The sequence below is a fragment of the Homalodisca vitripennis genome, chromosome 2 (genome assembly GCF_021130785.1).
Source record: "Homalodisca vitripennis isolate AUS2020 chromosome 2, UT_GWSS_2.1, whole genome shotgun sequence".
Lineage (NCBI taxonomy): Eukaryota > Metazoa > Arthropoda > Insecta > Hemiptera > Cicadellidae > Homalodisca > Homalodisca vitripennis.
Genome location: NC_060208.1, coordinates 155,017,439 through 155,089,527, shown reverse-complemented (window position 1 = coordinate 155,089,527; position 72,089 = coordinate 155,017,439). Strand labels below are relative to the sequence as shown.

The following is a 72,089-nucleotide window of genomic DNA, read 5'->3' as shown; positions in this document are numbered from 1 at the left end:
TTATTTAGTTATAATGCTTATACTTATAGGTGTATATGAGTACTGACTGTTAAATAGCTGTGCTATTGCTAGAACGCATACTGGTTAATCTGGACTGAAGCAATTATAATAATGATTTATAATTTATTATAATAATCTTTAAATCAACATCTGCTTTATACGATTGTTCTTTTTGTATATGTGTTTTAAAGACATCTCGAGCATGAAATGAACTATATATTTTAAAATTTTGTGCGTTATATTTCAGGAAAGCCTGTCAAGGACCTCGGTGTGAAGAACTGCAACCTTTTATTTAGGTCTACAGTAGAAACGCTCTACTTTTCTCAGATCTGAAGATTGTTAAAATATTCGAATAATGCCTGATATGGCAAAAGCCTGTTTGTACTTTTATATTTTATTAGCTATTACCTACCACGTAAAATTTCTACGCCTTGCTAGATTTTTCAAGATCACACTTGCTCTCTTCATATTATGAGAGTGCATTGTGTTTTGAACATACTTAACTTTTTATAAAATGCATTTATTTATTGTATTTGTAGAATTTTAATGAATACAACAAATCTTTCTAATCACACATTCCATATTAATTGTAAACTTTTATAAACTCGTGAAACAGCAATAATGATATGAATGAAGTCAATATGGGTGGTAATATTCCGATTATTTATTTATAACGAAAGCTAAACAGTTTATATTTTGCTATTTGGACGCAATATGACAAAGTTCGAGTATTATACTGTTTAGTGTATTCATTTTATTTTTATTCTAATGAACATATATTTATTACCATGGAGTTATAAATAATATTTTATTATCATACATAAAATGCAAAATCAATTATTTAAACCTATTGATTGTAAATAAAAAGTGAAACAATATTCTATAACTTAATTCTCCTATAAGGCGTCGTACTAGGTTTCACAGAGATATCATCACTAAATTAATCTTAAGTACTCATCCTAAATGTTACTCTAAACGTATGATTTCCTTACTCTTTCGAAGTTCTGTAATTGATAGGGCTTGGTTTTCACGTATCAGTTACTATCACATGTTTAGTATTTGTTGAAAAGTTCAAAATTTCTTAATCATAGTGGTAACCACACACTATAGAATTAACCCTATTGTTTGATAAATGTTAAATAGGTTATACAATGTTGCACATAATCTATATGCAACTTTCTCTTCCCTAAGTATAAGTTACTGAATACTTTATATAGTTTTTAAAATGTTTATATAAGTGTTATATTATTAAAAATTTGTAACAGTAAGGACAAGTTATATGTCAATAATTGATATTTACGTTAAAACATATTATTTACATACCATATCTGAGAAGAGACCTAAATATTAATGTAAAGAGCAAAATGTTCCCTAGCAACTATGGGATTTGTTACAAGGAAACGTTATCTCTGACTACTTTTCAGTACTTTTTGTTCCACTTTTCATGTTGTAGTAGGTTGGTAGAGGAATTATGTAATAAAATAGCAATATTTACGTATAATTGTTAAGGGTATGTTATTCGTTCAAGAGCATAATTATTTTGAAAATCGAACTCTCTTATGCCCCTCTTATGTCTTTTACGCCCCCCATTGATTCAGAACATAAATTTCACTATAACATGAACTAGGGTATTTATCTGAATATTTTGTTAGATTAATTTACATATTATATAAATACTTTGGGACCAAGAGTTCTTAAATTATAAGTTTGTATTGTTGTCCTGAAAAAAAGAAACATCCAATGACTGAGTTTTTTAAGTAGAACGTAATTTTTTATAGTGACATGGTAGTTATAAAAAGGCCAGGTATTACTGTAGCTGAAAGACAAAACACGTTATACTAACAATGAAATAAATTAAACTATGACTGAAAGGATTTGGCAACGATATACAAATAAATGTATACAGATTTTAGAGCTAAACGAATAAAATCCATCCAGAACTAGTATATATAATTTAAACTCTCTTACTTGAATAATGGTTCATATATCTACATAATTATTATATTTAAGGTTAAAATTAAACCCACCGTTTATTCCATTGACGCAATTAATTATGTTAAATGTATCTATCGAGTGTAGGGATATCTCTACTGTCTATTGCAACAACTGTGAGTCGACTTGTGCTGCTATGTGGAAAAGACTCGAAACACTTGTGGGTTGTTACTAAAAGCAGCGTTTCCTACGAAGTCCTTTGTATTTAATAATAATAAATATTATTTCATTTATTAAAATTTGCATATTATATTAATCTACAACTGCATAATAATGTTGGTAATAAAATCTCTACTCACATGTTCTTCGTTTAAAACGTCCCTGTTCCTTTTTCACTATTCCATTACATATGATCCTGAACCACTGGAAAATTTTATCATTAAGTGTATAGTTCTGGTTTAATTTCGAAATTATTCGTAAATAAGTAAATTTGATTATAACAACCTTAAATATGCAAATCACTTTGATCAATTGTATGGTATAAAAATCTTATACTACACAGTTTATAGATATTACAAATAATGTATATATTATGAAAAATATTGTTGTGTCAAATGAGTTTTTAAAAATTCCTATAATAGGAAATGAAAAGAGGAATATATTTTGAACAGCCACATTATTAGAAAGAATAATATTCTATACTATCACGTTATATTACTTAATAATAACTCTACATTAAAACTTTAAGATTTAACTTTTTTAAACCAAAAAAATATTAAATCTATTTACATATAGGTAGAAAACAACATTCATATTTATAACATGTCTTCGTAGGTATATTTATTTTTTTATTTAAAGGCTTAATGGTTCACCACGTATTTAGCAAACGTTTTACCCTGTATTTGTTACAAAGCGTTAACCAAGTCATTATTCTTTGTTTATGTTAGGGTAGTATATGTCCGGGTTTTATAATATTACTTTTAAAGTACCTTCCTAACTTTAGGTATTAAACCTCTTTTCAGTATTATAAAAATTATCCATCAACTAGCGCTGTTGTGGGATAACCTGGAAAACGTTAAGTCTGGATACTAATGACAGCATCTCCTTCAAATCATTGTATCATATTGTTTGTTTAATAATTTATATCACCATATTGCGGTGGTTTGATTATCAGACATCATATTGCGTAATATAATTGCATTATACTATTATGTGTATAATACCCACCCATGCAATAGAAGAAGAAGTAAACAGCGGAATGTTATGTCTAAGAGTACAACATACTAATACCCAATATATTTAAAAAATTAAAAATTGAAATTGATAAAATTTAATCTGGACATCAGTCATTGTTACTTGTATATTTTGCTTCAATAAACTCAAGGGTGAATATCTAAAATCTCTATTTAGAGATTTCATTCAGTACAATTGTGGCAAAAATACTTAAAACTAAGCAACTAGACTGATTTTGTTATATATTTTGATAAGATTCCCGTCTTTGGTGGCCATCGTAAAGAACTTAAAATAGTATAAATTAATGTAAATGTAAAAATTATTGGTTGATTTGTGTAAAAGTAGCGCACTCTCCAGGCATTTAAGAAAGCCTGTTTCGTGTCTAGGCGGATCAATTACTATGAATGATTTAATACTTATTCAAATTAAATTAGGGTATTGTCACTAATAAAAAATTTAATTAATGTTGATAAAAGTTTTATGAAATGAATTTGGTTTTCCAGTGAAAGTTAGTTTGGGCTTCTTACACATACTCGTGTTAAAATATATGAAAGAAACGGCCAAATACAAAATAATTCAATCATAGAAAGTAACAGTTCTGTAGTGTAGTGGCTGCGCTCTCACCCGGTAAGTGTGGGAGTTGGGTTCGAGTACCGGCGGAACAAGTACATATTAGATTAAATGTTTACAGAAATAAATTTAGTTGTTACCAATAATACAACTTTAATTAATTTAAATAATAGTGGCATAACAGTTATTTGGTCTTTCAATCATATGTTGGTATGGTGGTTTTTTGTTGAGAGATCAGCAAGTTCCACAAAATCCCTTTAAACATTTTTCTTTTTAAGTAAAGTCTCTGTGGTGCAGTCGTAGCGCACTCACCCGGCAATTGGGAGATCCAGGTTCAAGCCTCTGCATATCAAGTAATTTGTTTAATATATATATATATATATTATATATATATATATATATATATATATATATATGATTTTATTCCACCTGATAAGTGACAGTGAACAATATATGAACCAATTAATAATTCTATTCCAAACACATGAGTTTCTTCTATACTGACAACCATTACTTCACTTTGTAATAAGAGAGTGGGAATTTAAGCTCCTTCCACGGGAGCAAATATGAAATGAAAAATGGTTTTATTCAAGAGGCGGAGTTCTGGATGTAAAGTCATTTCTACGACTTAACTTCAAAGATTGACGCTTATAAAATCTTACTTTTTCAATTGGAAAACTGAAACAGTCACCGTATTAAATGTGAATACTATTACGTATTTCTCAATGTGTCTTTAGTCAATGTATGAAAAGTCACCAGTACGCACCCTTGTTAGTTGTTAAAAATTAATTATGTTTTAATTGGATACAAAATTATTCTTTGTTTTTTTAAGTATTATCTTTACGATAAACAAATTTATCATTTATAGATTCTAATAAGATAATTATTGTAATACAATCATAAAGAATTTTTTATGTTTGAAATAGTAGCACCAATAATATTAAAGTTTGAACCTTACTGAAATATATTATATTATATACTTAAGATATACTACATTAGGTAAAATATCATTAAGTTAGCTTTTTCTGTTTTAATTGGTATATATTGAATTTAAATCTTTATATAAATACATATTTAATTTGTATGAATATTAATATTATATAAAGAATATTTACGTTATACAATTGTAGGTTTTAACACAAATTAAATTAATAATATATGTAACATTGTGACTGAATATGTTGTACAGTAATCGCGCAGTCACTAAATGCCATAAAATATCCAATGTTCAAAATAAAAATATCTACTGTACTAACATATATCTTGAATTACAAGAAACAATATTTATTATTTGATTAAATGAAACTCACTGCTAAAATTATATTTTACCAGTGAAAATATACGTGAAAGTATAAGTTTATTGGAAGCGTATAAGAGGCGACTCGAGGAATAGGTTTAACGTTACTACCTAATGTGAATGATATCATTTATAACTAGCAAAGAAAAACGGTCGGGAGGCCGCAGAACGTCTTTAGTAATTCAGTGCTTTTACTTTCTCTGTTTTCTTTCAAGCTCTGCACACAATCAGGAAAGCATTATATCCGTTGGCAGGACAGAAACAAAAACAGGAAAATAATATACGGACATACAAACGAATTGTTCAACAAAGGAGAGTTACAACGTATACTTTTTTAAATTACCTTTGACATTTCTTAAAAATTTATTCTTCAAATATTTGTAAGTATCGGATAAAGAAGAGTTTTTTCATTATAGTTGATTGACTATCAAAACGTATTATTCGTTAAATATATTGTCTTAGTCTGTTGGTACAGAAACACTTATTAGCTCTTGTTGGTAAACAGAACTCGGCTATCTGTACCATTAGATCTAAATTATCGTCCCCTATTGTGGTACCATTTATTTCTGAGTAAGTTGTAATAGACATAGGCCGTAGATAGCTATCGAAGTACTTTTACTTTCGTAAGGATTTATAATAGTATTTTGAACCAGTATTTTACTAAATAGTGTCATAATTAAAGAATATATTTAAATGTACTCAACCCAACAATTCACAAATAAGTCATGTAAAGAGCAATTCGCTACTAATTAGCGAGAGATTCTGGTTTTTTACAAGTATTTTAACTCTATTTAAAAGTAATTTAGAGAATCAGGAAACTGATATTTTAATTTTAATATTACTTTTACCGTATTGAAAAAGTAAAGAATTACTCAATTTCTAAAACAAATCATGTAAGTCTTGCATGATTGTAAATTAGATTCCCCTATCCCATTTCAGTTTGAATCCAAAGCTTGATAACAAATTAGATTTCGTCTTTCATGTAAACCATACTGATTCATGTTGGTGCACTGATTTATCCTCGTGTATAAGATCGTAAATAAACAATATCAATCCTTCATTAGTGTGTGATTTCAGTTTCTAAAATTTATTCTTGTTACGTAAAATTATTTTTGTAATAGAATTTTACCATGACAATTCAATAACGTACAAACCTTTAACGAAACTACGATGAAATATAATTTTGTAATAAAAAAAAATATTTTACCTATTCAATGAAAGATGGCAGAGATTCTAAGGCCCAAGTCAATTAATTTATATGGAATAATGTAACTTTACTTCTTTTTCTAAAAGGTAATTTCGATTAAATTAATGTTCAAATAAATCGATCTTGATAAATCTTCCAATAAAGATGAATAACCTTAGTCTGATCTATGCTATATCATACAAATATAATTGAGTAAACTAGGTTATAAATACAGTTATTAAGTAACAAAATATATATTATTAGTACCCATTTTTAAACAGTAGGAATAGGCCACACCATGGTGTAGAAGGTTGCATGTAAAATTCCAAGTCCTAAACAAGTCACAGTTGAGAGGTGTCAGGTATTTTATGCTCCCAGATTCTGCAAGCATAAATATAAATTGGTCGTGCTTGCTTATGCGTTGAAGGATTTCGTTGAGAAAATTACCGTTGGAATTAATATATAAAGTTGTAAATATTGAGTATCTTTCAATATTTTTGCAACTGATACAAAAAAGGTTATACCTTTCAAATGAACTATGTTGCTCCCGGCTTGTATCTATAAAGTTATTGTGCTCGCATATGTGGTGACTGATTTCTTCGAAAATGTTACCATTGGAATCTTTATAAAAAGTACTCAACTTTTTTATATCGTGTTTTTCGTTTTGTAACATAAAAATTGTTCAACAGGCAACATTTTGTTATAAAAGTAAATCACACCTTTAATTTTCTCAGTTATTCTCTTATGCATTACTACCCACTCGTAGTATACTAATTATATAAATACAATAATTATAAAATATACTGCGGCAATGGGGTAAACAAAACTTGTCTAACCTATATTTAAATGAATTTTTTTTAGATTATATATATATATATATATATATATATATATATATATATATATACATAAAGAATATATTTATATATAATATATACATAAAATTTGTTACCCAAAAAGTTACAAAATTGTTTTAAAAGAGAAGGTGTACCATTATAGCTTTTTCTCCTAAATGGACGCATTTTGATTTCTTCGTATTCCAATCCACTTCTTAATGTGTATTTTCTTTAAATTTTGACTCAAACTGCTGTCCATTAAAAAAATACGAAAAAAATAATCCCACAGTGGCTTGTTTCTAATTAATTTTTGTTTTTAGGTGTTTATTTCATATTTTCATACTGGAGAAAGTGTTGCAGGATAAACAATATCCTTAAGAATCATTTGTTGATTATATATATATATATATATTATATATATATATATATATATATATATATATAATATATATATATATATATATATATATATATATATATATAAATATTAATCACTTTGCCTGGTAGTACTATACAAGTATATATCCGATATAAAAAAATTAATCTATTTTTATAATGTTTTCTCGTTATACGTTATATCAGAAATAATGTGTTTGTATTGTTACCCAAAATATAAATGATAGTGACCTTCGATAGTAAGTCAGGTTTAAGTTGTTTGGTTTTTAGTCCATAACTTTCATTATTCCACGTTTGTTTGCTACGTAAACGTTTTACAATATGTATATCAAACATTTTCTAATACAAATATCTTACTACAAAACTGCAGTTGTCATTTAGATTTCCCACTATGTCATAGTAATTCATATTCATTAGTTATATAACCTGTTTCGTAGGCTTTGCACGTGATATCTGGTAGGAGTGTATTAAATTTCTGACGCCTATAGTTTTTCTTGTTGCCACGATCGTGAAAATATGTTAAAAGTATATATTTATAGCCTTGTTAATTTACTCTGGTCGTGGTTTTTTGTGACATAGCTGATTTTGTCTTTCCCCCGAAAAAGAATATATAAATTCTGAGAAATGTGAACATTATTTCTGCAAGAAGACACCCAAAATAAATTGTGTAACAGTTTTTATATTTGTAGTAACATTTATAGTAACGTTGTCTTTGATATCTGAATTATAGTATTGACCATGTTAATATTTGATAAAATTTACAGTTAATCTTTGTAATAAAGTATTTAATTCTCTTATTTGAATATCTTATGCCTGTGTGCTTAACATCACTTACAGAAATGGATAAAAAGGGCTTCATTAGAAAAGCGATTAAATGAAATTAAATAAAAATATTCACAGTGGCTTATATTTTTGATAATTCTTGAATATTTTAACAATGCAAATATAATAAATTTATAATATTGAATTAAGTACTGAATTGTGAGGTACAAATCAATACGTACATTAAATTTGTTTACAACTCACTTTTACAAATTTTTAAATTCACAATTATTACAAATCAAAGTTTGAAATTCAAAATACAAAGGACATTTCTCAAAATGTCTTAAAACTCATATATGTATTTATTTAATATTTTCATACTGGAGAAAGTGTAAAAGTGAAGGTGTATGTATATTTCCAGAGAGTTTAGACCTTGATGATTTAGTGCCCATAAGGGCAGGCTGCGTTTAGGGCATGATTTTCATTTTTATTACATTTGTTATATTGTTAATAGTAGATAACTTTAAATACTACGCGACTGCTTTGAAACCTTATCTTATCCTATTTTACTAATATATTATGTTTGAATATTCTACAAAGTTTATGAATAATTCATTATTCTCTTTATATAAGGTTGTGTGACACAGGATATTGTTTCGGTCTAATTGAAAAATAGACATGAGATATTACTATTTTGTGTTAAGTACGATGCAAATTTCGTATTTTTCCCAAAATATATGAATTTACCCATTATTTTCCTCCTTACGATAATGTGTTACATTGAATATTTGAAAATGATATTTACACTGGACACATGCCAATTATCTGTTTTATAGTCAGTTTTATATTACTAGCGCAAGATGATAAAGGTTTTTTACATTACATGAGTTAATATATGATGGAATCTGCATCATGTGGGAATTGTAGAGAGAAATTTATACAGTTTAAAAATTAAATAAATTAAAAATGAATGTTTCTAAGTTCTGGATCCATGTCATTTGGTTGTTAACCTTCTAAAATTTGTTGGATATTTGATCTGATTTGCCAAGGGAGAGTAATCAAACTGTCAGTAGGCCTTGTGACAAGGGCTCTAACTTTCAAAACACTCAACCATTGAACCCTATGAACGAAGTAAAATATGTTTACTGTACCTGGGTTTTATGATATTAATTGATTTGAGAATGCGATTTTAACATTCTTTATAGAAAAGTATTCTATTGTGTCCTTCGTTTTTATGGCTTTCCACAGATTGTGTAGGTACCAGTACTGGTAAGAAGGAGGGTGATACCGGCATTAAGCCAATTATTAATACCATAGTAATATCAATATAAATAATATGGGTTCAACGATTTTAAATACAAAGCAGCAGAAGAAACAAATTAGAAGGAGCAACGAAAACGTTAATTTTAAACGCAGAAAACTACTTTACCTTTAAAGTCCTTATAAAATAGTCCTGTAGTTAGGGTGTGAAAGTCATTTATTGCTGCTTTTGGCCTGATATAGGTGTATTAAGTATGCTTTAAGATTATATACTCTACATGCACAGACTATTACATATTATTAATATTATAAATTTGAAATTGTTATTGTTTTGCTTTCATCCTTTAACTATTTAACCGATTTTAATGACATACTTAGGGTTCCTGGTATGAATATAGGCCGATTTGTATGTTTAAAGTCCCTTCGTACTACGGCCTTCAAGCCTGTAGGGTAGAAAAACATCCCACCTTGCTGTCTAAAGTTATGTAATATTAATTGAAAAGATCCTGTTAAATGTAATACAACGTTTTGTGTAAATATTTTTCATGACAGCACACTATTTGTTTAAATAATTTAAACACTATTTGAATGATAGTATTTACGGCGATAACTATGCATGTTTCTGTTCAAGTATATAACTTATAGAAAGTCTAGACCCTGACATTGTGATGTGGGAATTTTACATGCGTTAGCAAGCCAATTCTTTCCCAGACTTAGATCCAAAAAAACAAGACACACAATTCTAAACTGATCATAAATTATTACTGAAATGTAACATAACATTCGTAAGGATTAACACCTTATAACGGGAGTATATATTTTTTTGAGTGAAGTGGATTGTCATTCCTGAATATGCATGTATCTTTTCTTTATCGTTAAGACAAATTCAACTATGACACTGCAAATATCTTGTGTCTACACTCAAATGTGGCAGTGTACGTAAACTAGAAGTGAATTAAAACGCCAGGAAGCAGACACGTTTGAACTGTAGTCAGTGTTAGGACACTAAGACCTAAGTAGGTACATACATATCCTTCATTGGGACAACCAAGTAAACCTAACGATGGAACTGAAAATTAAAGACCGGAATTAGGTCACTGGAACTGGAAATGAGCAGTTCTATTTTATTCGAAATAGGTTTTTCAAACCTATAGATACATGTTCTTTGTCCAGACAAGGCAAACTCAACTGTGGCATCGAAAATAAAGTTCACTCGAGCAAGCAATGGTCGTATACGCGCAAAACTAGATATAAGAGTTAGTTCCTCAATATCTGATCGTCTAACCATAAATACTGAGACAACACCTAACTGATCGTATGCCTACTTACGTTTGAAAAATATCCAAGGGGACCATCATAATAGTGCTTTAACTAAATAGGCTAAGGAAATTTATTATAAAAAAGTAAGTGCGAAGCCATGCATAACGGCTAGTTTTTTTTTTATTAACAAATAGTCTAGAATAAAGGTAGATGAGATTTGAGTAATAATAAAACTACAACGGAGACTAAAAATGTGGCGTAGTTATTTAAACATATAATGGATATAAAAAATAACCGTACGCAAATACTTGTGTAGGACATAAGAGAAGACAAATTTTTATTCCAGTTACGAAATTCTGTAGGTTCAAAAATGAGGAAATTACACTGGAAATAGAAAAGAACTCCATAATTTCCGAGGTGTTGTTTTCATCTGCCACACTGTATGGCACTGGATCTCATACACCTTCTGGACTTTCTACATGTGGTAACAGTAGGTATCTATATTGTCACTTTCAGTTTACACTAACTAGAATACAACCACAGTTCACAAACTTCTATAGTCGCTATGTAGCTTGGAAGGTACGAGGATGTTTTTGAGAACCTAAAATTTTACAATCCTATTTTAAGAAGTACAATACAGACAAACTCTTAAAACTACAATAGTGATATACGGCACAAAGTGGTGTATACAGTATTACAACTTAACTTATATTACAACCTAAGCTTCTGCATAAGTACAAACGAACAACACTCCAAGACGTCGTTCTCCAAGACTTCCAAGACTTTTCGAACCTTTTGCAGGAGAACGAATGATATTCATAAAATATAACTACCTGGCCGTTAATGTAAAACTAACAAATATTTTAAAATATAAGAACCTCAATTTATAATTGGAACACTGTTATGGATATTGCACAAAAAGAGTATATCTTTACCATTGCATATGTAAAACATAACATGTAGCTACGTGACATGTTTTCAACTAAAAAAGAAGAAAAGCAAACTAAAGCATTTGAGTGTGCATGAACAACAACGGGTAATGTTGATGACCACCCTTAATTGCTTACACGTAATAGTTTCCATTGCATGGTCTCTCTGTTTATTGAAACCGTATGGAATGTTTATAGTTGAGCAAACAAAGTGAAAGGACAAAGGGTCATGTTTTTGTTTGAACAACCAATGAGACCGCTTCAACTAATTGTTCAAACAAATTCTGTTGTTTTTTAATTTTATGAGCGTTGTGATTCCACAATATTATTACAGTAATTATCCAACAAACTGTATTCAGATTTGTTATCATTTTTCCTTATGAATACGAATAGAACTTGTTGTCTTATTCTTAAAAGTACATACAGTTATTTTGTGCTTATTCTGCTGTATAGCAGTCAGTACAAAATGAAAACTGTCAACTAATAACATTATAGTATATTAATAAAAATTAACATTATTTCGTTTAAAAAAGATTTAATTAGCTTCAAAACATGTTATTTTAAAACGCTTATTTATATGATATTGAAGGACTATAAATTTACGAATATCGTATTGTAACCTAGTAAAACTTCATTGCTAAAATATAATACAATACTGTAGAGAACTTTTGTTTTCAAATGTTAAATTTTACTCGTAGGAAGATTTCGCCATAAATAAAATAATATAATATTCAATCTTATGTAAGACTCTCGTTCACTGAAAAAAATTATTATTTAAGTAGAAGCCTTGAGTGAATTCATTATAAACAAAGGGAAAGAGTGAGTGAGTGAGTGAGTGATTGAGTGAGAGAGAGGGTCTGCAGGGCCTGTAACGGTAAATTTTCATTATATACATTTAATACTAGTACGTTTATATCACATTTTATATTTTCTCATTTCTATTTATATATTTTATATCTTTATTTTCTTATCTCGTATCTAGTTAAGGTATTATCTCTAAACATAGCAAGACAAAAAATTTACCTAAACATTTTAAAATAAGATATGAGTATTAAGGAAAGACCCGAGATGTGAGAAAGAAATTATTTCTTGATTTTTAACCTAACTGTATATAAACTTTGTCAGATTCACAGACTTATAATGAAACTTTACAATACCAGGAAAATTTTAGATCAAAACATTTTATACTTTTCAAATACACATAACATATTAAATGTTTACAGTTTTCTTCATTTTAATTTACCACGATTTCATGCCCAAAGTTAATATTAAGTTAAGAATAATTTTTTCCTTTCATCATGCAATTTTACTGTATATAACTGTGGAAATTTCAAATCAGGAAATACACACACATATCGCCTCACTCTAAAATGGAATCTGGATACTGGGTACTTTTTCGCTCAAACGTTTCTAAAAACTAAAATGGAAATGTAAGGCTAAATTTATTGATGGTATAAAAATACTATTACAATTTAATGACAAAGCAGTATATGGCCAAATACGTTTTAATATGAGAGCTTAGCTTTATCGTGTCAAATATCAGACTCATTCCGATTTATAATAACTCAATTTTTTTATTGGTAGATAATTTAAACTAATGGTACTTTTGAGACATAAATATGATTTTACCATTAAGTTTATTAGTATATTAATAGCAAAGTTACATAAAAACTCTTTCATAATTGGGCAATATACGCATATTTAATAAAGTTAAAATGAAAATTGTTTAGTAGGATGTATTGTACTATATAACATTAATGTAAGAATGCATCTTTATGTATACGTCTTGACAAATGTAAGTTTTGCAATACAAAATCATCACTATAACAGCTTAAAGGCAACACCCTATTTCTTTCGAATACGCTTATTTAATTTTAGTATATGTTTAGTATAAGTTAGTAGTATAATGGCTCCAATCTTTCAACACCTCCGATGATATTCACATAACTCGTATGTAGCTATAAAATGAGTTTCTGTGTAGTATTAGAAAAATAATTTGTTTAATACGAACAGAATTAGATTTAGTTTAAATCAGAATCTGACATTGTTGGTTACTGTCAGTGATTGTGCAGTATGCTAGTCCACCCAGCATGCCGAGTCAGCCATGCGCGACAGCATCGTAACGGGTTGATCTCAGCTTCTCAGTCGCAGCTTGTGCGAGCATCGGGTAACATGTAGCGTAGTCCTCTTATCCACTGGATGCGCTCACAAACTTTTTTTCATTGTGAGGTGATAAACTGATCAGAAGTGAATCAACTTAAAAGTGAACTACACTATAAGGATCTACATTGAAACAGGTAAGTTTTTACGTTTACATACATTTTTATTAAAATAAACATTGATAAATTCAAAAAAGTCTGTATCAACATAAAAACTTTTATTTCACTACAGAGTTTTGATAGTAATTTAGTTATTAAATTTTCCAGTCCATGTAAATAAAGGCAAATCGTATATTTAAAGCCCCTAATTTATATATATATATATATATATATATATATATATATATATGTAAATCACGATAAGTTTTTGTAATAATATGTATGTACATAAATCGATATTTGCTATACTAGTATAATATAACTTTTAATGTTTATTATTTAACGTTGACTCCTCAGTCCAGGTGAGTGTAATTCCTATTTAGTTCAATCCACAGAATATTCTTTTCTTCAGTTCAATTGGCTGATAAATAATCAAATTCGAATAACATTCAGAATAAAGATTGAAACACCTCAAAGGATATAATAATAATCCTAACAATTTAAGTTTAATAAAATATTTGTCTATAATGTTCTATATTATCTTTAGAACAGAATCGTGAAAATTTTACGAAGAACCGAACGAATGCGAAGCTTCTTTATCTTGTAAAGTGAAGTTTGATTAAATGTTTTACTTATATTTTCTACGTAAATTTTGGTATATGTTATGGGGTTTATATTCATAATATTCATTTCACATATAGTAGTAAATAAAATAAAATTGTGAGTTAATCAAGAAACCTTTAAAATGAATGATAAAAACCACGATGGGATGTTGAAAGAAATCTTAATTAAATCATTATCTAGTTGTAATATAACGGTAAAAGTCTTGTTGTAGACTAAGCTTCACATTAAATATATAATAAATAAGCTTCAAAAAGAGTCGTTTATAAAACGCTAATTAGTGGACGCCGGTTTATTCCTAACCATCCATCAGAAATTCTATAAATAATAATACAAATTTTTTTATAATAGCTAGAATATAAATATTTTATAACAACAACATATCGTAGTGCTATGTATACTCTAATAAAATATTATGGAAATTATGTAGAGCTAGTGTTGCGTATCGGTGTGTCCTATTGACAGAGAAGAATAATCACATTTCAATTCTCAGGATCATCTTAGTGACCAAAATGGGGGCTTTCTAAACTTTATAGATCCGTGGAGCGTAATCCGATGTAATTTTATAAATATGTTTATGCCTATACGCTAACCAGTCCAATTTTACGTGATTGTGAATAACACGCACACACACAGACCGTTAGATTCTTATAAAACAGTATGGATTTATATTCGCCAATTTGTATTCTGTGGACATAGTATGGACATAGGCAATGAAATATTAATTTGCTTTTAAACACTAAACGTCCTGAAATGTGTCCTTAAAGCTGAATTTAATTTTAAATCACCATAGATTCCGTGATAGCTATATATATATAAATCATTGTCCATCATTGTCAGATATAATACATTTTACGTTTTAATAAGTCCCATGACGTAATGATGAAAATAAAGGCTACACGATGAATTATAAATCTTTCTCCAATTTGAAATTAAGGTAAAAATTATCTTTCTCTCATGTATTTATAAAATAGTACTAGAAGTATATAAAAAATAATATTATTGATTCAATCATTATTGTATATGTTTCATACAACACACAGCTATAAAACAATGTGTAATAGACATTAGTTTGTTAAACTTTTAGTAGAGGCCTGTAATCTTTATCCGCCTATATATCACTGATTTCTTTAAAGAGCACGATAACAATCATGTACCAATGAAAATTTATAGACAAAAGGTGGAGAGTAATAAAAAGCGTGACTACTCTAGAAAGGTTTAAAGTTTTAAGTGTTTCTATTCCAGACTCTCGTCTTACTCCTTTTAGGTTTGAAATCTCTTGTCTTCTCATTCTGATTAATTGAACGAAAGAAGCAAGCTTAAATTTTTGAAAGTGACGCTCAAGGGATATGGGATAATTTTTCTTCTACTAAAGACAATGAATAATGCCCACATGGTAAACCTGACTGTAAATTAAGTCAAGAAAATAAAAAGAATTTATGAGAGATAAATTTTTTCTCCGTGTACAAAACTATGTTTATAGTCACAAAATAAAAGTGACCAATTTAAATAAAAATAACGAACGCGACATAAGGACAGTTATATACTATACCAAGCCAAGTCGTAATCAAATATACACGGAACGAAAAAACATATAATTACAATCAAATAATGGTAAAATGTTCCTGTTAAAAATATAAGTTTTTCCTTTTAGTTTTCGGATCCTTATACACAAAGCCTCGTTAGCTGAAATTTTAATATATAATATTGAATATTTTTTTCATGAACCTGATTATTAACTTTTAATTAAGTTTTAAAACAAATAAACAGTATATACATGTATATTACGAATACATCTCACTGTAAAATAAGTCAAGAAAATATAAAATAATTCAACAAAGATAAATTTTTTCTGATGTGTCTGACGACCTTGCTATTGAAAGGCCTAACAAAAATAAAAAGTATTAAATATTGGTTTTATGTGTTGAAATAAGTTAACTGTAGCCAATATAAGTTCCATCTTCAACTGAATTTGATAATGACGCTTGACACTCAATTGGAGATTTGGCAAAGCATTAGTACATTTTTCACAATGGTATTATGGTGGAAAGGAGAAGAAGCAGATTTAATAAACATATGAAACAACCAAATATATTCTTTTGAAATTTCTACAAGTGGCTTTTATTTTTATTGTAAACTAATCTAATAATGGTTTTCCCTTCTCAGTTCACAGGAACGTTTGTGTTGAACACTACTTTGAAATATATTTCAGTTGTGAATTGATTATTTGGCACGATATCTCAGTTGACTTTATAGTTTGTGTGAGACATATTTTGAATCTATACATACATGTGACTTATGACAGTGCCTGTCCAACCAAGGAATTTGTCTGGGAGTCATTGAAGGCTATTAATAAGTAGACTGACTCAGTTTATATTTGCCTGCCGGAGGGAATGTAAATATTTCTTTATGATTTTCCGGTCTCTTATCCATTTGCAAAACATATAAAATATGAAATGAATTTGTGGATTTTACAGTGCGCATGCACGTTTAACTAAACAAGTTACGCGACACTTGGTCTGACGTCCATGGAATATCTGAAATATTTTGTATCAAATATTATCGTTTGAAAAAGTAATTTTTGCAGACTGTCACTCCAGGAAATTACATTTATTTTATTATATTTAAGATATAAAAGAAAAAACAATGAACACCTTCGAAAAAGTTTATATATATATATATATATATATATATATATATATCTTATTTTAACAAGTTAAGTTACACAGATAGACAGGAGATACACTAAGAGTAAGTACAAGTCTTGTTTAAACACAAAAGAAATAATACAAAAGTGTGTTTAGAGGTATAATCTAAAATTTACAAGACACTCCATTTAAATCCCGCCAGAGGTAAGTAACTTGTAAATATAATAAAGTTCTAATATCTGAAGTAAACGAATATCAAGAACAGCCAAAGGTGACATTGATATGTTAATTTTGTTGACTCGGTCTGCTTGATAGTTTCTACTCTGTACAATACCATTTTGATACTAAGTTTACGCGCCTTCATTTGTCAATTTATTCATTCTTGCTTATATCCTCATCTGAACATAAACTACATCGTAGAGCAAGTAACATATTTATTCTTATACGCTAAGATATATATGCAGGTGTGTGTGTGTGTGTGTGTGTGTGTGTTTTATTATTTAAGTCATAGATTTAATGCCGTCCGGTAATGTATTCTCCTCTAGGCTATTAAGAACATCTACATCAAAATACGCTAATTAAACCCTTTAAACTTTAAAGTCAGGAAAACGAGCAAACACTTCAAGCCAAATGTCGGCACATTACACAGATGTGCTCTCCCTTTACCGTTTAATAAATGTTAAACAATGACTATCTTTTATACTAATGGTTATCTGTATTTAACCTTGAGGGAATAGTTTTAATTTTTCTGTGAAAATATTATTTGGTTTTTGATTAAAATGCATTAATTTTGGTTGAAGTAGATATTTTTGTATTTTAATTAATATACCTTGTTAATCATCTAATTGTCACAGTGAAATAGAAACAAACCATTTTTTCTAATTTCTCGTACAGTCTTGATATAAAAATTAATTTTTTACAACTATTCTTAGATAGGTACCTTAAAATCAACATTATATATACTGTAACAGGATTTATTGGTTGAGCTTTATCGAAGCCTTTCACACGTGGGAAGTCCCTCGAGTAACTTTTGTCACCTACATGAAAAACCTCTCAATAAGTTACTGGCAGCCATCTCACCACACATGGAATGGTAATGTTTTCCAAGATTCTCACCAGCACCTAAAGTGCTGAATACATTACTTCACAAGATCTAAATCTTACATTGCAATTATAAAATTAAGCACCTCTCACTTAAGCAGCAATATATGGAGGAGTTTGCGATTAAATGTTTAGCTCTAAGCTATACAAAAATAAAAAATATAGTAGACTAATTTCTTATTTTACCAAGCTAGGTTAAGGCTAAAAAGCTTTCTCTTAATCTGGTGCCCATGGTTAAAAGGCGACTTCGGAATCTCCACAAATGTCCGGAATTAAAACTCCACACTTGCATAGAATAAGATTAAATAATCATTCCAATGATCCTCTTCTCTATAATTATCATAATATCTAAGTTACCCGCTATTACACATGTAATAATTAGTATGTATTATTAAAGTAGTGTAAAATACTATACAATAATTAGTGTAAAATTTATCACACTATTTTATTTACTGAATTTATTCTAGATATTGTAGGAAGAATTTGAAATTTCGATCTACTCTTAAGCAATATATTTATTCATCCCTAACAGATATCACAATTAATGGTATTAGTTAAACTATTTAATGCGAGTGTATGTTATATTTGAACGATTGTGGAAGTGTTTAAGAGAATCTTGTCATTCCACAAACTAGTTGTTTCCTTATTCTTATATAAAATAAAACTTAGTGGTTTTGGAGTTTTAACTAGTCTGAACATATTAGTTTATTTAGAATTATATTAGAATACAAAAATGTGTATAAACTAATATTGAACCTTTGGAGTTTGTGTAGGCATCTTTTATTACTTTATTGCAAGATACTTATTGCCAGTGGCAAAGGGTAGCGGGTACAGCGGTTATCGCTGTTAGCCCCAGGTGAAATGCCAGAGGAGGCTTCTAAGCCCTTACCTCGCTTGGTGAAACAGGACATTCTTTACATTTAACTTCTTTATTTACTAACAATAACCATTTCAACTACTTATTAAATCCAATAGTTTTGAAATTAATCTTGTAAAACTATTAAACATTCCTGATTTTTTTTAAATTAAAAGCAGGAACGAACAAGATGGATTATGCATTATAATTACAACTATAATAGTGCTTATTTCGGAGGCAGGTCGTTAACACGTAATGCATAAAATACAATGTCTTACTTCTGCGTAATTATATTAATATTTTGAAAGCAGGTATGATAATGTGTGATCGACATATAAAATATATTACCTGATAAAAGTTTTTGTGCGACCTTGTTTTGGCTGTAGAATACTAGAGATTTGTCGGCCTGGTACTTATAATGTATAATGTATAATGGTATGTATAATGTATGTGATATATGCAAAACTACATGTCATTATACGAATATAAAATATAGCAATATAACAAACACTCGTATTTATAAGGATTTATGAGGTTCTTAACAAATACGAACAAGCCATTGAGATTGAAAAAATAACATAATTTTGAAATTTTTTTGGTATATTGTATTATAAATATTGTCAAGAGATTTAGGAACAAGTTTTTAGTCTCTGATAAATTACTCCTTAGTGTCTGTAATTAATATATTACTAATGTATGCTATAGTGCACGTAGGATGCAAACGGGTTTACAACTGAGCAATTTGTAACTAACATAATTACGCTGAAGAAGCATCGCTGTCGCTTCACATCACACGGCGAATATTCATGAACTCCGTTTCAACTTAGTTACGGGTTTCGTGGCCAAGAAGTCAGTCTTTTGGATAACTGGATTATTCCCTTACTTACACGTAGGTAGGAAATTAAAATAAAACCTTGTTTATAAGTATACAAACAAATTATCTATTTTTGTATTGTCTACATTATATTCATAGGCAATAATTTGTTTAGAATATTTCACGTATATATACTTTTCTAAATATAATAAAATACAAAAGTTTAATAAATCACTTGTCTTGGTACATTAGGATCAATCATAATTTAATAGACGAATTTGATAGCTACATATTTAAGAAATAAAGTTATTATTTTAAGTAGCATTTGTTATATAGGTAACTGTATTAGATTTGTTGTTCTAGCAAGGTTTAAACATTCTAGGGAATGTAATCCGAACGGTCTCTTTGGATTAATGTACAAGCTTGTGTTTTACATACATATTGTGCAATTGTATGAAATGTGTTTAGGATAGTGCCTTTAAATTTTGCGAAATGCTCTGAACGTCCAACACTATATTTTCAAGTAGGTCTTAATCTTGACAAAATCCTTGAGATTATACTCTTAGATTTTAAAACCATTAAAATGTTCTTATAAATGCATGTCAATAATAAAATATGGTAAACAAAACCACTATCAGTGGACAAATACCGAAACAAATATCATAAAACGTCTGTTAGAGCGCTACTAGATAGAGATCTAGTAGCGGTCCAACAGATGTTTTATTACTACAATTTGTCTGAAATACCGCTAGTTGCTGTAACGAAACTAATAAAATAGGGCTATTCGATAGCTGTATTAACAGTGGTAGAACTACACACAATACATCATGATGAAACTTCTCCTTCAAATCAATGTGCAGAATCTAGGAAGGTACTGAGCGGCACTGTGCTAAAGAGTGCACGCTTCAGAGGAAAAGGATTTTAAAGTTTTCTTCGCTGTCTTAAAGATCCATTTTAATTATTAAATGTAAAGTAGTTAAAATGTGACTAACGCAATGTCTAAGTAATATATATATATATATATATATATATATATATATATATATAAAATATAAATTAATTAATGTTACATGTTCTAAATCTGGGATAAGTCCTTTATAGCTAAATACATTACAACTGGTCTGATTTATATTAAAATAAACCACAATAATAACATTATGGAATATAAAGAGTGAATAATTATTATTTATAAAGAAAAGGGGATGCTGAAATTTTAATTATCTTCTACCTCCAAATAGGTTATGTAGTAAAGAAGAAAATAAGTAACGGTATTGCTCATAATTTTGTAATCGTTTCCTTGTCAATCAATCTGTGCGTAAACACGGCATAGAAAAATCGGCACACAGGCTCATCTTCGTACACAGATGAACCCTAATAAATTTATTTAGGGGTCAAAAAAGCAAAGGGCCGTTCCTCTGTCAGTCCGTCCGCCTACCCGTTTGTTTATGTGCTATAACTGTTGATAGGAGGCTCTAGATACATGGCATAGATAAAACTACATAACTTGGCACACATATCCCACTTTTAACAAGAAACACGCAAATTGATTTTGGAGTAAAAATGTCATGCAATAAGTTCATAAATTACTATAAAAAATCAAATATTTACAAACAAGTTTATGGCTTTAATATAGTTAAAGGCAGCTTACATGTGACATTATATTGCACAATGAAAAATCTGTTGTGTTACAGGATGTGTGTGAGTAAGGCGTTGCTACTGGCTGGTGTCCATTGTGTTGTCTGCACTGTCCTGTGTATAAAATCTAAGTCAGGTAATATTAATAAATACTCAAAATTATCTTATTTATAAGTCTCTTTATAAAACCTACGAAGTTTCATCGTAGGCAAATAGAAACTTATGTATTGAAGGAAACCAATGTTATAATTTTGTTAATCCTTTATTAATGTTTGTTATTCCTTGAATCTTTATATTGAGTGGAGGAGGCCTTCAATGCGTTGTTAAAACCAGTAGTTTATCATTGTCACTTGTTCATTCAAAAATACCAAAGAAAATTTTCAAAGAAGAATAGATACCTGTATTATTCAGAATATTTTCAACTAAAGAAAAAGTCTTGGGTTTTGTCCAATTTATGTCAAGAAAAAAAAAACGAGCAATTCGAAAAAAGCTAAGGCACTAGATGTCGAAACCAAATTGAGACAATCAGAAAATTCTTAAAAAAAAAGAGCATGGGACGTTAAAATGACAGCGCAAGAGAGGCAGGTTTTTCCAAATTTTCTCAACTCTGGTACATGAAAAAGAAATAAATAATTGATATTGCGACTGAAGTACTAGCTAGTGAATGTAAAAAATCTTTTTCTACTGTGACTGAACCATAAGATTCATGTTTTAGCCCTTTTGATGATCCATTTACGAGATAGGTCTCGTCTATGGTCCTTTTTCCAGTAAGTAAGGTTGTGGTGGCCCGCATCGTGTTAGATTTGAAAAACAAATCCAGTGACATCAATGGCATGTCTATGTGGTAGGGGTGATTTAAATACCTCTTGGCATCAATCACCCGACTTATGAATCTGTGATTTGCTTAAGGCATCTTTTCAATGGCAATCTTCAAAATGGACAATCCTTGCATTTCGAACAACTGTCCTTCAATTTTAATCCACCCTTTTTTAGTAAAATAAAAAAAAGTTTTTCTCAATTTTAAAAATGTATGGATAAATACAGATTTATCTGCTCCAAACAGAACAGATCGGTTTCAGAAAAATACAAGTCTGCAAATGATGCCGTAAGAAGCCTTATTCACAACGTTATCGAGGGCCTAGAAAAACGATAGATAGAAAGTACTAAGCGTATTCCTCGACCCCTCTAAAGCTTTTTATTCCGTGCATCATAAGACACTGTTGAACCAGCTGGGGAAAAATGGTATCTGGGTCTTCCACATGATTGCATTTCGTCTTATTTAAAATATAGAGAGCAGTGCGAGCAGAAATCGAGTGCATTTTGAGGCTAAATTAAGATGCGCTAGGGCGTCCTACAGCGATCAATATTAGAAACTGTCCTTTATTAATTTAGTTAAAAAAATTTAACTCACAGATCGAGAAAGGAAACAAAATTAGTATGATGATTATACGACTCTCTGAATCTGATCAAAATCAAAATGCCAACTTTAGTGGAGTCATTCATTGAATTTAATTCATGCATCGAAAAATCCTCTAGACTCAATTCGAAAAGAATCTGTTCAAATCAAACGGCATGAACCTTTAGATTTTGAAGCAACAAGAGCAAGAAATTCGAGCTGCGTTGATTGTGGATGGCGTCTTACTAGAAGAAGCAGAATTAATTAAGTTACTTTGAATGTACGTTGATCAGGGACTAACATGGGATGATTAGACCGAATACGTTTGGTCTAGTATTGCCTCAGGAATTTATGTTCTGCGCAATATTGCCAAAGTTTGTTTGGCGGATGTAGTAAAAATGATCTACTTAAATGATAGGTCTTATACATCCACACTTAACATGAGACTTGAGATTGTGGGGAAGCAGTTCCAGATACAGATGAAAGAATTTACATATCTCAACAAATCCGTCAGAATTCTTTTAAATTTGAACCCAAAACATTCGTGCAAAAATGCTTTAAGGGAGCTTTGAATGTGGACCTTTCCTTGCCTGTATATGCTCAAGGTCGCCCTGTACTGCTGACTTAAATGGGAGTTGGTACACGACAGTGGTGTACACCAATACGTGACTAGATGCAGGGGCATATTTCGAGTGGAACAGCACAGCACGACAGCTTAGAAACACTTACTATCACAAACTGGAGTCGGATTAATAAATATATTCCCCGGAGGCAAAAAGAAAATCAACGGAATAAGCTAAAAACTTGACTAAAGCACTTACTTGCATTTTACTCGACTGATGATTTCATTATGGGTCGGTGGAATGAAAAATTATGAAACCCCTGGTTCTGATATATAAAAGTATTGTATTGAATTGTACCTATTTTTACCTTGACAAGTATCCTTAAAATTTATCTCGTGTAGATTTTATATTACTAGTTACGTTGACGCTTTCCGTGCAATATTGTAATTGCTTTACGCACTAAAAAATATTATTATTAACTTTCTTCGTGCTGAGGAGAAAAAAAACCATTTATATATCTACAGTATGAAAAATAGGCTCAACTCATTAATAACAACCAGTAAATAGAGCTAGGCAAGTTTAAAATCCGTACAGCGGAAAAAAGTTTTAACCTTGCAAAATGAGCTGAAGGAATCCAGTTGTCAGTGTTCATACAAAATTACGAGTTCAGTAATCCTTTTCCTGACTCTGTGGAAAATGTACTATTAATAATACGTTGTCTAAGTAACGGATAGTTTACCACTCATATCTTATATTATTAACATGTGCTCTGAACCATTTCTTCAGTGTCAGACCGTACTATTTAACTCTTTCGCATGAAAACTTTACGTATTTTATCTTCTAGGGAATATAATTTATGTTCTACATTACCATGCATACAACCAGATTAGAATAACTAATATGGTTCTATACACTATTACCATAGATTTCGATGTATGTAACCATTTTTAAAACAATAATTGCCCTTTAGAAGCGATAAGAAAATTTATTTTCTTATGTCACTACTCGTTTTTTTCTAACATACATCATTGCCAAACAGAATTATGAAATAGTCGAGCACTTCGTTAGCCTTAAGGAATTTTACCTGAGATTTAGGTGTCCACAGCTACTACATATACACGAGACAACAAATCTTTGTAATACATAAAGTAGTCAGGAATGGAATAATAAAGTGTCTTGGCTGTTTACTCACACATTACTATATAATTTTCAATACATTTACAATGTATGAAAAACTATATTCTCCAGGAATCTAATTACTAACTAACATTTTCCCGCTAGACCTATAATTTTGGTAATATTCATAGATATCATTAATTATTTTTGTACAGTAAGATGTACATGTAAATATATACGGTAGATTTTATAGAATATTTCAAATTGCATTCAGTTTAATAAATATTTGGTGGTTTTTGGATGGTTTTTATATTTACTCAGATTACGAACCCTAGAATCCAAAACTTCCATTATTCTAACATATATATATCGAAAAAGTATTTTTAATTATCAGGTTTGTGCGATAATTTTAGTTTTTAAGTATTATATATCATGTATGTCTTCCAGGTAACTGGCGAATAAATTGTTAACTAGTACCTTTATATAAAAGTTTTGGAATATTTTAGAACATAACAATTGTTCTTATTTGATACGTAATATAAATAGAAGAAATATTTATATATAAATTTTGTGAATTTATTTGCCATTTGTAACCAATAAATCACTGGCAGTGAGTGGTCATTTACAACTTGGTAAAATTTGTGTATGGCCTCAAATGAAATCTACCCTTTCTTCTACTAAGTCAAAAGGGTTATTTTTCTATTGCATTGGCTATCCTTAAATACAGCTTAGGCCTGACAGTAGCAAGCAATATACGCATGAATTGCCCTCAAAACCAAAAAATGTAAATATTTATCGCCACAAAACGCGAGCTACAAACATTTTAGTACTAAGGTAAATTTACTACGTGATATGTACGAGAAATACCAGATTTTAGTGCATTAAATATTTGTAGCATCCTCATTAAATGTCAAAATCCGTCAGGACTACATAATGGTCGTGAAACCAAGTAACATTTGTATAAACTATAACCCAATGAGCATATTAAGTGCATTTTCAGTTGAATCTCGGAGACTTTCGACGGATGTACCGGTGAAGAAAAATACAGCATAATTTTTTTTAGCAGCTTGGTTTTATTCATGCCTGAAGTTTTATATGAGCTTGTTTTCTGATAAAGGATAATTCAGACACAATTAACTAAATTATTACGAACACGTAGTAACTTGGAAGAGTGAACAGCTGAAATTGTTAAATGATGTACTCCACAAGAGTCTGTAATTCATTTTTAGATAGATCCTAAAGGACTGCTTGTAGTTGGTACAGCTTATCCACAACACCGATCCGTGAAAAATATGAGTTTACATTAATCCTTAAAATGCCTAATCAGGACGTAAGCATATTCAATTTAGTAACTACTGTTTTCGCTATAATTATTTCTTGACATTATAACTTGTATTTTTTAAACTATAACTCATTGAGCATGGAATTTATGACGTGATATGTTATTGCTTCATGTTTCGTAGATGTACTTCATAACTTCCCATTTTATGAATATAGTGTTGAAAAACTACCTCCTAACAGTGTTTTACCTTTTGTTATACTGCTAAGCTTATAACGATGTTCACTACAATATCATATACAGAGCAATACATTCAATCATAGTTTAGTTTTCAATTTTGATCGCTGGCATTATAATACAATATTTTTTTTAATTATGGCCCAGTAGAAACTGTAATATAATAAAATAATTCTTATTATGTCCTTATGTTATTTAGGAGTAGGCCACGTATTTGTAAATTTTCTAAACTTAAAAACAGATTTACATTTAACAAAAAACTAAGTAACATTATAATGTTAATTAATCTAACGATGTTTGGATAAAAAGCTTGAAAAGCTTAAAAATAATATCCGACAACTCTTACAACGCACAATATTAAAGCTTCGGTGGAGAGGGTTGGCAATTACCGTCTGAAAATTCATCCCACACCGACCGGAATTGAGGGTATTAACTCGACCGAAAGGCGACAGGAAGCGAGCCTTCATATGTTAATTTACTTCCGTAATTATTAGTACATATAATTACCCACGTTTGAAGCTCGTGACTTATAGTTAAAACTGTCTCTAATTTCTGTATTTCCTTCTTTTTACCTTTTAAGTCATGTCTTTACTTGTTTGTGATATACACACATGCATATAGATTTATTAAAAAGTTAAAGACATTACTTGAAATGTGTTAGAGATTGAAAACAGAAATTACAGACAGTTTAATCTACAAATAACAATGTCCTATTAAATGTGTTTTATGGTTAGTAATTTGTTAAATAAGTTTAGAAAAACTTAACATATTTTACTTTTCCACCTTCTACATCATTCATAACAACTAGTTGTTCTATACTGTAAACAGCAGAGAATGCGCGACTTGAAGTAGTATTCTATCCAGCTTTAAAGCTTCCATTTTATATTCAGGGAGCATCGCGCCTCACCCCACCGACAATACCCTTGCCGCCACTCTTGGATCTGGGAGCAATTAATAAACAAACCGAGATCCCGGTTTCTGTACGGTGGTGTCGCCATATGTAGGTCACACTCTGGTCGTTTTGTCGTTGGTGTCACGAACACTTAGCCTCAGTCGACTTTTCCATTTACGGGTTTTGTGGTTAAAAACCGTAAACGTGTTTAATATATTTATAGGTATCAACACTACCGTAACCGAAAATGATAATTACCATAATAATAAATACCAATAGTATAACCTTATAATTTAACGATTAATTTTTACTTTTTTACTAATTTAAAGCCAAAATTCAGATGCATTAGGTATGTTTATCTTACTTTCTAAGTCAATATCTGTTTCAACGTGTATTCAAATTTTTATTATATAATGAGTATTATATATAAATCTACATACTAAACTTTGGATGGATGGAAATCGTAATAAAATATAAATATTATCAATATTAATTACATTACAAGTTGCACACAATATATTTTATATTACGACAGTCAAGTATTATGATCAATTAAAGATTAATATCACTGTTAATTTTTAGCTTTTGTAAAATAATAGCCATTAAAATAATGAATTAACTTAACTTTATTAAAATATTTTCACATTATACATGTAAAATAACAAGGTGTTTTGGTTTAGGTAGTAAAATATGATTCGCAATCACACAAACCTTCAATGTTTGTACTGATTATATAAATAAAGTCTATATCTTTTCAATTATAATTAATTGTAAATTTAGTTACACATAAAAGTATTTTTTTCTATTAAAATAATGTATTATTGTCCTTAATGGTTTAGAAAGACACAGTTTATCAAATATTAATATGACTGTACTTCAACTCTTTATCTCAAAGCTTTGTACTCAAGAAAAATATTTTAAATCCACTAGTAATAAAGATCATTGTTTATTCATATGTTACCTTAAAATTATTCCTTCTATCATAGTACTGCATCGACACAGTGTTTAGTAGTGGTGTTGGAGCATCATAATGCAACAGGTACATTTAAAATATAAACTACCTTAACAATGTTTTACTAATTTATTTGAAGTAAATTTGCTTATCTTTATTTCAAGAATCATATTTCATATACAATAGGGGGTTAGCGATGATAGAACCAAAATAGTTAATATTGGCGTCCTAGTAAACATTTGGAGCAAGTTGCCTCAAGTGTGTGTAGCATAATTCAATTGCATGCTATTAGTTCGTTTGGTAGAATCTTTTTCAATTAAGAAAATAAATATTATATATATATATATATATATATATATATATATATATATATATATATATATATATATATATATATATATATATTTCATTTCTATATAATTAAGAGATCCCTATAAAAGATTCTTCAAATCTAGGTTTCATGTCACAGGTGAATTGTTCATGAAGGCGGAACCATTCAACCTCTCTTCACTGTTCTTGGATACTGAGGAGAAATCCCTGCAAGACCTCTCCGGCTTCTGGTCATACAACGATAGCTCTGATATCTCCAAGTACGAGGATTTTGACCATTCCAGGCTGTTAGGTAAGTAAATGAATTATTTTATTGTAAGTAATAAAATAATGACAAAACCATATAAGTCATAATTATGATATCTTTAAAATACATATATACAGTATACATGTTATTTTGTAGAATAATATTTTCAGGAATTATATACTTTTGTCGCATGTGAAATCATTCAAAAACATATATAAAAATAGGAATCAAACAAATGGATAATTTCAAATCCTATTTTAATGGAAATGCAATTATTCTTTCTGAAATCACGCTAACTAATATAGAATTACCAAGTGATGTCTTGGTCAAACAATATGTCATCATCTATTAATCTAATAATCAATAATGCATATTAGATAAACTCAGTATTGATCACGTTTATCATCCAGGTAATAAATAACTGAAAACTTCAATAATGAACTGAGCTTTGTTTAAAGATAAGCGTAATATGTTAATACGTTTAATGAAAATCTGTCCTTATTTAAATGCATATAATTGCGTGTTACAGGTAAAATTGTTAATATAAAACGCCCACACTGGGTTTAGTATATTAATACAAACATAACATACTGAGTAGTACAATTATATGTAACATAAAACGACAATGTACATGTAATTTACCTTTTACATTGCGCTGTTTACCTTTGAACGTCATATCTCATATTATAAAATGTAACAAGATTTTTCACGAGGTGATTTTTAAATTCTAATACTCTACTGTCAACATGTGATGTTCTACAGACAGTCCTGGGCTCAAATTTGACCTCGTACCTCAGAGTATTGATGTTAACGACCCCCAAGGGTCTCCAATCCCTCATCCTCCCGATCTACCTATGTTCGACTCCAGCCCTACAACCAATGTTTCTGTGCAGCTAGGAGGCACAGCTACGCTCTACTGCAGAGTTCACAACGCTAAGGACTTAAGGGTGAGGATTAAAGTTAAGCTACTGATTTACATATTGTTATGCTGTGTCAGTGCTTTTAAATGTACCTAACATACCTTATCGATTGCGTAATTTGGTTCAAAACCTTGAGGGGTTTTTAATAATTTTATGTTTCACTCCAGCATTTTTAAACCTGTAATTTTAGAAAATATTTTTTTTTTATTCTAATAAGAAACTTCTATACTATTGGAATATGTAATCTGTAGCACAATTCATAGTGTACATTTTTTTCATTAATAAAATGTATATATTTATATACAGACATGATTAAAATTTGGTATGCCTTTATTCTTCAATTTAAACACGTAACCAATGAATTTATACAGTTACGTTCCAACTATACAAAAGTATCATTTTATGACTAACATGTTATTTTACATTCAGGTTTCTTGGGTCAGACGGAGAGATTGGCACATACTTAGTTCTGGACCAATGACATACACAAATGACGAACGATTCCAGGTCATTCACGCTGAAAACACTATAGATTGGGACCTACAGATAAAGTTCGTTCAGAGACGTGACAATGGGACATACGAGTGTCAGGTGAGTATCGAGTAAATCTCAACTTAGATGAAAGTAACAATTTTAATTGTCAAACAATATAAACAATGCTTAAGTCAAAAATTACTAACTCATGACTGACGACTATAAATATTTAATACTCTTGTAATTGAAATACATACAATGCGCCTATATCTAAGAAAGTATTTATCGTATGACATTATAATATTTTGAAATGTTATTCTACTATTGATATTGTTCTTTATTTACAAAAAAGTGCCTTTAATACTCTACCATGAATTACTTTATTTGTGTGTGCGTGGCCATCTCGAACAATAATAGTAATAGTGATGTATTTTCTGCTATTATAATTATATGTCATTCCAGATACAATAATTATCGGTTTTTATAAATAGTGACGGAATCGTGCTTCATTCATGTTTTGTTGACTAAGTTCGAGGTATAAATGATTTTAATTCTAATTTTATATAGTGTATCTAATTTTCGTATAAATAGTTAATACACGATAATATAGAGTTTGTGACGGAAAAAAAATATATCATTAGCGGAACGTTGGTGAAGATTATAACTCGAGTGGTCTGAAATATTTTTTTTCGATATATCTGTCTGAGTATTCGAATAATATATCGAAATGAAATTATTAACAGACATTAAATCATGTATGAAGACACCGTTTAGATACACTGAGTTCGATAATGGCATTGTGACTCTATGAGATTTGGCTTAGCGTAAAGTAATACAGAATTACAACCCGGCTATAAAAATCTAAAATAATAAATAACCTGTATGAAATATCTGTAGTTCCGTTTACAAAATTCATACAACTTAAATTATTGCCTCATTAAAATTATTCTGGTCTTCTTATTAATGTAGTAGAATGCACAATAGAAAAACTAATTTGTTTTATCATTGCTCCACGTATCTTTACAGATGGTACGGACACAAAAAGACTAGCACATCTGTGTAAAAAACGCATCGTATTAAAATAGCTGTATTTATTGGATGCTACGATAAATGAGTAAAAAAACTCGATACGTTTTTAGGATATCTAATAGTTCATTGGATCCCTTTACAATCTCTAGGTAGTCGTAGAAATATTATTAATCAGAATTTAGTTAAAAGTTTAGTCTATTTTACTGAAATGGACTACTGTAAGTACTTTGGTGATGTATGAAACTTTGGAAAATTATTTCCTAATATCTTAATATGAAGCATAAAATGCCAGCCTCTCCACAAAATCTAATAGGTCAACAGGGGGTTGATGATAAATTCAAAACTTCAATACTGTTGGATTAAAACTGAAAAGATTTGTAATATCTACGTAGAACGAAAGTACTTTGTATTGTGTACGGTTTTCTTCTAGTTTTTACGATATCTGAAGAGTTGTAAGCTGTCTAAAATGGTTTTCAATATACTAAGTAAGAAAAGTGTGTGAAACTAAGTCCATTTTCATTTCTTTTCTTAAGTTGCTAAGGCATTTTTGTGAAACTAGGTTATGTATGAAATATGTCAACATTTTCACTAATCTGAATTCCCTTCATCGTACTTATGTTACTTTTGATACTGTAGTTAAAAACATCTTGATATATTTTAGTTTATTAGGAACAATCTTAAATACTTGAGACATTTTATCGAGCCTTGGGGTTATATTTTAAAACTTAAATTAAAAAAAACGTGATGATCGCTGTATCGTATGAGGTAAAACAGATTTACAGAGCTCAGTTTTCTTGGCAATGTTTAGAAGTTTCATGAATCAGGCCGAGCTTTGTAATGTCTAAGTGTTTTGGGTCAAAAGGAAGCATTATAAGACCTTATGTGTTATTTGTAACCAGTATAAATTATAATGAGTGTGTAATTTTCAAAGAGATCCGACAACTTTCCAATAATTGCGTCTTTAACAATAATTGGCAGAGTGCGGGAATAATTTAATATCACTTCCTAATGTTAAATTCTTGTTTGTTCGGCTTTTGACTTTGGCATTGACTCTTTACAGTATTTTTTCATGGAGTCTATATATTGTAAAACATGGTAACAAACTAAATCATATTAATTTTGTATTTGGTTTAGTTACGTCCTTTTCAACACTAGAGGTCTGATTATGATTTATTATAGTTGTTTGTCATTTATAATAGCTTACATGCTTATTATAGTATTAGGTAGATATTTTCATAGATTAATCGTTTTTTGTACATAAAATGGTAATTTGAATAGTAACATGCCTATCACATATAAACTCATGTAGATAATTTTGTTCTGAACTGTTAGATATAATTGCTCTTTAGGGCAAAAGATATCATTAAAATGTATAATGCTCTAACACATATACTATAGTATAAAGTATAAATATACCAGCCTCACGAACGATTAGGTTCGCTGACACTTCACCGATTAATGCATTATATGTTTACTTTGTAGTTTTACATGTGAATTGAAATGTACAGTGTTTAAATAAAATTTATTAGTGAACATAATTTAATTATAAATTAATTAATTTATTTGTAAATTACTACGATATAAAATCACAAAACATGCTAAATACCGCTATCAGTAATACTTAGTGACATTCCCTTAGATATATATTTTCATATTATACCATCTTTGACATTTTGTAAACAAAATTACTTATTAAAAGTAACAAGGAGTGATATCACGTACATTTTAGAGCTCATGAATTATTCTCTTTATTATGTTAAATTTGTAGTGTCAGTAGTCATAATAATAATTAAAACATTCAATAATATAATAATAATTAATTCTATCAGTGTTACTAATTCTATAACAATTTCATATTATTTAGCTAAGAACTCCAAAGACAATGAGCATGTAATAGTTTAAAATGAAGTGAGTTTAATAAAATAACTATGTAATTATCTATCTAAGGAATTTTAGTTACCGATATATCTCCATAGCTATTTAAAAATCAAATTTAAATGAAATTACATATGTATTTTATCTAATCTCTGATTTTTATGTCTAAATAACCTTTGCACATTTAGTAAATTTTACTTGTGCATTGTATGAGATTGTTAGACTACTAACAAAAGTATAAACACTAAAAGGATAACATTAACTTAATTGGGTGAATAAATATAACATTAAAGAATCATAAAATGTTGATATTTTAATGGAATGATAGCATTCATTCATAAATGTTCAAGTTATGACAAGAACTTCAATCCCGATGTCAGTTTGTTAATACGAATTGTGCTTTTTTGGTTTGTTTTGTATTTAGTCTCTTTTTATAAATGGAGTTTTGTAAGTTTGCCAAAATTATAATGATAAGACTATTATATATGTCATAGAAAATAAATGGTTCTACACCACCACACTTACAATGTACTTCTTTTGGAATGTATTATATCAGAATACCTAAATAAATGCAGAGATTGCAAGCTATCGGATGTCTTTAAATAGGCTACATGTAAGACATATTTGGAGAAGTATTGTTTTAAATGAAAATTGTTACAATTCATGAGCAATCTGATTGAAACAAACAATGAACTTGGTCTAATTGATAAGTTGACCTATGGGAGCATTGAGATGAGATCCAGAAACAAAATCGAAGTTACGAGTAATATCAAGTCAACAAAAGAATCAGAATCGTATTATGAACATTTGCAAAGAAAGTTCATAAATTTATACTGCATAAATTACGTTTCGTTATTACATGTATTAAATAACCTTTTATCTTATATAATTTTTTGATTATATAAAATTAAAATTTAATTTTACTTTGTTTTATTAATAATAGTTTAAAATAATGCGTAATAAATTTGATCGTAAAAATTACTTTTACGCTTAAAATATAAATCTGAATGTGGTTCTTTTTATAATATGTGTGTGTGTGTGTGTGTGTGTGTGTGTGTGTGTGTGTGTGTGTGTGTGTCATTCAAGTCACCGCATTTGTTTTAAATGTACTATATTATTTATTATCCTGTAATTTAATTCTACGATGATACAACTGATTATTGAAATAACAGACAGAAAGACTACTGAAAAAATCATAAAGTAGAAGCTCGGGAGCTATTATGTGCGCCTGTTTCCCGGTTCGTTCTGACCACATGTGCGTTGTGATACGTGCGTCGAATACCAACTAAGGCACATAGCTATTTGAACTTATTAGTAAAACATTACTGCCCTTTCGTTTTAATAGATCAATAGAAATCATTCATGTTGTAATTTAGAGTCTCTTGATACATTTTTATAAGAATAAAGCACAGACAGACGTACAAGCAGAGAAAGTAATGCTATTGAGAACGCCCTGTTAGCTTCTTGAAAAAAGCATCCATTTACAAACCGATACAACGAAAGGATTTAACAAATTTTAACAAGTTATTTCAACTCTTCATGGCATTTCTAAATGGAGTTACTAAACTGTGTGCAGTAAAAACCTATGTCTTACTTAAATCTGAGAATCAATATTGCTTTCTATGAGCGGCAAAGCAGTAAAGCAAAAAGAACATTTGAGATATTTATAAAGATGGGTGAATAGTTATAATGTTTAGTTTGTGATAGTAGAGGGATGTCAACAACTAGATATTTAGCCCCGGTTTCACTGCATCTGTATAGAAGTCTTTATCTGAAATAGTTTTCATTGAATGTTATTTAACGGTAAAGTTCACTCAAAAATGACCTAATATTATACATAGTATTAATGAATCAAAATAATATCACAATTAACTGCGCTACCGAGACTCAGAGTATATATAATATTACATATACTTTTGTGTTTTATTGTTTTAACGTCTACATCGCTGTTTTCAGGTAGCAACGAGTTCCGGTATCCTATCACATTACTACAACCTTCATGTGATCGTACCCACTGCCTTTATTCTGGGAAGTGGAGAGTACCACATCGGCGAGGGGAGCACCATCAGTCTCGTTTGTATTATAGAAAATGTGAGACATAGATCTGCTAGTAGCTCGACGTATAATAGATACTCTGACCATTTTATAACTGAATTATCTGTTATTCTGGATTTGTTATGCCTTTTTATATAAGTGAACATAGTGGAATCATAATGATAAATGACATTAAAATTGGAGTATTCAAAACTACATTTTTACCAGAAACGCATTTTTAATGTCTTGCTTCTCTTCAATCTATAATTTCTTCTTCTCTTAAAATATGTTTGGGACCTAGAAAACATGAAATGTAAGTACTTTTACGGCTATTGCCTGTAGAATGTACCCAATCATTAATTTACATATTCAGTTATAAAGATACTATAGATTAATTTATATTTTGTTAACTTGTTATGTGCATATTGAATTTTATATGGAAGGAGGTAATAATGTAATTTCAGGGGCTTCAACAATACAAACTGATTAATGAAGCGTAGTCTTAAACATTTCCGTAGTCATACTGTACGATTGGTTTTCAGTAAAATATTATTAGTAAACAAGTAATTTAAAAAATTTGGATAAATATTTATTGTACATAATAATATTATTTTGTTGTATGTTAAGAGAGATGAAAGAATATTTTAATTTAACTTCTTTCAGCTTTGAAGAATAATATATTTCGGCTTTAAATACTCTATCCAATTATAGTCAATTTTCTTTACAATTATGTTTATAAAATATATTAAACTTTTTAAACTATATTTTACTGTTCAACGAGAACAGATTGTAGGTCCTAACACTTATTACTCAAAGTTATAATAATTCTATATCGGTGTTTCAGAGCCCCTCGCCTCCTCAATACGTGTTTTGGTATCACAATGATAAGATGGTAAACTACGAATCCACGAGAGGTGGTGTCACAGTGAGTACAGAGCCTGGCCCAAAGACACACAGTAGACTTATTGTGAACCGGGCTTCTCACTCTGATACTGGGAACTACACTTGCCGAGCTCCTAATACGGACCCTGACACCATATACGTCTTTGTTACGAAAGGTACAGTCTATTTTTACCTATTTAAGATTGTATGTTATGCTATAAAGTTTATTATTGTTTACTGGTTACATTTCATTTATTACGAACAAAGATCTTTACATAACCATTAACTTGTATTGATGAGAGTTATAATTTGCCAAATTTTACACTAAGATGTAATTTTTCAACAATAACCGAGTTATATGACATCCTCATCGTTGCAGTTGTGAGAACAGCTGATTTCAATGAAACATATGTTTTGAATTGCTATACAATATAAATAAACAACCTGGAATAAAACTGGTTCCAGTGAGTAATATCAACTCATTTCCAATATTATTTCTATTTCTTGGACAAAGATTTTTGAAACAGTTTTGTCTTATTGACTACAAATATTAACTATAACAATTATGACACAATTTGCATATCAAATTAAATAAACATACTTAATGATTATTAGTAAATAATGGTTATCCACTACGTAGCTGTTATCCGTCACATCGCACGAAAAATGTAAATGAAAGTTTTTAGCCTACTTGAATAAAGCATTTATGGTGTAATATGATGTATATATAATAATTTTAAACTAAAGTATGCATTCATCAAGCAAATGTGATTAAAATTTTCATGGTTAAGACGATCTGTTAAATAATGTTAAATAACAGATTTTTTCAAGTTATGAGCTCATAAAGACAATTCCAGTTCGAATGAATTGTATTTACCGACTCCACAGCTGAGTTTCCTTGTTGTCTCTATCAAGGAAATATAGAATTGGGTCTTTATATTCTTATATTTACAGTCTAAGATACTTTCAGTTCATGGTTTTTTTGTTTCGACGATAAACATATGTGCACATGTACAGGACTTAGAAGCCTACATCGGTTATAACTATGTACTTACCGCCGTTTAAATTCACTTCCAGTCATAATATATTTACGTAGCCATATTTTAGGGTTGCTTTAATTTCCCTCTAAAGATAATGTATACAAATTCTTTATATGACTCTGAACCTACTTTGTTCAGAGACAGCTCTCCCAGTTTAATTTGGGTAAGATATTTCCAGTGCTATAGTATTGTTTAACATGTAAAAAGAAATAAAAGTTATGTAAACACGCAGAAATAAGATGAATACTTTCTAACTAATACTTACTTTAAGCCGTTGAAATTTAACTAGTCTAATGTATTTGCGAAGTCAAATTTGAATTTGCCTTATTGTACCGCATAAGAAAACATATACATATGTAGAGCTTAAACCTACTTGGGATAAAAAGGGATCTACCACTGGCGCTTGTAATTTTATTTTGGATAAATTGAAGTACTGTGGTTATAAATAGACAAATAATAAAATAAAGAGAAATTTAATCGTAGATAACATTCTAAAGTAGTGTAAAGGGTAAAATTTAAATGGATTAAGAAATAGAAATCACCAAACGTAAAATGAGCTAAAATGACTATGCGTATCACATGTAAATTATTGCTCCAATCACGTATAACATAATAATTTAAGTATACGTTGAAAAATGACTTTTCTTTTTTATTTCATTATATATATATATATATATATATATATATATACATGCATATAATATATTTATTATATTATAAATATAATTTATATAATTATATAAATTATAAAATGATAATTTATATATTTATATATATATAAATATATATATATATATAATTTATTCATAATATTAACTTTTAATTTTATTTATACTATTAATGAGAATAATATTGTGTAACATTTTTTTCAGATTTCACATCTGAAGGCTTGAGAATCATTAAGGTCTTAAATAAGTTACATTTATAGCAATGCAGGTTTTTGCGTAACAAAAAACTGTATGTTACTCCACCAGCTAACTCCAAATAGCTTCAAAAAATCCGAGAAGAAGATGAATAAAGTACCAAATATAAATTTTATTTAATTAAAAAGTTTAATTTAGATATTTTGCTAAGAAGAAGTTTACTAATTACTTGTCTTTGCCTTCTTAATAGGTAAAAACTAGTCCTACTAAAACATTTTACAAACCTTTTAAGTACGAACATTTTAATATAATTTTGTATTATAGAGGGGGAGAATACAGCGGCAATTCAAAGACAGAACGGCGCCATCACCACCGTTCCACATACCTGGGAGCTGCTGTTGTTGGCAGTCTGTCTGATGACTGGCTCAAACACGTAGTGTCTTTATTCGAAAAACATCAATGCTTTTGTATCATATTGTAAATATATGTCTTTTACAATACTCAATGTATATCTCATTTACCTCTTTGACTATTTAAATCCAAATAATGTGTGAAAATAACAGCTGAGTACATTTTATTTTTTGCCCTTACCAAAAGATGCATTTAAGTTTTTATTTAGTTTTTTACTGAAATTTGTATCTTCAAATGGCCATGTCAAATCTTTTATTGAAGGAAATGAAAACTATTATAATAGTTCTTTTTTCAAAAAGGAAAGGCCGATCCCCTTTTAATCCTTATTCTGTACGCCCTCATGGGCTACTGACCTGTGCGACCATTTTATCAAACAGAATAAGGGGGAGAGACGATACAGTACAAGGTCGATTGTACTGATAAAAAGTGCTTCAGTCACAGACAAGATTTGAACCTGCGCTATCTCTAACTCAGACCCAAAATCCAATGACCGCTTGGCCATCGGCACTCCCGAGTAATTATAGATATAGTATATATCAATAATTCCGAGTACATATTGATATTATTGATGATGTAATTATTAATATAAATGTATTATTAATTACATCGATATGTTTTATAAAGGCTGTGTTTAAGTGGTAACTCTTTATTTTATCGACTTTACTCCAGACTACCACGGATAATTGTGAAGGAGCAAGTACTTTGGTTTGATTAAGTGAATATAACCGTCAGCTATCTTGGATCATCTACATTGGAATTAGATGATTTTTGTTTTATAAAGAAAGGTGGAGTTGTCTTACATAATATAAATACATTTGTTAAAACTGAGCAGGATTTCATAGATCACAACTCATTTCATAATATCATTATTCTTCTTTTGGAACCATATTGAAACATTTAGATATAATAAAATTGTTAGCACATTTACGCTTTGTGAGTACGGATATAAAAATAATTATGACTTTTTTTTAACTCACCTTTAGTTAAGCAAGTGTTCTTATGGTCTTCAACCTCTTAACTGATGTCTATCTGACCATTTATTATCCTGTCCAGAAAAGATAATTCTTACGGATTTACAATTCTTTATATAATTTTAAAACATATCTATTAAAACCATCTATTATTCAATTTGAATTTTGTTTATTTTAACGACTTTTTTGTTTCCTCTTAAGAAAAACCTTTTTCTAACTCAGATATGAAGAAAAAATTAACTAGCAACAATTCTCATATATGTTTAACTGATCAATATATTTTAAAACGCATTTGTGACATCGTGATCAATTGTAAACAGTAGATCGAAAGCATGTACTACAACTAAACGCTTATAAAAACACTGGTTTCATTCATTCCAATAACAGCCTAATATGGCAGGCAAAAATATTAACATACTCGTATAGTGATAGTGTAGGGATATGTAAAGAAATAGGTAATGGGAAGGAGCATTTGAAACAAACTGGTATAGGTGAATATTAGCACATAAATTTAATAGCTACATAAAAAAAGTAATTATTAATTTATTTCATATTGCCTTGTACAGCTTGGAAAGATAACATTAGAGAGCAAGCTTTTTTCTAGGTTCTAGTGAATATAATTCGTAGCATTAGTTTTAACAACAGATACTTACATGCTTTTTGATTTAATGTAAGTTTCGTGAAAAGAATGTTACCAAATATCACATACTTACCGAATTCTATTCAATATTGATTAAATATTGACAAAATCACGATTTTTATGTTCTAGTAATATTGAATTCAAGAATCAAATAAACCAGAATTACGTTATCTATTAAACATCTTTCTGAACAGTTTGAAGCTCTTAGTGTTAGGTAAATAACTTAAACTTGACCTAAATGATTTATAGGCCGTAACAACAATTTTCAAATACCTCAGGTTTGATGTAACGAACGTGTTATGCATTAACTGAATGATCCTCCTGGCAGCAAAGCGAGATCAGCGTTATGGCAATGCTTTTCATCTCGGAGCCAGTTTGAAACAAATGTTTACTTTCTGCCAGACATTGTAAAACCATTACTGTATAGAATGGATCGATCTTTCAGAGATTCGTCAATGTACGCACTTATCGATCTAATTTGACAAAGAATAACTTACACTAAGATTTGTTCATACAAGCATTTATGTATAAAATTATGTAATATACACACACACACACACACACACACACACACACACACACACACACACACACATATATATATATATATATATATATTAAAAAGAAAAATAATATATTTATATTGTTTTACTGATTCGTGTATAACATACACCAAAAAACGTTGTTGGTTTGAAAATTATTATTTTTAATTGATGAACGGTGATTCATCGTCTGCGTTTATTCTATCCGTCCAACCACGGAGTATGTGAAAACAAACAGAAGAGTTTCCTACATATTTTTTTCCGCTAGGTCAACTCGTTTCACACATGTCGTACGTACGGTCAAAAAAAAAATTAAAGACATTATAAATTTATTATTGTATGATTTTGAAGGAATGGAAAATTAAAATTGAATTTAGGCTACTTCTTTACTAATGGGTTTTTGATGCATTTCTCTTTATAGAGTATGATATGGAAGCACTAAAATGCAATTAGTTTTATCTTAATTTATTACTTAAGATTTTTATCTCGTATTGTATTTTGCTCATTAAATGTTGTATTTTATTATGCATATAGTTTTTCCCTCATTTTATACAGGTGAAATATGTTCTAGAACTCATGATTTTACTCTTTCTTTTGTTTGCACACCTTAAGTTTTGATTTAGTTTAACATTGCATATAATAGCATTCAATTCAAATTTTGTTACGAATAAATTGTATTATTATTATTTTCCTAATGTTGTATATTTTTATATATTGATTAAACTAATAATAAAACTTGTATTTCTGTGTTTTACAAGTATTTTGTCTTTATTAGAATGACGTGAAAATGAATTTATGTTTTAAAGGAGTGTTAATATTTTTATTAGTAATCTAATTTTCATTGATGTATAGTACACTAATAATTGACCGTGTGGTATAACCATTAGAATATCAATATCAAGATTTACTTACTTAATGGTGAGGGAAAATTGTTTTATAGCTGACAGAATGTCAACCGTCTAAATAATATATTATCTATATACATTTAAATTAATCATACAATGAAATTTTACTTTTGAAATTTATAATCACTAATTACTTCTTCTGACCTCACTGGCCATGAGGTAAGAAAGTGAACCACATACTGATGTATACATAAAAAGTATATATGATATTAAATAAGGAAGCACGAAGTAAAACAAATCAACCAAAAAGGCAGTATTGGAAAGTAACGATAAAATCCACTTCAACGAATGGTTGTTCGAAGTAAGAGTGACAGAATATGTGAGCAGTTAGAAAGAGCTTAGAGCTGTTTTTATTCCCCGTGGTGTGCGAGTGTTCAAAATCTCAACTATAAATAGAATAACACATTTCTCGTTACTGTTATCATTACATTGGGTAATATAATGTAGTTTCTGTTTTACTGTTTGTATAGAATAAAATTTCGATTTATAAAGCGATTTAATAATCCAAAACTTAAATAAGAGCACTAACACTATCAAACCATATTAGTAAGATAAAACCAAGTGATGAAAAAGACCTAGTTGTAAATATACTACATCAATCTGGATTTAGGTATGTATAGAACTATACACTCAGTAATGCAGCCGTATTGCCGTTGAATATGTTAAACCGCCTATTTCCAATAATGTTTAATTTACACAAATATGGAGTGTCCTTATGTTATCCTTGCTTTTTCTCCTTTTTGTTTAGAATAATAAGTAGTTACTTTGTTTATGCACTCATGCCATGGCACTGGAGTGTATATGGATCACTTTTCAAACTTTTTCTATTCTATGTTATTATTGAGAGCGTTTCTTAACGCTAACTTTGTATGGTAAAATAATAAATTACTTTATTTACGAATATCCTAAGCGATGTACTTCAGCAAAACAAACTTTCAAGTAACAGGAGCTTCGCCCTCTTACACGTATAGCAGGTTCGACAAAATTTCACAAGGTATGATAATAATAAGGAAATTTTTTTAATCTACACTTTTTGACATAGTTTATTGAAATTCGTTCTATAATTTAACAAGCCAATACTTTAGGCGCTATGTATTGTAAGCATCGGTATATATTGAGAGGTTTTACGCATAAAATCGTGATAAGTTTAATTGGATAACCAGTAAAATATTTATATATACGAATTGCAGAAAGCTCAAATTCTTACGTATATAAGGATAGGGCGAAAACACATTATTTTTATTGGACATTACAATGCCACCATATATAAACGCATTTCAGTAAATTTTCTCGTTTTTCCCTGAGTTTGGATTAACTGAAGGTAAAACAAATCAAATTCTATGTTATTATTGAAATTGTTTTAAAGTATCAGTACTGCTTGTCTAATCCGTTCAATTGCCCCAAGAGTATACAGTAGCAATAAAATTGCATAAATATTACATCACGATGAAATTTGTATATGAATCAGAGTATGTTCCTTTTAATAGAAGATATCGTAAGGAATCTTACTACACTGAGATTCATTAAGTAGAATGAGAAATTATATTAAATTTTGCATTGCTTAAACTTTGCAAGTAATCTTTTAAAAGTAATACAAGAAAAGTAAAATGAATTATTTTAAGGGATACGTTAGTACAATTTATCTAGCAAAAACTGGAATAAAATAAAAATAAACACGATTTTGTTATGCAACTAAGCTCTTTCGCAATGTATATTATATTTATATGTATTGCCTTACTCCTAATATTTGACATTTAATAAATAAGAACGACGTTCCTTTTCCATGACTACTAAACGACCCAACCAGTAATAAAATAAGAGGCTATGAAATAAATGTCATTGTAAAACATTTCCATACAATGTAAACTTCAGGAATAAATCCTACCATTATCAACTATAGTCATTAGTAGAATTTGTAGTAAATTAAAACTAAACAATAGATAAGAATTAATCTTCTTGCTAAAACAGCTTTAAAATGTATTTAAAAAGTAAATGCTTTCCGTTCTTCAGTTTGCTATACAAATCGAAAAATTCATTTTTTTAAATAAAGCTATTTTGAAGTAATATGATTTTTTTTTACTTTAGAAACAACAAAATAATTTGCGTGAATAGTCTACAGTATAGTGGTATTGGTCTTCAAGATATCAAAGTTACTGTTGAACATATACGCCAAATAAGTTCTAAGATTGTTAAAAATGTAAACAAACTCCTGAAAACAATAATTTCAACCTAGAAATTGAAAACACTAACATAGATCCTGAATGTGATAGGTCGGTTGTAAAATTTTTAACCTGACAAAATTATTTTTGTCCTAAAGGTAAGATAAGATAAAGCTATATGTCTGTTACTATGAGTTATGTAAAATTCAATTTAAAAAATACTGTTTTTTTTAAATAAATATATCGTGTAATAATATGAGTAAAGAACGAGTTTCTTATGAAAATAATTTAATATTCAATGCACAAATTAACAAAAGGAAATCAAAATACAATATAACTTGATTTACTTAGTTAACAATTAAATTATTTAACACAGCACACTATGAATAACAATGTTACTACAGTTCGAGGTGACAGTGTAAGATCTATTGGCACGTAGGGGGAGGAAATAATCATAGTGAAGTTTATAGTAGAAAAATGCATTTTTTGTTACGTATACAGAGAGTTAAGTATATTTTTGCAGTTATTATAAGATATTTACACGAAATTGTAATATTATCCCTGGATCCTACTACAATGTGGCTTGTTGTACGCTACTTCACACACTTGCTTACATCTCGATAATTTACTGGCAGGCTGGTTGCGTCAAACGGAATTGTAACGTTACCCGTGGATCCCAATACGATGTGGGTTGTTGTACACTACTTCACACAGACTCGGAAAATCTATCAATAATTTACTGTCAGAGTAGTATTGTCAAACGGAATTGTAATGTTATCCATAAATCCTAATAAGATGTGGCTTTTTATACACTAATTCCCACAGATAAAGTAAACCTCTCAATAATTTACAGGCAAGCTGGTTGCGTCATACGGAATTGTATTGTTATCTATGAATCCCAATACGATTTGCCTTGTATTTTACTTTACACAGACAGGGCATATCTCTCAAAAATTTACAGGCAGGTTGGTAGTGTAATATGGAATTGTAATGTTACCAGTGGATCCCAATACGATGAGGATAGTTATATTCTACTTTACACAGACATAGCATAACTCTAGATAATTAAATGGGAGCTAGACGTGTGACACGGAATTGTAATGTTACCTGTGAATCCCAATACGATGTGGACAGTTATAGTCTACTTTACACAGACATGACATATCTCTTGATAATTTACTGGCATGAGGACGTGGCACACAGAATTGTAATGTTCTATATACAATTTTTTTTAAATTTATATTGTGTTAATTTTATTTTTTTCAGACAAAATTTATTTGTGTCAAATTTTTAGCCAGTAACACATATTATATCCATGACAAACTCTTTTTTACGAGAGACTATTATGAAATTGAATCGTAATAAGTAAGTATATATCCATGGAAACACAAAAAGGATATTTCTCACTGTTATTAATTTCCAATGATACCATGTGTAATTTTATACATATTAACGATAAAAGTGGTTGTTCTTGACTTTCTCTCTCGCTAACTCTAGTTTTGTAAGGAATCAAAGTAGGAAGGACCAACCATACTTTATTACAAGTGGTTTTCAGTTGAATAGACTGTTGTAAATACAAACATTGCAGTAAAGGAAGAGGAAATTACTTTAAAGTCCCTCTCTTTTGAACCTAAAGCTCTAAAAAATCGTTCTTCCTTTACTAAAACTAAGTTAAATATTGAAACATCATTAATAATGTCTAGAACTATTTTTTAAATCAAGATTCTGCTTATACAACACAGGAATAAAAATTGATATTTGAGAGTTTTATCGTACACAATATACAACAAATAACAATATTGTCGTGTTTTATATATAGACAATTATATATATATATATATATATATATATACTAGCAGACCCGACAGACGTTGTCCTGTGCACACGTCTTTTAATTCGAAAATTTTAAACTTTGATTAATCTGTAACAATATGGGCTGTTTTGATATGAAAATGTCTATTAAAAATGTATTACAATATCTAACTGCATTACATGTACATTAAATCACACTTCGACCAACCGATAGTGTGTGAGTATAACATGAGTGATGTAAAATGTAGAGGATGTTTTTAAAATGAAAACTTACTTAATCTGAGGGTAAAAAAGTTGGAAACAAACTATTTTATAACAGGTATATTTTATAATTTACAACTTCATTTATCGTAACCATTGAATGTATAATATTTTTTGTTAATACCTTCAGGAGTATACACAAACAAATTAGATGATTTTCCGATAGGGCTGAAGTATAATAAGTGGCCTCCATCACAATCGAATTATTGATATTTCTGAATAGCCTATCTAAACTACTATCTGAATTAGGTTATAGTTATGTAAAGGCTGAAGTATAATAAGCGGCCACCATCACAATCGAATCTTGATTTTTTCAGATTAGTCTATCTAAACTACCGAATTTCATTATAGTTATTTTAAAATTACAGTATGTAATCGGTGTACTGGCCAACAGGGAATTTTAATTTATCTAAAATACTAAATAAGTATTCCGAAATAGGGCTGAAGTATAATAAGTGGCCACCATCACAATCGAATAAAAGATATTCTGAATAGCCTATCTAAACTACTAAAATGACGAACCGAATTAGATTCTAGTTATTTAAAGGCCGAATTGTAATAAGCGTCCAACATCGCAATCAAGTTATCGATATTTCTAATTAGCCTATCTAAATTAACTAACGAATTTTCATTATCTTTATATTTATATCTCTTGTGTGCGTGTGTATGGAGCTGAAACTCCTCCTAAACGGGTGGAACACCTTGGAATTTTTTTACATTGGATCCAGAAGAATGCGCTACGATCACAGTTTTCAAATGTTTTCTATTTTAATTCCAGTTTTACTGACAGTTTGTGCTGCTTTCAAATATGTGTGTTGTTTTGTAAACATCGTGTAATTATTGTATGAGTGCTAATTGTAATATTACATTAATAGAGATTGAAGAGGTTTGAAGTACATAAAAAAACTATAGTTATATTTTATTGAAGTTATTGAACTAATTTTGAAAATTTATTGAACGAAGTGAGTATATTGGTCGCATAACCTAAGTAGCATACAAATCAAAAGGTTGTGTTTTCTATGTGCGAACAACTATTGTTAACAGTTTGGTCACATAAGTTAAAAATAAGTAGCATACAAATCACATGATTGAATAACTATTTTTAATGGTGTAGGAATTGCCTTTAAATTAAATTCTGTTGGCTAATCAGAAATATCAATAATTTGATTGTGATGGTGGCCACTTTATTATACTTCAGCTCTATAGGGAATACTTATTTAGTATTTTAGATAAATGAAATTCTGATAGCCAGTCCCGACACTATAACTGTAATTTTAAATAAGAATGATGTAATTCTGTAGTTTAGATGGACTAATCAGAAATATCAATAGTTCAATTGTAATCGTGGCCGCTTATTATACTTCAGCCTTTAAATAACTATTTCGAGTCAAGTTCCGATACTAAACTGTAATTTTAAATAACTATAATGAAATTTGGTAGTTTAGATATGCTAATTAAAAATATCAATAATTCGACTGTGATGGTGGCCCGCTTATTATACTTCAGCCTTTACATAACTATAATCTAATTCGGATAGTAGTTTAGATAGGCTATTTTATTTTTTCAGAAATCAAAATAATTCGATTGTGATGGAGGCCACTTATTATACTTCAACCCTATCGGAAAACCATCTAATTTGTTTGTGTATACCCCTGAAGGATTAACAAAAAATATTGTACATTCAATGGCATTATGATAAATTAAGTTGTAAATTGAAAAAATATACGTTATAAAATTAGTTATTTAAAATTACAGTATAGACTAGTATCGGAAACTGGAAAATTAGAATTTAATTTAAAACCAATTCCTACACTATTAACAATAGTTAATTTACACATGTGATTTGTATACTACTTAAATTTAAACTTATGTGACCAATTTTGACTGAAGATTAAAAATTTAAATTACAACACATTATTTTAAAATCCAATTAGTTTAAAACCTTGATTATCTAAACTTTTACAACAATAGTTATTCACACATAGAAACAACAACCTTTTGATTTGTATGCTACTTAGTTTATATTTTGAGGTTATGCGACCAATATACTCACTTCATTAAATTTGCAAAATGAGTTCAATAACTTCAATAAATATCTATAGTTTTTTATGCACTTCAAACATCTTTCAATCTCTATTAATGTATTATTACAATTAGCACTTAGCATAATAATTACACGATGTTACAAAACAACACACAAATTTGATAGCAGACAAACTGTCGGGACAAACCTGGAATTAAAATAGAAAAACATTATGGCTGCGATGTAATTATTATAATATTTACATAGAACAATTGGTGAAACTTCATCTTTGCCATTTGCATTAACACTACTGATCGAGCACTTTACAATAATAACATTTTTTCTTAAATTTTAAATGTAAACAATTAATGTTTCTGCCTCTTTGAAGAACTTCAGCTGAAAGTATTAACAGCTGTTAAGTAACAGTTAACTTTGTATTATTACGTGTCGAAGCGCAGTCTGGCGGATCCAATGTAAAACACTCTAACATTAACAATTTATTATTAAAAAAAATTATTAAATAAACTATTTAATTGGACCAAATTGTGAATCTAAACCGTTCTCGGATCCACCTGAAGACACAAAAAAATGTCATTAAAATCGGTCCACCCGTTTAGGAGGAGTTTCAGCCCCATAAACGTGCACACAAGAAATATATATATATATATAATATATATATAAATATATATATATATATATATATATATATATATACAGTGGAGTCCCGCTAATCCGAACACGTGTAATCCGAACGTCGGTTAATCCGAACAGGTCCAGGAGGAATTATTTATAACGATAATGAACAGTTATAGGAACTAATTCCTTAAAAAAATGAAAATGGGTGCATCATTTCGTACATAAACAAAGAAAACTTTAAATAGACATACAGTATTTTATTAAGACAAAATTGTGTACGGTACAGTACATAAATAATGAAGTTACATACAGTACCAAATTGAAACTTATAGGTTAAGTATGAGTTAAATTACTGTATTTAAGAAGTGAAATCAAACAAAAATTGGACGTACAGTACTGATATTATTTATTGAGTACAATATTAATTGTTTAAAAGACATAAGTTCAGTTATTGTTCTTCTGTCGCATTGAAGAGAGTTTATTGGATGACTCACATTGCTTAACAATAGAACTCTCACACTAAATACGGTAAATGTGCCTTAGTATTAAGAACAAACACGTTTATTTGTCAAGAAATACAATGCAACAGTCAGAAAACATGTTTTAATAAACAATGTTGATAATTCTATAACAAAATAGACCCATTCTCAAGTTTTAAAACCGTATTTTTTCTCTTATTCTGGCTAATCCGAACAATCACATAATCCGAATAGGGCTCGGTCCCAATTAGGTCGGATTAACGGGACTCCTACTGTATATATATATATATATATATATATTATATATATATATATATATATATGTCATGGTGACCAGTTTCAATAAGTAACCTATACCGAAAAATAGGAAAATGGAGGTATACACAGAGATGTATAAAGCAGAGAAATATTATTTTAGTATTAGTAGCCTACTATAAACGGTGTAATCCACCGGTATATGCAACCAGAGAAGTATTCTGATAGTTTTAGTGTTACAAACGGTGCAATCCTCCGAAAGATACCAAACATACTCGATATAAATAATTTGAGGTTTACCCGGTAAATTTCTGTTTCAATCTTAACTTGTAGGGTTCAGGAGTACCAAGGAAATTTCGGGGTAAGTATTCAGTTACTGGAAAATGGTTTAATCAACCGAGAGTTGCTATTTACGGTTTCAAGTCGTTTAATTAATTTAGACAAAGACGTTACTCTTAGAGTTTACATGAGGAGGGTTATATAGGAAAAGTAGGGAATACAATTATTCTCAAGCATTTAGGCATGTAGGGAGCGGCTATGATGAACTGAGGGTCTTCACTTATATTGTGTTTGGCGTATAAAGCCCTCACATATAAATAGTTTTATATTTTAATGTGGAGAAAGAATTTCAGATGCTAATAGTCGGAGCTATTGTATTTAGAACTCTGGAAAATCCCGGCTTAGAGCTACCATGCAACACTGCGTTGAAAAATTTTAAATCTTTACCAGCTCGATAAAACCCTATTACACATATTCAATATTCTGCTATGCTATCAAAAATGTTAAATTATGTTCCGAACATGGGGCTATAAATCTCTTTAATTATATTTGTAAAATGTGGAAAATCGGTAGTCAAACAGGAGTGTAGCACTGATATACAATAATATTCTTGGCCAAACTTTAGTAAGTGAGCTGTTAGGTTAGATTTTATTAACATAATATGAATTCCTCAACCTGGATACTTTTTAAAATTTTTTATAAATAAATAATAGAATAATTCAATAAATAATACTGCTCTTATCAATATTACACATCTACATAAATTTTATAGATGAAAAGTAAAATTTCAATATAAACATTTAACAAACGAATTTTGCAAGGGACTGTTTTCGTATAGCTGTACATGTGAACTTGACAACTGTCTGGAAGTAAATCAATGTGTTTTTACAAGTTACAACCTGTTCCCGATGGAAACCGTCAGTTGCAGCTTACTTTTTGTGAAAGGCAGATCAGACCTTTTTTGTTGGAACATATAAATAGATGTTTATAATTTACTAACTACAAAATATTTAAGTGATATTTACAATTATTTGAGGAAAAGATTTTGTGTTATTAAATGTTAAAAATTATCAGAGAAATAATTATTTTATATAAATTACCTATTACTTAAAATAATGTTTTAGCGGGCACCAAACTTGTATTTGTAGTTCAGTTTTCTTCGGAAAAAAATCAAGAGAAAAATAAAGAGACGGACCGAAGATGAAAGTTATGTTCTCTTTATTTATTTACAGGTTATCTTTTCATTACGTTTTAATGTAATGTAAATATTGATAGATTGTTTATTGAAAAAGACGTAAATAAATCTATGTATAAATAAATGTTGCCTCGTCGTCTTCTTTCCATCATGTTTAGATAAATTTATATATAACATATATAGTATCGAAGTAGACATAATATGTAACTGGTTCGATATTAATAACCCAAAAATATGTTAACCTAAATGTTTTTAAAATTTCAAGATTAACTAATAACGATTTTAACTTGAAACTTGTGTTTAAATTATTCTTTTTTTAATTCTCGTAAGTACCTTTTTACTTTTACATAACAATTTACAATATGTAACAGTATCATACTGCCAGATCAGTAAACCATCATTATAAATGTATGCATGCTCGTATACTCATGGTGTTGTAATCTGAACCAAACTTCTGGTTTTTCCTTTTTATTCAAACCATTTTATAAACCCTCTGTTAACGATTACTTCAGATATTAAATGTTTCTACATGTATTTCCAATAACACTAATAACTTAAAATGTATTGCCCTTAACTAGTCATAATACATTTTGAAGACAGGAAAGCAAACAAACATTTAAAACCTAGATTATCCCATTAAGTTGATATGATTATTTAATATCCCTCACAATTTTAATATACATAAGACGGTTTACAAGTTATAATTTTATTTAATATTTAGTAAATATTTTTATTAAACATGATGAAATTGGTTAGCATAGCGCAAGATTCAATTTATCTTACAATATAGTTTATAATGAATTTATCAATTTTTAAACTTTGTTGTGTGGATTTACATCTGTAGGCCTTCTTTTTTAAATACATAATGCAAATGTATATATTTCATTAAGCCATTGAGAACTTTCTTAATCAATTAATACATGATATAAAATGTTTTTGTATTTTTAGTTTTCTCGCATATTATGCTTAAAGCTTTTACAGAAATATTTATCAAACAATTAACATGTTCATTTTATTGCATAATGCAACCAGAAACACTGTTATGGTTGATAAAAAAATTAATGTATTGCAATAAAATGGTATATATAAGATTAATGATAAATCTTTCCAATCATTTGAGAAATAATCCTTTTTACAAAATCCTTTATTTAAATAAAATAACTTATAGAACTATCTTAAATCTTTTTATAATATAAAGTTTATACTCGTAATACGGATTCAAGAGTTAAGATGGGAATTACACGAATAACTTTACCAACTTTGTTTAGTAAAATAATTATACACATAGTTTACTAGAACTGAGCTATACGTTTACAAGTCACGCTTATTTCCACAAATTATGAAAATAGCTTATGATGTGGATTTATCCAAAGAGTTTTATTAGTAGTAATATATCGAAAAGTTTTAAATACGCTTCTTAAACTAAGTAATGTTTTACTAACCTTAGGACAGAAAAATTATCCAAGAAAATAGTACAATTCTCAATATAAGATGGATAAACAGGTGAACTTTGACCTCCCTCGGGTAACGTTCGTTACTAACATGGCAAACCTCTCAATAAGTCACTGGCAGCCATGTCGCATCCTACGGAATGGTAATATTATCCATGGATATTACCGGGATATGGAGTGCTGTATACGTGACTTCACACAATCGGAGTCTTATATTAATTTATCCTATAATGAATGTTTACGTGTTGATATTTAATAATACTGTTGTTTATTTTATTTCTATCGAAAATAGTATGAGTTTTATTTTACAGAACTGATTTTATATCTAGCATTTCTTCAAGAGTATGAGTAACTCTCTTTAGATAATATAACTTGGTACCTTACATACATACAAGTCGCTTCTTTGGAAAGAATAGAAAATCTTAATGATCTATTTCTAGACAGTACTTTGACAAGAAACTGTTAGAAACTGATGTAAGCACCATCGTTAACACTTTTTTCTATACATATGGACTGATCTTTTAAACTGATCCTTTTTTCTATGAAAAGTTTCATTTCAGTGAAATATAATAATATAAGTTCTCATTTTAAAAATGAAGGATCAATATTAACGCGAATAATCTTCACCTTACTTTTAATTGCTAGTAGATGGCTTTTAAGAAACACTTTTAGAACATTTTTGTAAACCCAGATGTATAAGGGTCTTTGTAGTGTTAAATGTAAAGAATCTTGCACTTCCCCGCGGTTTTGCACGCAATTTGAACATAGGGACTTACTTTGATCACTGGTACTTAAAAATTGGCGTTTACTTGTAATACTTAATAATTTACATTGTTCAATTGTTTTAAAATTAAAAAATTTATAACTACTGAATGAATCCACCTTTTGAAGTCCGGTTTGCGGCATTGTACTCTGCTAAGTAATAACTTTAATTTGATACCAAACTCGACCTATGCTGCTATTTAAGAATTTTGTCTGACTCCTTGTGGACCGTCCCCCAAAGGGATTATCAGGTCGGTAATTGGGCAGATGTGTGCGTTACTATCACCAGTAAGCATGTGTGAACTTTGGTATTTCTTTCTATTGTGGTTCAAAAATTAAAAAAGAGGTTCCAGATCTAATTGTCACCCTGTATACCTATACTATAATACCTCATCAGCGAAAAACTAATACGATGTCCCCTCAACAGTTTTCTGTCATACAAGTTAACATTTTGTGTCTAGTGTATTGCTTAGTGGTTCCAATTTTTATGGTTGCGGATTTTTAGTGCTCGCTTCTTTCTTAAAATTTTAGTGAAGTAGGAAGTAGATTTTTGAATCATTTTAGTTTTTATTCTTTCTATTTTTTCCTCGGCTACATTGTATTTTCCATTTTACAAGATTAAAGAGTCCGATTTCGAGTACCTCAAATGTACACGTATAAAATGTTTTAAAGTAAAAGTCTACAAAGGTCTAGAATAGACAAATTTGGTTGAGTTCAACATAGCAGCCATGCTATAACAGTTTGATAAAAATATGTGTAATTATTATTTGCATCAAACGAGGAAAACTATCTTTTAATCATGCAAACAAAATACAGGGACATTAGCCTGGAACGGTTAATAAATATAGTTTAAATTACTTTGAAGATAATTTTTGGGTGGTATTTTGGCTTAACAATACCCTAAATTGTATTATGATATATAGTAGGCCTAATTCTGTTCGATTCAATCAATAAGATTTAAATGATTGATTAAATGAAAGTGTACTATAAATCGAAGTATCTTCTCAAACGTTTACATGTATGATTTTTTGTACGTATGTCCATCTTTATGTACATTAACTTTGAAATGATTTGATGTTCTTAGAGTTGAAATTTAGTGCAAGGCTTTATTTACCTTACGTTTAAAGTAATTTTCAGAGGTAATTTCTTAATGCAGTTATTAACTAAATACCACATAATTAGAAGGTTATAGAATGACTTATGAAAAAAATTATTCATAATGACATTAAACAAATCTGCATTGTGCAATATGCAAGTTTCAAATCATTGCTTCAATGTGACCTCGTCGATGTTGTCTAGGTATGTTAGTGCCTATTATACAGTATAGTCAATGAATATTTATTGTCAATCCTGAATCTATATTAATCTAAACTGGCCCATAGTAACATTATAATTTAATTCTTTGCAAGATTAATGCTTGGTTTTTGACGTATAGAGTATTGTGTTGGCAAACTAAGATTGTTCTGTGTTTGTCGCGTCACATTTAATCCCTTAGGTTCAGCTGCAAGTTTTACCTTATCTCTATGGTTTTTTACTTTTGTAGACAAGTATATAATTTGTATCCAAATATGTTTTAGTAACATTTTAAATGAAACATTTACAATTCTCCTTTTATGTATTTTTCATTTCTTTCATTTTATTTTTTATGTGTTATATACAAATTAATTTCTAATATATATATATATATATATATATATATATATATATATATATATATGCGTATAGTAGCTGCTTATAATTTGATTTCAATTAGAGGTGAAAGTTTCACAGGATACATTGCATCAAATCAAATTAAGGCATTCTCATATTCGGTTTAGGTACATTGCTTGGAAAACATTATAATTTAATCAACAATACCTTAATCACGACAAACCATGGTTATTGAAATAAAATTATAAAATCACTAATCCTTAATCGTTTCCTTCACTTTACCTATTAAATTGCAGGAAATAATGTTTTAAAATTAGGTTTCTTTTGGTCAATTGCCAAACATAAGTGTAAGGGAATTCATGTGTAACCAGTAAGCGTTTTACAGAAAGAATAATCTAAAACATCGGATAAATTTTCTTAAGCGTAAATTATAAATAGTAATTTCTATTAAGTTTAAACACTTTACGCTACTTTATACAATTCCTCCAATTAAAAGTACTTGAAACTGCCCGTAAAGTGTGATGGACTCACGTATCGAGGTTGGTCAAAGGTTAAAGGGTGACCTCTTATACTATTCAACGTAAGTCTTGCAATTTACTGTTAAGGCTGATCGTGATACCTGGTTGTGTAGTATAAACTTCTTCGTAAATTGAGGAAGTAAAAAGATTATTAGTTCCAGACTGATGAAAACGTTCAGCAAATAAAACTCATAAATACTTTTTTTAATGATTCAATTTATACAACTTTTTTTTATAAAACATTCAATATCCACTAACAAACGTCAATTCGAATATTTTATATAAAGAATTTAAAAACCACTTACTTTATTACGTAAGTCCACAACGCAGGTAGCTAAGGCTGAGATGCAGTCAAGATAGTTAAAATTACTTTCTGCTAAATTAATCCTAGATTAACCGGAAGTTAGTTTATTTACTCCAAGAAACGCCTAAAGGTTGTGTGCTATCACATATTAGTTACGTATTATTTGTAGGGAAGTACAAGTAACAAAATTCAAGGTTCGTGGCTTTTGAAAATAATACATACACACAGTTACTAGTATTACACATTTTTTGATTGCGTTTATTACAATTATAAAAGCCCTATAAATTTTAATGTGAGTAAAGCACTAAATAAATTTTATTCCTTCGTACATGTACTAAATTTCACCACCATACTTTATACGTATTTGTCGCCGTACTACTCTCGGCCTTTAAGCTCCCATTTTATATATTCAAGGCGTATCGCTTCTCTCCACGGCAACAATTCCCTAGCCGCCACTCTGGGATATAGGAGCAATTAATATACAAACTCCATACTGCTTATATACAGCACGTTGTCAAAATGTGTAGGTCACATTTACAGTGTTAATATACCCACCACACTCCAATATGTTCAATATCTGTATTTAACTAAACTTCATACTGAGCCCTAAAAGTTAACATTATTTATAATTGCATATTAAGTTGTAATGTTGCTTATATAATGAACTATTGAAATAATAACTTATTTTATGTCAGGATAGAAATAAATTAGTATACAATTTACATTATACGCAATATTTAAATTTGTGCGGAAAATCCCTACAATATTATTTCATCTCTCAATTTTGACTCAAATAAGCCTAAGTAACTAAGTGACCGTACGGATGCAAATATAGAAAGGCACATCAGGGCGTATGTAGCTGAATTTACATGCTTTGATAATGTGTTTAGATGGGTATTCCATTTCATGTCAAAATCAATATGGACCCCAAAGAAACTTACAGAAAAATTACGACTTATTGTATTTCACAAATGTAAAAATATTAGGGACATTTTCAGAGGTTTGGAGGTAGAATTTAACAATTTTTGTTTTAGAAAAGTTTAAGAACAGGGTATTGATGCAGAACCAGTCAGAAATCAAAGATGATATGGCTGTATAATTTTTTAACAGAGTACTAAAGTGACAGTTAATTATAATGACGCTAGTTTCATACGTGAAAAGAGTGGCAGTAGATTTATGGTTCTGTTGAAATGACTTTCAATGTTTTTTTGAAGATCATTAATGTATCATAAATGTAATGAGGAAATGTTGAGGTCCAAGAATAGATTCCTGAGGCATTCCAGTCTTGGTAACTGAAAAATCCGAAAAAAATACTCTTGGGACTTGGTGATTTCAAAACATTAAACACGTCCCAATAAGTATGTTTTAAATCACTGAAGTACCAATCCTAGAAGTGCATATCTTTTAAGTTTATCAAGATGTATGTGATTGTGTGCAACATCAAATGCCCAGCTGAGGTTTCAAATATTACCAAGGATATGTTCTCTATAGTCAAGAGATAATAATTCTTTTTATAGAGTTAGTCATGGCAAGATTGGTGTTTGATCCAGTATTAAAGCCATATTGACTTTGGATTCAAATTTGATTTATTTACAGGATATCATAAATTCTTCGGTGCATATATTGGTCTAAACGTATCAGGATCCATCTTTTTTCCGATTCTTTGGTAAAGATATAATTTTAGTTACCTTTATACAAGATGGAACTATCCCTTCACTTAAAGAAACATTAAAAATATGAGAGACTTCAGAAACATACTCTTCAGGAGAGAACTTGAAAATCTGAAAATATCGTTTGATTTGCTGTTTATTAGTGAAATAAATGTTTATGTGATTCCATTGTAGATTACATTATAAACAAGAAAGAATGGCAGTTATTTAAAATAACACAGGGTTGATGTTGAGAGCTTTAGTGCACTGGTATATTAAATGAGCCAATCTATCAGCCACATTGGTGAAAGTATTAATAATAGATGAAGCAATCAGGAAAGGATCGGTAATTATCTCTCTATCAATTTTTAGTTAAAACACTGATTTACAAAAAGTCTTTTTAGGTTTGCAGCTATTAATTACCTCACAAGTTGCCTTAACAGGGTTACTGCTATTATAAATATATTGCAAGGCCTGTCTGGATTTACTTTAAGCGATAGCATTACGGTGACGCCCTTAAATAAATCTGTAACGGTAAACGCAATATCTACCAATAACAGCACAAATTTCAAAATATGGATGACTATACAATAGTTATTCTGTTGTTTTGTTACGCATTTCACTAAAGCTATTTTTTAAACACACGCAATTAATTAAGTTTAAATGTTGGACTAATTATATTGTTAATAATCTATTAAAATTCCATAAGTTGTGTATTATAGGTACTTGAAAACTGTGTTTATTGTGTGTGTAGTAGAAGCATATTAATTTAATCTTAATTTTTTGTAATACTGCAAAAATACATTATTGCTATATTTTAAATATATTTCGTTTGTTACAACAAAACAATATTAATTATATCTGTATTGCAGTACTGATGACAGAAATATAACTCAAGCTAACCAGTTAACTGGTTAGCGTCATAAGAACTAAGAGCAAATGCATGTATCAAGTTTTAGATGCAGTTTTTATTCCTAACATTAGGTAAATCACTTACGCTCTTTTACATATGATATAAATTTTCGAATATCACTTGTATATTAATTCCTTCATTAGCCAGTAAAAAATTTAATTTTTTTCTATATCTTTAAAAATAATAATAATATAATAATTTTATTCGAGTACGGTATACACTTTTTCACCTACTGCTTGTTATAATAAGTAGTATAGATATAAACACATCATAAGGATATCTTATATTAACTAAATAATAAACATAGGTAATTACACATTTTGCTGTATTTATTTTGTTTAGGTTAGCTATTTTTACATATTATCTATGGAACTATAGTGGCTGTCTCAGAGAATAAATCACATTACTTGTGTATGTAGTAGATAGATATTGGGAATTCATTTAAAAGCACTCTTATAGTACTTTATTTCTCCAAAAAATGTTGTAATAAAAGAGCATATGATGTACCGGTTTTCACCATTGTACTGTTAAGACCAATAAAATTTATATATTTTATTGTAACCCTCATCCTATTTAATCATTACAAATTGAGATATAAACACGTGAAAACGTTTTACAATAACTCACTGAATTAAAATTTCCCAATAGTTGTGATATTTTTCAAAGTGTATGCAAATATAAAATTAAATAGTATAAATTTCATTTAAATAATTTAATGTGTGCATGGAAAGTCAATGCACTAGAAAAGGTAGTTCTTTCTTATATAGTTGGTTTTAGAACTACAGAATAAATGATAAAATTCTGAAATAATAAGGAACATCACTTGTATTAATTTATACCAATCTCACCATATTTGGTTCACACTTCTTTCCGCTTAATCACAAAGAAATAATTAAAATAATTTGTCTGTTGGTTGACCTCAATTCAACATATTACTTATACGATTATATTATTAATATTTTGACATCACTTAAACCTTAACTTAATAAAATATTAATACTAAACTGTAAGGCATTTATCACCAAGGGTGAATTAAAAGCGGTGGAGCATAACCAACCAATGAGTTATGATTACAGTTGCTATTGCAGTATGGCCAGCTTCTTGGCAATTTAACTATGTTTTTTATTCCTGCTATTAGCTTGCAAACACGCTCTATGGCCTATTGCCAAGCCGCAAAATTGCATTATTTAAACATAACCACTTTTTATTACTTAATGAAGCAGAAATATTCTATTTAAAAAATTAGCATCAAATGTTCAGAACGATATTCCATTGATTATTAGATTTAAATTGTTCTTAAAGGTAACCATGATTACAACTAGAAAATTTTAAACCAAATAAATATGTTTGACAAATAATGTTGGCAGCCACGTGAGGTTTAAGCATGTAATATATTGCCACGTATGACCTAACTCGCAACATCATCCTTTGGTGACTTAAGTGTACAATTTTTATTACATACGGCAGTGAAATCCAACTTAATGGAGAAAGTATTGTATCAGGATATTTCGTAAATTCATGTATCTGTGTATTCACTTTTGCTTAAATTTATATCACCTAAAAGAAAAAGTGTTTTTATGATGACCCGTTAATTTTTACTGAGCGTATTTTAAGACCTTATCTGCCTGAAAGATTTTGCGTTTTTCTCATCTGGGTATGTACAAACTTATTTTTTTCTCTCCGCAGTACTCCTTGAGAATGAAATGTTATAGAGAATTAAATTTTGCAAGCAAGGTGAGCAAATCCAGACACGTACTGTGGATCTTGTTGAACAAGATGTCGCCGTTAAAATTAAATAGCATGAGTCAAAATTAAAATTAATTTAGACAGATTCAATAGATAAACATAAAAATGCTGGTTTGATCCCAGTTCCTCTGTATGTCTAATTTAGTACGCTATGCAATTTTTATATAACTTATAGTTTAGAAATTAGAAAATAAATTAGAAAATCTAATTCATCAAAAAGTAGTTCTCATTGTGTCAATAGATACATAATTGAGTCGGCTACGATGTTATATGATACCATTCTAAAGCACGGTGGATCAACCAAGTCTTGTATACATCACGCATCTATGGTGGGCAGGGCTGGTTCAATGCGAATGTTGAGTATAGCTCCAGTTAAAATTTTTCTTACGTGCAGCACCAAATCTGATGAAACTTGAGTCATTTTCATATGATGGGATCCAAAAATAATCGGTGACAAGGAACGCCTCATCATTTCGACACTGGAGCTAACCTGAATATTTGCACAATCTACTTAAAGGAGTGAAAGTATGTGAATCTATAAGTATCTGTCTCTAGTTTAGTCTACAGCCTAAGCTGTCTTGCAGGTTTCCTGTATATAAAAGGTAACATCCAGATTTTGGAATGTCTTTGGTGTTTTCTAGATCATAGTGCCGTAAAGTACAATTTCCTGTCAGTGAGGTAAATTCAGTGCAATAAATAAATACATAGGTATAATTTTATTTTGTTGCTCAAATTATTGTTAATCACTATAAAATTTATGTAACTGACTTTGGTTTTTATATCAACGGCCAAAAGGTCCATGTAGCCACAGTGTTAACTGAAAACGGTATATTTGTATATACACATAAATTAAATATTTTTAAACTATATGCATTCCACGAGTTATAAACTAGATATATGTTACCTTCATCTGCTAATTGATGGGAAATTGAATAACATATTGTCAATTGTGTTTAATATTTATTTACCTATATATATTTTTGAATAATATGTTTAAACTCAATTTCGAACCTAGACAAAACACATAGTAGCTCCAAAATCAATCAGTATAAATATGGATTCATGCTTATTCATGAATATCTGTAGTAAATATACATTTTGTGAAATGTTGTATAACAACGCCTACTAACGCACTTGTCATAACAGATTTGTTGAGTACGTAATAAATATACCCTCTGTATTGCTGGCTTCAGTGTCAATCCCTGACTAACAAAAAGTTCAAGTATACCCGGACCAAATTTATCATTAAAACTCACTCCTATAACAATTTATTTGAAAATGTAGTCAAATTAAACAATATAGTACTAGTTATCTCATCTATTTGGTCAGAAATAAATTAAATTGAGCTTTTATCATAGAATTGCACAAGAGAAATAGCCATTTTATGTTAGAACATTGGTCAAAAGGTTAACAGATTGGAAATTAAAACTCGTTTCACCGCTGGGCTCTGATTCATTAGTACTATCTTACTCATCAGCTCACCGGTAAACTTCAATAAGAAATTTAGACCTAGAATTGTCAAGTCATATGTAGGTTGATGACTTATAACAAAAAGTCTAATACTTGTACATTTTTCACTGCTTTATTAAAAATATTTACTATCATATTATTTTGCCTACCAATTTTTAGGATTAAGTTTCGCTAAGTAACGATCACAAATTAGTTTTTATAACGAAAAATACGTTTTCTAAGAATAGTGAAGGTCGCACAAGTAATAAGGTATCTGTTTTATTATTGATTAAGTTAGGAGATCGTTAGTATGTCTCATGTGGTATTGGAAGTGAGAAGATCGTTAGTTAGGATTGCTTAGTTTATGAAGATTGGAATCAGCACAGTCGTTATTGCAACGTGCCATGAAACTAACTTTTACAGTACCATTAATATGGTGTTGGAAGTGGGAAGATCGTTAGTTAGGATTGCTTATTTGATGAATATCAGAATCAGCACAGTCGTTATTACAGACGTGTCACGAAACTAACTTTTACAGTACCATTAAGAGTTGATCTAGGAGAACAGCATACCCTTTGTTCTAAAATAAAAATGCTATATCATGTTGTATATTGTGTATAGTATGTTAAGTATATATTGTTTAGTATGTCTTATCATACAAAAGTACCGTTTAAACCCACGACCCTTATTTAAAAAATATAAAACACATTTTTAGAAAAAGAAATTATATGTTCACAACTTCAATGAAACAATCTTAAAGTTCTTAAATTTTTGTATAAGCAACGCCTAATTTAATGATAACGAATGTCACTAAGTTATTTGTTTAAGCGTTAGCATATATTAAAATCTTTTTCGTTGGTGGCCCTTGCTAGGACGAGCAAATATTAAAATTAATTAATTTGTGTGAGAACAAAATGTGAATTCAGCATTTGTCTTAATAACACGCGTAGCCTTACTTATCCTAATACTTACTAAATCATAACTGGTTGATTTATTGTGTGGATGTTTGTTATATAAATACACTAAGAAATCCCAATTAAATATTTAACGTACTATGTGACTAAATATCACCAGTAAGATTTTATCTAGTTTCATTTTGTATGAAACTTTATATTATACGTATACAAGAATAAGTTATATCATAGAGTATATATATATATATATATATATATATATATATATATATATATATATATTCAAAGTATTTAGCTGATTGTAATTTAACCTCTAAATTAGTAGGCTGACACATATTCTTTTTCATATGCCTGGAGAATATAAGAATATCTATTGTGTAGGATTGTATGTCTGTTCGCAGGGTATCTTGTAAATATATTAAGCTCTAGACGTGAAATATCGCATACAACTTCAGCATAGCATGTTACGTGCCATTTGTAGTGGTGTATTTCTCCCATGTAACTGTAACTTTTAAGTAGTATTTTAAACGGAATATTTCCAAAATTACATTGCATATGTTAAATAATTGGTTTTTACACAATAATAATACGATACGAAATAATAATAATAATACGAAATATATGTATTACCATTACTTATAATTTAAAATTATAATAAACACAACATGAAATAACTGTATTCTTGGGGAAGGATGTATTGTAATGTGAGGGAAATATGTTATAAAACGTGTGTAGCAACTGATTCCGCGAGAAAAATATAGTGAAGATACCTAAATCTGCGTTATGGATTTAAAGGATAAAAAAATTTATTCACCTTACATCAGTGACTTAAAATAATTATTAAGAAGCTGATAGTCTGTAGAATTTGTCTATATGTATTATGTTGATCAGGGCAATGCTTTATCTTCGCGATGACTCTTGGTGCATGGTTTCTAAAAAATATCTACGTATATTAGGGGGAAAATATAAAATTAAATATAATAAAATAAACCGTAACATTTTTACGTTGCTTTTAAGTTAGAATGATGACATCAATAAAATTATAAAGTGTTAACAATCAGAGTTCTGTAACATTACATTTTAGCATATAACATAGAAGCACTTAATAAAGTTACTCTGCGTGGAATAATTGTTAAAATGTTTTCGTATTCTTCAATGCGTAATTTATTTCAGCGTACAAATTTCAGGAATGTATGTCAAGATGACGTCATTATTCTTAAATTATGTCAATGTTCTGAAAGTGATTAGTTTAACAGATATTTAAAACATCAATTAAATATTTTTTATGTATTTAAATATCAATAAATAGAAAGTCAAGGCTTCGCACTCTCATCACTAATCCTAAAACCTACTGTTAGCAAAACAAGTTGCTTGTGTTTTTCTTGTGTTTTGTATAGACAAGAAATAAAATGTTTAAAAAATTCATTTAGGTTGAAAAAGAGTTAGAAATGTTATTAGTTTATAACAAGAAGTTTTTCAACTTAACGATATCTGAAGATAAATATAAAATTTTACCCACGTATCTTATGGCATAAATAGAAAAAAATTTTCTCAGATTTACGCATGTTTTCTTGATTTTTTAAACAATGAAATTCTGGCAGTAACTCTGAAAAAGGGTCAGTGACATTTTTTTTAAACATTTGATCCTCTTAAAAGTGAACTGTGAAATACAATATACCTCAAATACGTCTGCTTATGGTGAAAAATTATTATATATCTCCATGAAATTATATCGTAAAATCTTTTACTAAGATAAAAAAAAATAATTAATTACTCCTCCATTCCGGCCTAGACTGTTTGAGTGTTACTGAAGTTGTTGGAACTGTGAGTTCAAATATTACGGAAAGGTGCAGAGAAATGTTAGACATTTTTCTACTTATAAATCTGTTTAACAGATTTTACGACACCACAACATTGCTCTTTAAATATAAATTTGTCTATTGAAACTATTTGAAATGGATCAGCATGTTGGAATATGCTGCATCCGTCATGAATTATTTCCAGAAGAGCTTATTACGAATAAAAATACTTTTGGTGTGTGTGATATACAAAGCCGAAGGTAACTGCCATTATTGTCATACATGAGCAGTGTTATCAATGTTTACATAAAGCCATTACTAAAAACATGCATTTACCCTAGATGTATTGTGCAAACTTTCATCGTGTAGTTTAATATCCTGAGTGCATAAAAAATCTATTGTAAGGTTTAAAAGTATACAGCCAATGATATTGATAAACTAAATAGTTAGCATGTGTGTTTTTTTTTACCTTACCGTCGATAACGCATATTAAATACGTCTTTTATATTTAGATGAAGGTATAGATTAGAAACTAAATTCACCTATCATTAGAGTGGCTATAACAGACTGTATCACCTTCAAGCAATGTCTCATTATCCATGCTTCAGAGTAATATTTTTCTCGTGCGTTTGTTAATCAGATCTAAGATAAGATTTTAACCGCGTTATAATTACCTAACAGTATAATATTACAATAAGCTGTCAGGCATCTCTCTACTTTACTACATGCTATTTTAAAAACACATTGCGGTAATGTACTTAGTTGAATGTTTAAACCGGTAACAAGAGTGCTATATATCCGACAATGTATTTTTCATAAAAGAACAATGTAACTCTAATATACCGTTGTTAAAAGAGAAAGATATATTAATCAATCTTAAATAAGGTGTTTTGTTAAAATAAGACTTAAAATAGTACATAAATGATCACGCAATAGAGTCTGTATTTAATATAACACACTTCAGTTTATCATATTTGCAATGTGGTAGTGCAGTTCTAAATACGATAACCTAGTGTTCAACATTTAGCATGATTTTACGTAAAGCATGAGATTAGTTGTAGTTGCTTATGGCGAAAGTTTTATAGAAGATTCCTGTTATGGCATATTTAAAATATAAAAAAATACTTATATTTGTTATATGAACATGTATTTTCTACATTGCATCAACAAAACAGATCTTGATGTGAATTTGTAAAAAATTCCAAATTTCTTATTTGTATTGTATTTCTTACTCTCAAATAACTTATTCAGTTAAATATGGTATTTTTTAATGTATCATTATTTACTTGTTAATTCAATAAGTAGCATATAATAGTATATAACAATTTTATTTTACAAATATACTAGATTGATTTAAAGTTTTTTTTTCGATCCGTCATTATTAAAAATTGATTTTTATATATTATCATATTTTGCGGTTATTTATTAGCAAAAATGGGATAATGTACCGAAACTACTCAACGTAAAAAGTGTCAAAACTACCTTAGTTTATTATGTTTAAGTTTTAATGAAACACACACAGTCACTCGCACGGGCACGCAAAGACATAAATATTTCAGTTAAATAACCACTCCTTTTGGTGAACCTCACCTTCGTGGCTGGTTACTCTACTCACTGAGTGCTATGGCTACGAGCGCGTGTCAAATCAAATCAAATCTTATTACCCGTAACAACTGCACATTGTATGGCGAATGTCATAATTCATTCTAAATTTTAGATGTTTCATACTTCATTATCACTACGTCCAAGCATCATTTTTCATACATTCTAGTACCGTTTAATCTTCCCCAATGTGATTCCACATCCAGCGCTGGAGTCTATCATCGAATTGGGCGGTCTCCTAGTTAAAACTCCAGAAACTCGTCAACGCTGTAGAAGTCTGCGTGTGAAATTAAAAATTATTTGAAAATTAAAAACTGCTTTCATTAAAATATTAATGCATTACTTGTAAGCACGAACCTTTATGTTTGGTATATAATCTAATACTGTTGAAACAAATATGTATATTCAATTATCTTTCAGACCCTTAAGATATTATTTTCAAATTTATTGTGAATTTATTTACGATGTGCTGTCATATATATTTAACATTAAAGTTATTTATGAGTAATGATTCAAAAATATTTAATCTGTTGTAACTATAAGTAAATGTTACACTCAACTTTTGTTATACTGTCTAATATATAAAAAATTAATTAAATTACTTTAAGTTAAACTAGAAAAATTTAAAAAATGATTAAATTTTTCAGATAGGTCAGTGATATATGACCATGGCGACTAATCACATTACTTGGTCTAATAAATGACTCATTAGTCTGTTTAGTTATTATAAATCACTAACCAATTGAGTAATAATCAGTAAAGATTTTGGATTGCCAGAAAAATAGACAACCAGTTTTGAAGAAAGATTAATTTCCGTGTAATATTAGCAATTAGCAGTTATGTTGTATAAATGAAGAGATTTAACAAGGTGAATTGCGGTAGTATCAATCAGTTATGTGTCTTTTCAATTGTAGCTAGTGTAATTATGATATATTTATTTTCTATAAATTATGTATATTAAATTTAATTATTCTCATTTTATATTTTTTTCTTGTATTCACAAATTTGATAAGCTGGGGAATTATTTGTCTTTGTTATATGAGAGTTAATTTGTAAGTGTGATTGAAATTGTTATTTTTAATTGAACTTGGAAGTGTCACAAGATAAGGGTGGCAATTTAGAAATGTAAAGTCGCACCTCTTTAACCTCTTTTTCAAAGTTGGGGGGATCTTTTTACTCTCCAAAAATCCGCAAAAGTTTCTTAGTAAGTTTATTGAAAAATGTACATCGATATCCCAATTCGTTTATAATATACCCAGTCGTATCTGGACAATTTACTCAATGTATGTATATAAAGAGAGATAGAGAGAGTAACGTACTATAATGTAAATATGTGCTTTCATACATTTATAAAATTTATATAAATTAATAAGTGACCAAATTGTCTTTCAAGAACACCTTATAGTCTTAAAACTCTATGAAATACTCTGACATACTGAAACCATTTAATAAGTTAATAGTAAACATGTTTAAATGCACAGAAGATGAACATGAGCTTACTATTGTGAAATTTGTAACGAATTTATAACGTACACTGAAGTGGAATTTCTGTCGCTTCAGATCACACGGCGAATATTCATTTACTCTGTTTAAACTTAGTTACTGTATGAGTTTCATGGCGTAGAAGTTTGTCTTGCAAATAATTGGATTATTATTTTTGTATTAAGCTACTGTAATAACAATATTTGGGAGTAGCCTAATACTATTAATTGATGTAATTTATTCTGATTATTATAATAGTATAAAATAAAACAACGTACTATGCTGTTCGAATTAATTGGGACAAATGAAAAAAACCAATTTTTTCCTAAAACATTAGTTTTTAATCATTAGATACCTTATTTAGATTGAACAATCAGTACATTAGTATGAAGTATGTCCTCCTTTAGCAGAAATGACCTCACCTACACGTCTTGGCATTGACTCCACTAGTTTAGCACACATGTTCTTGACTTCATCATCGTGAAACCAAACTTGTATAGCACTTGTTATCATTTTTTCTTTTGTAGTGCAATCCATCTTAGCTAAACGTTTCTTGAGAATATGCCATAAGTTCTCAATCGGATTTAGGTCGGGTGAGTTACCAGGCCAATCAAGCACTTTTACTTTGTTTTCCCGCATAAAAGTCTTGACCAATTTTGAATTGTGGCAAGGGGCTAAGTCATGTTGAAATGTTCCATCAAATGTTTCCATAAATGGAACTATCCGACTGCGTAGTATGTCGATGTATTTGGCTGAATTCATCATCCCATTGATGGGAACTAAGCTCCCAGTACCATTTGTGGTAAAAAAAACCCAAAACATCTGTTTAGAAGGATGTTTAACAGTCTGTTGGATATGACCTTCTCGCAAAGGTTCACCTTCACTCCGCCTAACAACACTTGATAGATATCCCTGCACAAATAAATGTGATTCATCACTGAAAATAACTTTTTTCCAGTCATCTACAGTCCATGATCGGTATTTCTTAGCCCATACTAAACGTTTTTGCATCATTTTCTTAGTAAGAAATTGTTTTTTCTTCGGTTTTCTTGCCTTTCGACCAACTTCCAGAAGTCTTTTCCTTACAGTTGAAGTACTCACTTCAATACCAGAATCCAACAAATCCCTTCGAAGGTCTGTGCTTGTCTTTCTTGGATTTATTTTGCTATTTCTTATTAGAATTTTGTCAGTTCTTGGAGTTGTTTTACGTTTGCGCCCACATTTTCCTTTTCTTTTTGGAGACAATGATCCGGAATCTTGATATGTTTTTAAAATTCTGGAAACACTAGATTTTCCCACACCAACTGCTGTAGCTATATCTCTCACAGTCATAGACGTGTGTTCATTAAGAGCAACAACTTTAGCACGCTTCCTAGGTGTTATATCCATCTTTGAAGAAGCACGTAATAAACGGAACACAGTACCACAACCACCGACCGCCACAAAGAAAGGCTCACAACTGAAGGAATGACACTCCAAAACCAGTCAAACAAGTTTTTTACAGTCAAGGTCAACCCAGCACACTACTTCTATGCAGTTATAACCGGTTTGAAGCGGTCTGGGACATCACCAGTTATCACAAACTAACAAAGACCAAAAAAACATGTTTGTCCAATTAATTCGAACAGCATAGTACTTTTTACTGTACATAATTGTTCAAAAACGGAAAACAAGTGCAATATCAAAAATAACTTTATATATAAGACTTATAGAGTTTTGTGATTTGACACTTCATATGCTACTGGTGCATACAAAATTCTCAAAACAGGTGTATACATTCATAGGTGTTCTTCTAGGATAAAAAATAAGGTTAAATTAATCCCAAAAATATTATTTCTAAAATATTAACCAAATCTTATAAAGTACTAAGTAAGTAAAGTTACCTCTCAACTTTTCGTTTGATTATAAAACAAGACTTATTCAAATTCCACGATTACAAATCAATTTCAATCTGAGACTGCAGGTTTCCAACATAATTGTCTTAAAATATAAATATAAATGACTCGGGAGATTGGAACTTAGTCGTGTGAAGAACTTCTTTCTAAATTGTTTAGAATGTTTCTTAAAAAGAACTGGCGAATGGTGATTCTGTTTTTCCACACAAATTTGCAGGTGAAGCTGGGTTTAACTGCCTGATACTACGGAAAGACTTTTATAAAAACTATGTGAGACAGATATTCAATTATAATATTTAAACCATTCGAATTCCTTGTACCCATTCATATCTAAAATGTCGCTATACGGCTAGAAGCTTGATAACTCTTTTATAAATACTAATATCGCATTTTTACCTCAACTGACAATAATTTCACCTTTTACATACCACCCACTTTTAGGACCAACGTTTTCCTTAATTTTAATGGACAGTACTAATAATTAATATTTTCACATTCATTTGTAAATAACTTGTATCGCCATAAGATAAGAAACCTTTTTATATAATCCTAACTTGTTGGCTAATACAAACCTACATGCAATAACTATGAGATCAAAGACGTTTCGAAATGACTTTACAAGAATAAGTTTATAATGCTATTTGGTATTTTTTTATACCTTCTTAAGTTCGTAATGTCTAATTGGTTCCATAACCTTAAACGGAATCAAAGTTAAGCACTGAAGTTAGACGGTAAAATCTTCCCTCCAAGATCCCTTTTATTATCATAACAAATTAAGACTAAAATTATTCGGCATTATATTTTGTTTCTTCTGAGAGCTCACAAAATCTGTTTTGCAAAATTGTTCATGCAACATGAAGTTTTGGAGCAATAAAGTATAATACGAGATATAATTGTTTATTCCTTGTTATTAGTGCGGTATTAAAAAGATTATAAATAAGTATAGGAGGTGCACACCACTATATACATATATGACTTCAGAGCTGAAAAGCATTTATTATAACACTGTGTGATATTATTAACTGATATTTGTCTGGGACGAATAGCTGAATGACTTATCATTGTATACCTCCATAAACAAAACATTGTGATACAGCTCTGAACACTGACTTTATATAAAAGCAAATACATTTATAAATCAAATTCTTCCCTTTAACTACACTCAACTGCATGATCATCATGCTGCTGGTAACCTCGAAATGTTTTCCTCGAAGTGTTGCTATTACGAAATAATACTTACAAAACCATTTACCAATAATATTTACCACGAAATTCGACTGCCACGAACCCACCAAAAGAATCCCTACTATTTACCTATGCACCGATATATTATATTAAAATAAAAACTACTTAGTAGAACTGTTAAGCAAGTGCAGCTTCACTACTGGTTTCAAAGATTAACAAAAATGTAAGAATTGATATTAAAACTGTTTTAATTTTCATGCAAAATATATTGTAATTTATGTTACAAGAAGTTCATAAAATGATAACTATGTATTATTCTGAAAATTAATAACTACTACTTGAGCATCGAAAAGGATAGATACGTCCAAAAAAGAAGGCCTTTAGAAGAGAAAGACTTCTTCAATGTGCCTTTTTGCCAAAAAACGGAAGAATGGCTGTAAGTGCGATAAATGTAACAAAGCTATATGTCTTGAGTGTAGTAAAAAATCGTCTATAAGCTGCTCCAAACAACTATTGTAAATATTTCTGTACTGTAAGATATGCGGGTCGTCACTGTACACTATATGGGTTGGGATAAATAATAAGACGTTACATTTTAGAGTACCATTGCTCAAAGACCGCTCATAAAGGAACGGACGGGACACGGAGGTTTACGTGACGGTGTCTGGTGGTGGACTGCTGGCTAGCCAGCTTGGACCGTTTGTTGTAGGGTTGTGGCGTGATGTGACGTCAGAGGAGAGCAGCCTATGAGCATTCTTTATTTGTATCAGACCACATCGTATGATACATCGCCTGACAATACATACTGCCAACATAACTGGTGCAGACATTAAATATTGCTATGGGTACATTAACAACTTAGTATTCATCACACTAAATACACTAAAATCCTCCCCCTTAAATACATAAGTCCCCAACAATTTTAGAAATTTATTAATTACAAACTTTTTAAACAATTCTACAATTTTAAATCAATTACAATGAATAGAAAATTGGCATTATACTCTTTTATTTTTGTAAGTATAGATTATAGAGAACAAAATACAAACTCAATATAATCATTTAACACAAATCAAAACACTTCAATCAAAACCAATAAATCAGAATATAGCAATTAATAACACATTAAATGAACACAATTAACAAATCGATAATAATAATACTTAAACAATATTAATTATATATAAGTCACAATCGGGTTGTATTTACAAGTCCATTTCGACTGCAGGTTTACGATCAGGTGTTTAACAGGTGTCATTTGTTTGGGTGAAACGCTGGAACTGTTATTGTTTACATTTGTACGTGGGCTGGGGCTTTGCCCCTGAGCGTTTCTGTTATTGTTATGGTTTTGCGGAGAGGGGGCCAAGGTCTTTGCTAAGACTACTGGCAACCTTGCGCATCGGTCTGTCCCGCGACTGTATGTCGATTGTTTCCTGCGTGTTCTCTGTTGCCACGCTTGCGTCTGGGGCTCTAGGTAATGTTGTCAACTCAGAAATTTCCGGACTACACTGTAAACCTATCAACTAATGATTCTTTATTATGTCTACATAGCTTAATGGTATGACATTTTCAGCTAAACACTGCAAATAAGTACCTATGACATTAATATTAAGGTCATCATCCGAGATTTCATCTTTGACCTCACTATTTACAGGTAAGCTAGATAAACCATCACACACTTAATACACTACATGTACGTAAAGTTTATGTTATGTAAAATTATTTGTATTTTGATAATACACACGGTAAATTTATTTTGTCAGTACTTGTGCATTAAGATTGTAAAATATATGGTTACATTTATTCTTTTAAATTAACATTATTATAATAAATGTAATAAATACCTATTATACTGTACAAGTTGTACGGTTTAATTTAAATAAACTTAATACAAATTTACTAAATTTATTACTATGCAAATTCTTTTTTTAAAGCTTAGTTATTGAATGAAGTCTTACAGAATGGTGGTTTCGGTAAAAGTTTGTCAGCCACTAATTCTGTCTAAGTGATAAAATTTGGATTCGTATACTTCATGAAAAATAAAAAAAATAGATTTATAACGTCTCTCTACGCATATTGATAGGTTTATTTCTGTTCAGGAGCTAATTAGGTTAGGAATTGAATATTGAAGTGGAAGTAACAAATTTAAAAATACAATGTGTTATTTTTATATATGTATATTGTGTTTGACTATATGGACCATTTACTGTATTTTTATAATCAAGCTACAATTTTATAATGTGTTAAATAATATGTAGTATACTTTGAATAAAAATAGTAATAATTGTTAAACTTTATTGTTTTCGTAATATAGTCGCTTGCTGGCACAACTATTTACACGACATATGGAATAATGATATTACTTTAGGTCGTGCACATATTTTAATGTATGACTATAAAAAAAAGGTGGTTAAAGTTTTTATAAGACTTGTGAAGAAATGGCTACTAATAGCCACACGCGCTGAGTAAATGACACACG

The 72,089-nt window shown here is 29.5% G+C and overlaps 1 protein-coding gene across 1 annotated transcript; it reads left to right on the top strand.

Moving 5' to 3' along the window:
- The first annotated feature begins 13,023 nt into the window (after window positions 1–13,023).
- On the top strand, window positions 13,024–38,223 carry LOC124356353 (hemicentin-2-like). Its single transcript, XM_046807538.1, has 8 exons — window positions 13,024–13,958; window positions 21,651–21,730; window positions 28,499–28,651; window positions 29,369–29,553; window positions 29,956–30,117; window positions 34,861–34,995; window positions 35,783–35,996; window positions 38,048–38,223. Exons 2-8 carry the CDS (start codon window positions 21,652–21,654, stop codon window positions 38,158–38,160), a joined length of 1,041 nt encoding a protein of 346 aa, XP_046663494.1. The 5' UTR covers window positions 13,024–13,958; window position 21,651; the 3' UTR covers window positions 38,161–38,223.
- The last annotated feature ends 33,866 nt before the right edge of the window (window positions 38,224–72,089 follow it).

What these genes read in the sequence shown, in the direction of transcription:
- LOC124356353 (XM_046807538.1), top strand. Translation starts at nt 21,652, where the DNA reads ATGTGTGTGAGTAAGGCGTTGCTACTGGCTGGTGTCCATTGTGTTGTC. An exon ending in GTGTATAAAATCTAAGTCAG is followed by an intron (nt 21,731 to 28,498) that starts GTAATATTAATA and finishes TTCATGTCACAG; the next exon opens with GTGAATTGTTCATGAAGGCG. An exon ending in TGACCATTCCAGGCTGTTAG is followed by an intron (nt 28,652 to 29,368) that starts GTAAGTAAATGA and finishes GATGTTCTACAG; the next exon opens with ACAGTCCTGGGCTCAAATTT.